The sequence below is a fragment of the Salvelinus fontinalis genome, chromosome 42 (genome assembly GCF_029448725.1).
Source record: "Salvelinus fontinalis isolate EN_2023a chromosome 42, ASM2944872v1, whole genome shotgun sequence".
Taxonomy (NCBI): Eukaryota; Metazoa; Chordata; class Actinopteri; order Salmoniformes; family Salmonidae; genus Salvelinus; species Salvelinus fontinalis.
In genome coordinates, this window is record NC_074706.1 from 15373019 (window position 1) to 15445107 (window position 72089).

The window sequence follows — 72089 nt, forward strand, 5'->3', positions numbered from 1 at the left end:
AACAAAATGTGGGAAAAGTGAAGGGGTCTGTATACTTTCCAAATGCACTGTAGGTTCAGGCATATGAAATTCACTCCTCTGAGTAAGGGTTGTACGTTCTCCCTCGGTGTGTGGCAGGGTCTCCCCCTTTTGGCCAGAATCCGCCATTCCAGTCTGAGCCAGGCTGATGTCACAATCTGTAGAGTACACTTGTGATTTCTTCCCAGAAGAGATTCACAGCAGGGTTGGGCTCAATTCAGCATGCTCTTGAATACAGGGTGGGAGTCATGTTTTGGCTGTTAAGGTTAAATGTACTAAAATGGGAATACAATAGAAGTTTCAACTTCCAAATGCAAATTAATCACTTAAAAATCATACAATGTGATTTTTCTGGATTTTTGTTTTAGATTCCGTCTCTCACAGTTGAAGTGTACCTATGATAAAAATTACAGACCTCTACATGCTTTGTAAGTAGGAAATCCTGCAAAATCGGCAGTGCATCAAATACTTGTTCTCCCCACTGTATATAACATCACTAAAATCTAAAACCGACTGTAATGTACATCGTACCAGCTCCTTCCTGGCCTCAAAAGAAAAACAAGCCTTATGCCGGTAATAAAATCCTATTTTCAGCTTGAGCTTCCTTATCAAGTTCTCTACATGCACAGTGAAGCTCAGCTTATCATCAACCCACACACCCAAATATTTGTACACTATAACTTGCTCTATAGTATGTCCAGCCAATGTAGCAATGACATGATTTGTAACATGCCTGGCATTTGAAAATACCATGCATTTTGTTTTACCTGAATTTAGAATCAGCTTTAAATCATACAGATTCTGTTGTATGATGTTAAATGCTTTTTGGGCATTTTCAAAAGCTAAAGATAAACTACTACCACTTGAATAAAGAACACTATCATCTGTATAAAAATGAACATAAGCTGTTTCAATAAGATCCCCAATGTTGTTGATATACAAAATGAACAACAGTGGGCCCAAAATAGAACCTTGCGGAACACCTGAGCACACCTCTGTGGACTCAGGTAATTTATAAACCAATCTAGAGCATGACCAGTAATTCCACAACATTTTAACCTTAGCACTAACACAGCATGGTCCACGGTATCAAAAGCCTTCAACCTAAAACCTGATTGCATTCCATTTAAGATGTTGTTTTCTTGGAAGTAGACCTTTAGCTGCCTACTAACTAAGGACTCCAGTACCTTTGACAGTACAGACGATGTTGATATGGGTCGATAGTTGTCAAGCAGCGAAGGATCTCCACCTTTCAGGAGAGGCAGTACAAAAGCAGATTTCCATAACTTGGGGATTTCCTTAACATCAAGCGTGAGGTTAAACATACATGTTAAGGGGGAATAATGATGTCTGCGGCTAGGTGTAGGAGGCGGGGGTCTAGTTCATCAGGGCTAGGGGATTTTTCCCATCAATTTCTTTCAGGGCTTTACACACTTCTGAAACAGAGAAGGATAAAAAGGAGAACCTGGTGGAGGAGTGCGCAGGGGTTTCAGGTAAATTCATAGGGGGCTCAATTATACCTTTGACCTTTTCAAATAAACTGCCTGCATCTAAAAATAAATGCGTTTTCAAGGCTTTCAGAATGGAGGTTCTCTCAGTTACAATCTCTGTATCGACCAACAATTGTTTGGGAAGCTGTGTGTCTTTTTTGCACTCCAAACCCTTCACTACTGTCCAAAATTTGGATGGATTATTTAAATGTTGTGAAGTAGATTTCAGGTAGTGCCATGCATGTGTCACGACTTCCACGAAGGTGGCTCCTCTCCCTGTTCAGGCGGTGCTCGGCGGTCATCGTCGCCGGCCTACTAGCTGCCACCGATCCATTTTTCCTTTTCGTTTGTGTCTGCCTGTTTTGGTAACGCCTGTGTCCTATTAGTTCATTTCGGTGGGTTTATTAACCTCCGCTGCTTGCTAGTCTTTGTGCGGGATTATTTGCTGTGTTTGCTCTGTTAGGGGTGCGTGTTTGCGCCACAGGTCCCCCCCCCCCCCCTTACAGTCGTTGTACCGTTGGTATTGTATTAGGAGTAGAGGTTTCTCCTCGGTGTGTTTCGTGATTTTCCCTATGTGTGGCGACTTCGTTGGGGTGTGTATCCCCACCTGTTGTTGTGTTGGGACTTTATATTAAACGACTGTGCCACTGGGACTTCCTTGCTCTCCTGCTGCTGACTCCTGCACCTACCTCTTCTTAGGAGGCACTTAACAGCATGACCTTGTTTGCGCCCTTTTCAATGTGAACATGAGTCTAATCCTTGTAGGGTAGTTTTTAGCTCAAACCATTCAGACTAGACATACGATTTCATGAAAAGTATCTTGGCATCCTCTCATGTCTGGCAAACAATATGCGGCCATTCGCATATCTACCACATATGCGAATGGCCGACACAGGCGGATTGATTGGAATACGACACAGCCCATGCAAATAAACAGAAAGTCTCTAGTATAAACACAAGGGATCCTTTTCTCAATTGGATTTGCTCAACTCTTGCGTCCTCTCTCCGCAGTCCTCTATGGGCTTTTGAAAAAGGTCAAAAGTATTTAAGGAGAGGTGGCGAGGAGAGGGAAAATGGATGAAAATGCGTTTGTATGAAATGAGACTTCTTAAATCGAATTCGTTCTTAACTGACTTGACTAGTTAAATAAAAATAAATAAACGCACATACTGAAAGCTAATGTGTGTTTGATACAGGAATGTTACTCATTTCCTGTAACGAAACATTGGAATTTAACAAATGACAACATTGCGCAATCTGATTTTCTTGGGAAATTACATAACATTTGTATTTATTCCGGATCCCCTCTGTAGCGGCTTTCTTCCTGGGATGAAGGAGAGGACCAAAACGCAGCGCGGTGTGTTCAACATGTTTAATATAGTGTTCAACATGTTTAATAAAGAATAATAACGTGAACACTACAAGCTACAAAACAACAAATGTGAAAACCGAAAACAGTCCTATCTGGTGCAGAACACAAAGACAGAAAACAATCACCCACAAACCAACAGTGCAAACAGGCTACCTTAATATGGTTCCCAATCAGAGACAATGACAAAGACCTGCCTCTGATTGAGAACCATGTTAGGCCAAACAACAAACCCAACATAGAAACACAAAACATAGAATGCCCACCCAGCTCACGTCCTGACCAACTAAACACAGACTAAACAAAGGAAATAAGGTCAGGAACGTGACACCCATTGGCTATTCTTCCTGGGGTCCAATCACGATTACGCAATTACATACAAAATAAAACAGTACATAACTCAACCTATTATTATACTCTATCACAACATATCTATAATACAAAATCAAAAACACAGTAATATAACAATGGTAAGATGAACACACATAGGCTACACAGAATGATCAATGAGGCTCTCATGTTTTCCTACCAAATGTGATATAAACAATAAAAATAGCATCGCCATGGCATATTTCCCAAGTGTTTTAATTGTTACTCACAATAACGTTACAATAAATGGCACAATGGCACAGACATGTGTGATCACAGTCCAAAGCATAGAAAGGTTAGATAACATTTTGATTGCACATGATTTACGCTACACTTACACAATATACCCAATGTTTTTATACTGTAATATAAAAACATTCAACCACTAGATGGCGAGAAAGGATTGGAAGGAAAGGCCAACGTTTTCTCTAAACAATGCTTGAAAGTGTATAGGATTTTTAAACACAAATGAGTAAATCACTGTTACCAGTCATTATTGTTTATAAATGTACAGCTGCCTGGCATGCAAAGTGACATGACAAAAGGTCACACACACTTAAAGTCACTAAAATAGAGAATCCACCAAACAATTATAGTGATCCCTCCTATTTGACCCGAGAAGTAGGCTTACATTAAAACCACAATCTGAAGTTGTGTTTCTGGAGAAATGTTTCCCCTCTCAAACTCATAGGCAGCTTTGGCTTCAAGGAGTGACAGTTTACGCGGGTATTCTGAAGCAATACATACTTTGTTTACAAAGATTTAAACGACAACAAAAACATAAAGGGAGAATAGAGTAATCGTATTTTGGGTTGCGACAGGGTATGTAAAACATGTATATATTGCAAGCATGGGTATTGATGTATTAATGACTGTTAAACATCAGGAAGTATACACAATGTATGACTTTAAATGAAAGGTATGGGTAAGCCTTTGACTTAATGTATTGAAGCTCAGCACAACACGTTTATTTTTATCAGTTTGAATAAGTCATGGGGTTATTTTAAAACAGTGAAAAGTGAATTAGATCTTCATATTCAGTCTCAGCAACTACTCAGAAATTGAGTGGCATAAAAAGGAAGTGGCCTACAGTGCAACGACTCACTATGGTATCGACCAGATTTGATATTTCTGGGTCACAGTAATCTTTGCAGGCACAGATCCATACAAAAGTTGCACTAATGTAGGTGGATCACAAAATGCTCTGATAGAAGGATATAAAGTCAGAACATTTGCTGTCTCCGCCACTGTCTGTCGTCCAAAAAATATATACACGTCAAATAACACTATTTGACGTGTCAAATAAGCTTGTTGACCAATCGGGACCTGAATATGACTGCACGTCACCTAATAATTGAACGCGTTCATACATTTTTTACTTAGTTATTACACATTGATTACACTATCCCTCGTATTTAATATGTCACAACGATTAATCGATACGTATCGCTATGATGCTGGCAAAGTTGTCTCGCACACCTGCCCTTCCCCAAGCTCTGGACAATGCTGGTTGTAAAAAAGTTAGCTAGCTGATGGATTTGATGCAAACAATGTTCTTCCCCAAAAACACAGCAAAACGACAAGTTGTATTGGGTTAGGGTTAGATACCAAAGAAGTTGCGGTCGAACAAATAATGCCTTATTACCAACGCGGTATTGTAAACACATTGTTCGTGGCCAGTGTGTGCTTGTTTGCAGACTTTTTGTGAAGCTTTGACAATGCTACTGATAGTAGTGGTGGCGCTTGGCTTGCACGTTCAAATTCATCACACACAACATTCTATAATAGAATTGTGTTATTTGACGTGTCAAATTAAAAGCTTATTTGACGCGTCAAATAGTGTTACTTGACATGTATCTTTTTGATACGTAAAGATCCAAATGGCGTTCCATATTTCTCTACACTTAACCTTGTTCTGAACACTTCCAAAACAAAGACCATGTGGTTTGGTAAGAAGAATGCCCCTCTCCCCACAGGTGTGATTACTACCTCTGAGGGTTAAGAGCTTGAGGTAGTCTCCTCATACAAGTCCTTGGGAGTATGGCTAGACGGTATACTGTCCTTCTCTCAGCAGATATCAAAGCTGCAGGCTAAGGTTAAATTTAGACTTGGTTTCCTCTATCGTAATCGCTCCTCTTTCACCCCAGCTGCCAAACTAACCCTGATTAAGATTACCATCCTACCCATGCTAGATTACGGAGACGTAATTTATAGATCGGCAGGTAAGGGTGCTCTCGAGCGGCTTGATGTTCTTTACCATCGGCCATCAGATTTGCCACCAATGTTCCTTATAGGACACATCACTGCACTCTATACTCTTCTGTAAACTGGTCACATCTCTCTGTACACCCGTCGCAAGACGGGTGCTTATTTATAAAACACTCTTAGGCCTCACTTCCCCCCTATCTGAGATATCTACTGCAGCCCTCATTTTTTTTATTTTTTATTTTTATTTTATTTTACCGTTATTTTACCAGGTAAGTTGACTGAGAACACGTTCTCATTTGCAGCAACGACCTGGGGAATAGTTACAGGGGAGAGGAGGGGGATGAATGAGCCAATTGTAATCCTCCACATACCACCCGTTCTGCCAGTCACATTCTGTTAAATGTCCCCAAAGCACACACATCCCCATCACTTTTCAGTTCGCTACAGCTAGCAGTACAAACAATAATGTTTGTACCCTGTTTTGTGCTGCTACCATGTTGTGCTGCTGCCACGTTGTGTTGCTACCATGTTGTTGTCATGTGGTGTTGCTACTATGCTGTGTTGTCATGTGTTGCTGCCATGCTATGTTGTCGTCTTAGGTCTCTCTTGTCATGATGTGTGTTTTGTCCTATATATCTTTTTTTTATCCCTAAAGGTTATATAAAAAAAATGTAAAACACAGAGATAGGGATAACCAACAGATGGTCCATCATAATAAACAAAATGAGCTAATTAAGAGTTACAATTCAGCCCAGACCTACATCTTGTGAAAAACGCTAAGAAGAGGAAAATGTCACTGAAGATCAAACGGCAAATCAAGATCTATCCTCAGAAGTGTTTCAATACAACATACATGATGAAAGGAAAAAAAAAACATCTATGGACCTTTTTGTTTTTCTAAAGCAGCCTAACAGCCATTGCTTCTAAGGAGTAAGTGGCTTTATCTCAAACGCCTGCTCTTTTTATAATACGTACACAGCTGCTATCCTCTGGCAAGCTAAACCGTAACCAGCTATAAAACGATACAGTAGAGGGGCCTACATTTAAACAACAGAACAGTATGTACTGAAAATAAGCTTTGGCCCAGCAGTAGCATAGCAAACACACTAGGGAATTGGATTAAAAGACTGGTTCCATTTGTTTTAACCTGTAAATTGGGATTTGGAACAAAAGGCACTTGAAAAGAAGGAGTATACAGATCCTGCTACTAACTCAATGCATAGTTATTGAATTGGTCCATACCAGTGAATGTCATCAAGACCCCTGTTTGGCAGAAGGTCTTTGAGAATGACCTACAAAGAAAGCCTGAAATTATAACATTAGTGCAAAAGTTTCAGGGGAATTTTCTCCCATAACAACTGTGCCTCTAAAAGGTTTTCTGGGTGAATATTTTTTTTAACTTTCATTTTGTTTCAACATCCTCTTTAAGATATGCCGTCCTCTCCAGGATGTGAATTATCATGTTGGCATCTCAGCAACTTCCTTTGCTTCTTCATGCTGTGTCAACATCACCGCTGGCAGCCATGCGATGTGATTGGAGTGTATCATAAACTGATATCAATTTTGGTTTGTCTCTAAGTGAATCCAGTTCTGGTACACCTGTTCCCTCCTCCTAGGCAGGGAGTGGGAGGTAGGTAGGGGAGGGCGGGATGGAGAGGGACAGGGAAAGACAGGGAAAGGGAGTGGGAGGGAGGGAGGGAAGGACAGAGAGGGACAGGGCAGAGAAAGGGGAGATTAAAAGGGTAGGAAAGTAACAAACCAAAACAATGATCTTATGCTTTATTAGAAACAGGACATGCTCTCTTGTCTATCCTCTTTGTTCTGCAGTAGGTAACTCAACAGTCAACACAACACACCTAGGACCATTCCTAAAGCTAGTGGGAGGAACCACGTGGGCAAGCTATAAAAAGCCCACAGACTTTGCAAATACTGAGAAAGACTATGTGTATATCAAAGGCATTACTATATACCATTTGTTCTGTGTGGCTTCTCATTGTGGGCAAAACTGGTTGCAATGACATCAGGCTGCGTATCACACTCATGTGGTCTGTGACACTCAAGACCTCCTTAACCCACTGGCACAGAGCTAAAGCCTACAGCTGTCACCATGAGGGCTGCTGTCTTGTCTATCAGCCTGTAGCATTTTTACTAACCTGATTATCTGCTTGTTTTTTAGGAGTTATCGTTGTGTACATAATGTCAACTTGCACTTTTTGAGATGAATCTATGAAGAGAAATAAAGGAAAGTAAATATTGGCCTAAGGTGAGGTGTGACTAACTGACAGAGTCATACAGATGCTCACCGCCCAGGACAGGTTCTGTAAACACTCAGGACTCATTTGATACTATGGGTACCAGTCTCTGTGCGTGCAGTCTTTTTGGTGTCAGAAAAGCTAAGCTATTCAGGTAATCATTGTCAGAGAGAGAGTGTGTGTGTTTGTGTGTGCGTGCGCGCGCCTTCTGCTTTTTCAACATTTAGAGAAGTCTGGAATAGTGACACTGTCTGAACAAGCAGAGGAAGTGTGGAAGATGTGCCACTTTATTTGACCTGCATCCTGTTGTCAAGCAAACACTTCCTACCTTTTCCAAAACACTACCATTGATTATAAAAAAATTAAATAAAAAAATACATGGAAAAAGGATAAGCATGCTTTGACTTTGGGGGGTGACCTCACACCTCCAAAAGATAAATACATGCCTTTTGGTTGTCCATTTCTCCTCTTCTTTAGATAGATTGCAAGTCCAACCATCCCCAAGGCAACCGAAACGCAGATTACAGCAATAATAAGAATACCCCGACCCCTCTCACCACTGTCTGAAATAAATGACACAAGGAAATCATTTTTGTAAAATATGTTTTGAATGAGCTCAACTACACTTCACTTTCACTTGGTCATTTCTCTTTTCTGGATGGCTTTAATTCAAAATTGCTCTTACCTGCATCATTAGGATGACCATCTTTGCTGCAACATTTTGGGACAGGAACTGTCTCATTGCTGATAGGGTTAGTAGCCACACAGCTGTAGGTGGAGTTGTAGTTCTTTCCCTCTACCTCCAAACGGAGAGAGAGATCGGTGGTGAGATCAGGACTGCTGGTCTGGTTTAGTTTTTCCTCTCCTCTGTACGAGGTCAAGGTCACCTCTTTTCCGTTGTCCACAGAACACACCGCACGACAGGAGCTGCTGTCACACCATGTCACCTGAGGTTTGGAAACAACATCTGGAAGGAAAATTATGAATAAATTGGAATTGGAACCTATAATGTTTTTGTAATATACAACACACACACACACACACACACACACACACACACACACACACACACACACACACACACACACACACACACACACACACACACACACACACACACACACACACACACACACACACACACACACACACACACACACACACACACTTACTGTATACAGTGAGCTCAAATCTGTTTTTCCCCCCTCCATCTGTATCCTCCACAGTATAAACCCCAGCATCGTCTATCTTGAGGTCTGACAGAGTGAAGTATCTCGTAACACTGTTCAAGTAAATACGATTTTCAAATCTCTTCTCGAGGGTGATTTTGCCTTCTTTACCAGGGTACACATTTGCAATACTGCCAAGGTCTTCGTGAAGTAAATTGCCAGACTTGTTCACCCTCTCTGGAAAAGAGAGAGACTGCCCCACGACGCCTTTTACCCGCCGAGTCTCAGACTGGACTGTTGGTTGGGAAGCACAGAGTACTGTGGACAGAGAGAGACTCAATATCAACACAATAGCAGTATTCCAGGAGGTCTGTAAAACAGTCGCACACTAAATCTCAGAATACCTGGATAAGTGTTTAACATGTCAGTAACTGCATGCATGTGATATTGCGATCTGATGCCAGACTGCACTGAAGATGACACTGACATACAATCATTACTAAATCTTTTGCTGCAAGTCTGCAATGTAGTCATCACAGCCCTTCTTAGTTATTTACAGGCCTAATGTGATGGTTGGGGTCAGGACATAATTGTTAGGACTAGTATTTGAATATTCTGTCAGAAATTAAGTTCACATGGAAATGGATTCTCTGAGTGAGGGAAGTTCTTCCCCAATTGACTGTTGTTTTTTCTCCAAAATAAATGAAGGATATCACTGAAAAAGCACATGACTTTACAGAGATATTTCATTACCCCCCAACATAATTTCCCACGGCAGCCTCTTAAATAGCCTAGATTGTATTCTTTGAATTTCAAGGTCAGAGGAACATTGCAGCATGACAGGCTACCTCCTACAATAGTCCTCTATGTGTTGTTGAAACAAGGTTTTGTGTTGACAATACAGAAAAAGAGATGAGGGGCATGATGGTTGTCCTACTAGCAGTAGGGAAGAGGGAGCAATTCTGTACATATGGACACTGCAGAAACATTCTGATTATAAGCAGCTGTAAACTGTTGAAAAGTGTCTGCTAAATTACTCAAATATAATATCTTCTAAACAGAAGTTATGTATATCAATAATCAGAGGTGGGAAAAGTAGCCAATTGTCATACTTGAGTAAAAGCAAAGATACCTTAATTAAAAATGACTCAAGTAAAAGTGAAAGTCACCCAGTGAAATACTACTAGAGTAAAAGTCTAAAAGTACTTGGTTTTAAATCAACTTAAGTATAAAAAATACATGTAATTGCTAAAATATACTTAAGCGTCAAAAGTAAAAGTATAAATAATTTAAAACTAGATGGCACGGTTGTCTTGTTTTTTTCAAATTTACGGATAGCCAGGGGCACACTCCAACACTCACACATAATTTACAAACTAAGCATTTGTGTTTAGTGAGTCCGCCAGATCAGAGGCAGTAGGGATGACCAGGCATGTTCTCTTAATAAGTGTGTGAATTGGACAATTTCTGCTAAGTATTCAAAATGTAATGAGGACTTTTGGGTGTCAGGAAAAATGTATGGAGTAAAAAGTATTATTTTCTTTAGGAATGTAGTGGAATAAAAGTAAAAGTTGTCAAAAAGATAAATAGTAATGTAAAGTACAGCCCCCCCCCCCCCCAAAAAAAACCCTACTTAATTAACTCTTGTTTAGTCTTAACATTCCGTATACTCCCCTTGTCTTAAGGGTGAAAAATTATCCGCCTTCACTAAACCCCTAAAATAAAGCAGCTTAATTGAATTTTAAACCCCAAATCTATTTTGCATGAAGAAACAACCTGTCATTCATGACAAACTTTATGAATATCTGAGTTTTCCCTATTCACAATGTAGAAATACTCAATTTAATCAGTTGACACACTCGTTTTTATTACAACACACAACACATAGTTGTTTTCTTTACAAAAGTAGAGGTTTATTATTATTATTATTGCTAAAGGTACTGCATAGGTGTAACATAGATTTTAGCGAGAGATAGCACTTGTATAGCCTAAGATAGTAGCAGAAACATGCAGAAAGTAGTTTTGAAAGCATTTTATTGAAGGGAAACAATAACAATCTTGAACTTTTTTGGCAACACAGTGATATATTCTTACATACTGTACAATGAGGAATTCAACTACAAAATAGTAGTCTACTCCCATTTTTTCTAACCATTGCCCCCACCCACAAGGTGTATAAACAACAACAATAAAATAATACAAAACAAAAACTTGAACATAAATCAATCAATTCTAATTAGCACATGTAGGACAGTATGAAAGTGTGTGTGCATGGACTTTGCAGATGAATTTCTCACATGTGCAGCACATAGTATTTGTTTTACAGTCCTTTTTGGTGGGGGGGCAAATTGGCATCTCCTCGTCTTGCCTTCCCCAGCTTTAGCCTCAGGAGGATCAGGACAATATTCAGCCCCCTGAACAGCTTTCACAAGCGCTGCAAAGGCTGCTGTGTGGGGGAGGCGCTCCCTTCTTTGAATGTGTGGGGTTACAAGTGCCTTTCCCAACTGCTCCATGAACACCCTCCTCTTGTTCTGCTCATCACCTATCCAGGTAGGGTTGATCTTGTTCCATATCACGAAGGCATTGTATGAGGACACATCAATGATGTTATGGAAGAAGACCAGGGGCCAGCGGGCAGTCATCCTCCTGTTCAAATCATATTAATATGTGACCGTGTCTCTGCTTGTGAACACAGACTCCTTTCCTCAGTCTGTCACATCGTGTTTCCGGCCTTTTTCTGTCATGTTAGTGGTTTGACCACACTGAGAAGCAGCCCCGCACAGTCTTCCCTGCATACAGGAGTCCCGTCTCACATGCAGGCCTATGTGGTGAAATATGTTTGCACTGCAATTAATACTTTTCACTGCAGCGAACAGAATAGTGGTCAGTAACGCTAAAGGTCTACTCGTGACTCTCATTGTTTTCACACCCTCTAAGCAAAGTAACTATGCAAATCGGTGATGAGACGATGAACATTGTGGTAATAGCATCCCTAGTGCTGCATGTTCTTCAGCACAAGGGAGCTAGCCTCCAGCCTACACAATCTCCGGCCTTCTGCAGTTGGCAGCTGTAACAGTAAAACTGACAATAATTACAACAAAGCATTGGACAGAAGACTGAACAAATGACACAGTCCATTGCCGCCCTCCAAGAGGAGCTGTGTGGGGTAGAGGTGGCGCGGCAGCAGAGAGAGAGTGACATTGATGCCCTCCAAGAGGAGCTGTGCGTGGTAGAGGTGGCGCGGCAGCAGAGAGAGAGTGACATTGATGCCCTCCAAGAGGAGCTGTGCGTGGTAGAGGTGGCGCGGCAGCAGAGAGAGAGTGACAATGATGCCCTCCAAGAGGAGCTGTGCGTGGTAGAGGTGGCGCGGCAGCAGAGAGAGAGTGACAATGATGCCCTCCAAGAGGAGCTGTGCGTGGTAGAGGTGGCGCGGCAGCAGAGAGAGAGTGACAATGATGCCCTCCAAGAGGAGCTGTGTGTGGTAGAGGTGGCGCGGCAGCAGAGAGAGAGCGACAATGATGCCCTCCAAGAGGAGCTGTGCGTGGTAGAGGTGGCGCGGCAGCAGAGAGAGAGCGACATTGATGCCCTCCAAGAGGAGCTGTGCGTGGTAGAGGTGGCGCGGCAGCAGAGAGAGAGCGACATTGATGCCCTCCAAGAGGAGCTGTGTGTGGTAGAGGTGGCGCGGCAGCAGAGAGAGAGCGACATTGATGCCCTCCAAGAGGAGCTGTGTGTGGTAGAGGTGGCGCGGCAGCAGAGAGAGAGCGACATTGATGCCCTCCAAGAGGAGCTGTGTGTGGTAGAGGTGGCGCGGCAGCAGAGAGAGAGCGACATTGATGCCCTCCAAGAGGAGCTGTGTGGGGTAGAGGTGGCGCGGCAGCAGAGAGAGAGCGACATTGATGCCCTCCAAGAGGAGCTGTGTGTGGTAGAGGTGGCGCGGCAGCAGAGAGAGAGTGACATTGATGCCCTCCGTCAGCAGCGGATGACTACTCCACGAACAGAGCAGCCCATCAGCCAGGTAGAAGCCACGATACCCCTGAGCCCAGTGCAGCCTTTACCCCATCTGCCTCACAAGCCCCTCAGCCTCTTCGGGTCCACCTCGACCTGCCAACCTCTCAGTCTGCCACACCCTACCCTGCCTCACCAACCTCCCAGCAGTCTGACCATGTTCAGCCGAACACCTCCCGAGGACAGGATCCAATTCAACCCAGGATACCTCCCAAAACTCCAGTTCTGATGGACTCTGATAGGAAGTATCTGGAAGATAGGAGACTTAGCCATCTGGTATCTGGGGAACAATGCTGGTGTGCCACAACTGACAGTGCACTACAACTGCTCTATCAAGTCAAGCTGGAAAATCCTGACAACCTTGTCATACATACTGGGACAAATGACCTGCGCAAAAAAAGGTGAAAGAGTGGCTGAGGAAGTGAGAAAGGTGGCAGAGAAAGCACACACCTTGTTCCCAAGGAGAAACGTGATTATATCCACCCTTCTACCAAGGAAAGATCTTCCCTGGCACATTATCCAACATGTCTACCAATAAATCACCATGGAGCTGCTCCTCACTACCAAATGTCAGCATCTCTCACCACTGACATGTGAACCTCCCCGCATCTCCAAGGAGAGAGAGGAGGCCAATCTCATCTCAGCTGATCCAGACACAGACATCTCCAGCCCCTACCAAAACAAATTAAAAAAAATTGTCACATGCGCCAAATACAACAGGTGTAGACCTTAAAGTGAAATGCTTACTTACAAGCCCTTAATCAACAATGCAGTTTTAAGAAAAATAAATGTTCAGAAAGTATTTACTTGAATAAAAAACACGAGCTGGCGCACACCCAGAGAAAATTAATTGATGCTGAGGTGCTGACTAACGGCGAATAAACCATAAGCTATAAAAAATAAAGTAACAAAGTATTTACTAAAATAAACCGAATAAAAAAATAAAAAATAAAAATAGTAAATAATTAAAGAGCAACAATAAAATAACAGTAGCGAGGTTATAAACAGGGGGTACCAGTACAGAGTCAATGTGCGGGGCACAGGTTAGTCGAGGTAATATGTACATGTAAGTAGAGGTAAATTGACTATGCATAGATAATAAACAGAGAATAGCAGCAGTGTAAAAGAGGGGGTTGGGGGGGGGGGGAGGGGTTCAGGAGTCTTATGGCTTGGGGCTAGAAGAAGCCTTTTGGAACTAGACTTGGCCCTTCGGTACCGCTTGCTGTGCTGTAGCAGAGAGAACAGTCTATGACTAGGGTGGCTGAATGTTTAGCGCCTTCCTCTGACACTACCTGGTATAGAGGCCCTGGATGGAAGAAAGCTTGGCTCCAGTGATGTACTGGGCCATATGCACTACCCTCTGTAGTGTCTTGCGGTCGGAGACTGAGCATCTCAACCTGCTCCACTACAGCCCCGTCGATGAGAATGGGGGCATGCTTAGTCCTCCTTTTCCTGTAGTCCACAATCATCTCCTTTGTCTTGATCACATTGAGGGAGAGGTTGTTGTCCTGGCACCACACTGCCAGGTCTCTGACCTCCTCCCTATAGGCTGTCTCATCGTTGTCGGTGATCAGGACTACCACTGTTGTGTCATCGGCAAACTTAATGATGGTGTTGTGCTTGGCCATGCAGTCATGGGTAACAGGGAGTACTGGAGGGGACTGAGCATGCACCCATGAGGGGCCCCAGTGTGGCGGATGTGTTGTTACCTACCCTTACCACCTGGGGGAAGCCTGTCAGGAAGCCAAGGATCCAGTTGCAGAGGGAGGTGTTTGGTCCCAGGGTCCTTAGCTTAGTGATGAGCTTTGAGAGCACTATGGTGTTGAATGCAGTTTTCCTCACCTCTAGTTTTATATGAAGAAGTGTATTTCTGTTGTTGGGTTGTTTATTTGTTTTTGTCTTGCTTCAATACAAAATCTCACCAGATTGGGTCTGCTGGATGGCTGGAATTTCTCCCTAAGGATTTGACTTCATCTCCCTCACCCTGTATCTCTGCAGTGAGGTTGACAAGATGATAGGGGAGTATAAGCCAATTTGGAGGGGGATGGTTTCAACTGTGTGTTGCTATTCTCTTTGACATTTGTCTTAGACTTTTGTATGACCAATTTTGGTATTAGTAATAATTTGTCATACAGTGAATAATTTGTCATTTAGTGAATAGTTTGTCTGGATTTCCTGAATCAGAAATGCCCTAAACTAAACTGTTGTCCTGGTTTGTCCTCTGTCGAGGTGATTGCGAAGGTGACAACAGATGGTATCTAGATGCATGGAAGGGATCATTTGGCCGAGAACAGTATGAATCTCACCCCCTCTAACTGGCTGAAGCAATGGCGATAATGGAGTTCACCATGATCCTCACCACCTGAAACCTGAGTCCAAGCCAGCAACCTGCACACACCAGCCAGTTGAGGCTATCAACTGCCTTTTCTCTCAGGAGTGCGACATGAGTCCACGTGGAGTGAGCATGGAGAGAGATCCTGTCCAAACTTCTCTCATGCTTCTGGTGTACTGGTCGGAAAAATTGACATAATGGAGCGTAAAGGATGGTGGCGGCTCAGGTGAGAGATTCGTCTGCTGGGAAAATCGGATCATTCCCCAGATATTGAAATTGGGACATTATCAAGGGCCATCCACTTTGAACATATGTGCCATTGGGAAGACGAATTGTAAAGCTATCTGAAGAAGGAAATTAAGACACGCCAGAAGGATGAGTGGCGTGAAGGAGGGAGGTCGTAAACCGTGCCTGTAATTGATTTAGGTTTGTCAAATTGTTTATTTGGGATATCGGGTTGATTGTGGAGGTCTGCATACTGCAGATGTTATAGTAATTTTGACTAAGAATGCATTGAGATACCAGTCTGTCATTACCACAAATGGGGGCCGAAAGAAGTTAATGCTAGAAATATAAGATGAATACACTGTATGTCAACATAAATGTACATTCTGCAAGTGTCGGTGTGCTAAGTTGAGGGTCTTCGAGTGATTCTTCTAAATTTGGGTTGGATAATTCATTGATTGGGTTCTAATTATGATTTGGAAAGGCGCGAAGGAGTGACAGAGCGATGCCCTGAAATGAGAGGAGAGCCACTGGAATGTATCTGGGGCTAACCTTGCCCCAATCTCATTCTTATCAGCGTCGGTGTGAAACTGTTACAACCCCGTGTTCTCTCTTCCCTGTGAAAGTCAATAGGATTTCTAGGTGGGATGGAACATGCATTGTTTGCATTATACTAACACACAGGCCCACTGTCTTTCGTGAGGCCAGATAATACTTTACTCCCACCCATTTCAATGGCAGGAGGGATGACAGCCCCTCGGTGTATTAAAGGATAAGAGCTTTGAGTGAGAACTGAAGGTTGTTTTGTGTTGGACAAGTTTAGAATGCCTACAGGTTTGGTGTTTTTGACGAGTCTCAGGGACAGCCGCCGCAAGCCGCTTGTGGTAATAGCTATGTAAACAATGGTTAAGCATTGACAGATTTTAGTCACCTCTGAGTCTACAGATCCCTTAGAATGTAAAACCCAGTTGGGAGCTCCTGATCGATATGTGTACTTGGTGTATTGAGTTGGTTGGAACCTCTCCACCGCGCTGGTAATAAAGAATGATTCATTTAAGATTGACTTCAGGCGTCCCTGGTGGTAATTTCCACGACAATGTGATCATGTCACATAGTATGCATTAGAGATACGAAACAGCAAATGACTAATCCTCGTTTAATGAAGAAGATATATTTTTAAATGTTCTCTCCTCATGGGGTTTTTACATGACATGTTCTACTCTGATTTAGCCACTGTCTCCTGTAAAAATGTCTCCTCCATATGTTTTTCCTGGCAGATAAACACGCTCAATCAGATGAAAAATCAGGCCTGGTCCAAAGCAAGCAAACTGGCACTGGAGCGGACTGGAAATTTTCTAGACCATTGAGAAACATATCTACTATATCGATTAAGAAAGCTAAATCAAGCTACTTTTTAAGCTCTCTCTCTGACTCGGCTGGTGATCCTCCAAAATCTTGGAAAACAGTAAATGCACTAAAGCGTACAAATTCCTCTTCTTCTCTGTCTAAGCAAATTCTGTCTGACTCTGGCATCCTAACTGAGAAGGGGATAAGGGATGCTTTTAATCGTCATTTTATCTAGGCAGGCTTTTTATTTGAGAGAAACTGTGGTTTAATTAACCCTGGTAAGTCAATGAACTGCTTTTCCCTTTGCCAGCCTCTAGCGGACTCGATGATTAACACGTCATCTTCTCGTGAATCTTTGTTTTCATATCAGCAAATGTACTATCTGTGATGTGCTAGATGCCTTGCTTAAGATGTAAAAATGTCCACTGGGACTGATATGTTTGATCTATTTTTGCTCCACGTCTCTGCCCCCTGATTGCTGAATAAGTAACCCATATTTTTAACCGGATGATTATATCTGGTACTATCCCCACGGTTTGGAAGGCGGCCCATGTACTCCCCCTTCACAAAAGACATAAATAATTAAATCGGCCTACTACTAATCTTTCTTGCCTCGCTAAAATATTAGAATCCTTGATTAAGGTCTTTCTTATCCTTGAAATGTATTCTAAATGCACATCAGTCGGGTTTTAGACCAGGTCAAAGCACCATCTCTGCTGCATCCCTAGTCATAAACGATGTGGTTAATTGTGTGGATAATAGGCAACATCTTCATTGACCTGTCAAAGGCTTTTGATACTGTTGATTACTCACTACTAATTCAAAGGCTGTCCTCAAGTGGCCTAGGCTGCATGTAACTGTTTTAAAAATGACTTAACAGATAACTCAACGTGTATCTACAAATGGTGTTAAATCAGGTTTCCTGGATATTACGAAAGGTGTCCTGCAGGGGTCGATTTTGGGTCCTGTACTTTTTGTTGTTTACATTAACAAAATCGCCTTGTCTGTAAAATAAATGTACCTGCACTCGTATGCTGATGATACTGTTGTGGATGTTGTTGCCCCCACGGTTGACCAGGCTCTATCTGAACTACAGTCTGCCTTCATTGTATTACAGAAAAACGTTATTGACCTGAAATTAGTATTGAATGCAGGTAAAACTAAGTACAGTGCCTTCGGAAAGTATTCAGACCCCGTGACTATTTCCACATTTTGTTGTGTTACAGCCGTATTCTAAAATGGATTAAATAAAACTATTTCCGAAGCAATCTACACACAATACCACATAATGACAAAGTGGAAACAGGTTTGTGGTCATTTTTGCACATTTATTAAAAGTAAAAAACAGAAATACCTTATCTACATAAGTATTCAGACCCTATGCTATGAAACTCAAAATTGAGCTCAGGTCCATCCTGTTTCCTTTGATCATCCTTGAAATGTTTCTACAACTATATTGGAGTCCACCTGTGGTAAATTCAGTTGATTGGACATGATTTGGAAAGGCACACACCTGACAATATAAGGTCCACAGTTGATAGTGCATGTCAGAGCAATAATCAAACCATGAGGTTGAAGGAATTGTCCGTAGAGCTCAGAGACAGGATTGTGTCGAGGCACAGGTCCGGGGAAGGGTACCAAAACTTTTTTGCAGAATTGAAGGTCCCCAAGAACACAGTGGCCTCCATCATTCTTAAACGGAAGAAGTGTGGAAGCACCAAGACTCTTCCTAGAGCTGGCTGCCTGGCCAAACTGAGCAATCGAGGGAGAAGGGCCTCAGCTAGGTGACCAAGAACCCGATGGTTACTCTGAGAGAGCTCTAGAGTTCATCTGTGGAGATGGGAGAACTTTCCAAAAGAACAGCCATCTCTGCAGCACACCACCAATTAGGCCTTTATGGTAGAGTGGCCAGACAGAAGCCACTCCTCAGTAAATGGTACATGACAGCCCGCTTGGAGTTTGCCAAAAGGCACCTAAAGACTCCCAGACCATAAGAAACAAGATTCTCTGGTCTGATGAAACCATGATTGAACTATTTTGTCTGAATGCCAAGCGTCACATCGGGAGACAACCTGGCACCATCCCTACGGTGAAGCATGGTGGTGGCAGTATCATTCTGTGGGGATGTTTTTCAGCGGCAGGGACTGGGAGACTAGTCAGGATCGAGGGAAATATGAACGGAGCAAAGTACAGAGAGATCCTTCATGAAAACCTGCTCCAGAGGGCTCAGGACCTCAGACTGGGGTGAAAGTTCACCTTCCAACAGGACAACGACTGTAAGTACACAGCAAAGACAAAGCAGGAGTGGCTTCGGGACAAGTCTATGAATGTCCTTGAGTGGCCCAGCCAGAGCCCAGACTTGAACCCGATCGAACATCTCTGGAGAGACCTAAAAATAGCTGTGCAGGAGTGCTCCCCATCCAACCTGACAGAGCTTGAGAGGATCTACAGAGAAGAGAGGAAGAAACTCCCCAAACACAGGTGAAATCACATTTCAGGAGAAGACCCAGATGCAGACAGTGTCAAAGTAACAAAAGTTAAGTACTAGAACAGGGTGCAGGCAAAATGACACGTCAAGGGTCTTTTAAAAAGCTTATTGATGATTTCGTTAAGAAGCCGAGAATAAAAAAGTGTTCTTCCATATAAATAGGTCCTGCCTCTCAACAAATAGGAGAAAGCAGAGGATTCAGCCGACGTTCCTATCGGTCCTAGACTATGGCGACATCATCTATTTCAACGCAGCTGCTTCTTCATTAAAGTCGTTAAACGCAGTTCATCATAGCGCACTGCGCTTTATTACAGGCAACAATTTTAGCAGTTAACACTGCATTCCTTGCCAGAAAGTTGGTTGGCCCTCTGATATCACGTAGCTTGACACATTGCTATGTTTTTCATTTATTAACTTTTAGAAAAAGTCCCACGGTACCTAACATCATTACTAAACTTTAGACATACGAGTTACCGCACCCGGTCTCAGGGATGGCTAACTCTGAAAATTCCTTTGGTCTCTAATGCGTTAGCTAAAACAGCTTTTAGCTTTGTTGCACCTTATTTGTGGAACAATCTTCAAAATGTTCTGAAAAGTCATGTTTAGGTGCCTCTGGGCCAATTCAGAATGCTGATTCAGGACCTTTTTACTGATGAATGTCTTTGTTTTTTGTTTTTATGACCATGTTTTTCTTTCTTTCTTTCTTTCTGCTTGTATTTAGTATTTTTCTTTTGCTGTGTGTATTTTCTGTAATTTATGTAATGCAGGGCTCATCTGTAAAAGAGAGAGAATTACTTTCCCATTGTTCCTCAAATGTTTTATTTTACCTTTAATTAACTAGGCAAGTCAGTTAAGAACAAATTCTTATTTTTAATGAACTGCCTGTTCAGGGGCAGAACAACAGATTTGTACCTTGTTAGTTTGGGGATTTGAACTTGCAACCTTGCGGTTGCTGGTCCGCCGCTCTAACCACTAGGCTACCCTGCCGCCCCAGTGTATGCAGTGTATGATAAACTATTTTCTAGCTCTGTTTCTCTCATTTTATCAAATGAAAAAAAAAATGTTTTTTTTTTTGCTACATATGACCGAATCAAGGTCCTATGTAGGACCGAATCAAGGTCCTATGTAGGACCGAATCAAGGTCCTATGTAGGACCGAATCAAGGTCCTATGTAGGACCGAATCAAGGTCCTATGTAGGACCGAATCAAGGTCCTATGTAGGACCGAATCAAGGTCCTATGTAGGACCGAATCAAGGTCCAATGTAGGACCGAATCAAGGTCCAATGTAGGACCGAGTAAAGGTCCAATGTAGGACCGAGTAAAGGTCCAATGTAGGACCGAGTAAAGGTCCAATGTAGGACCGAGTAAAGGTCCTATGTAGGACCGAATCAAGGCCTATAGGCCAACGGACGAGACAATAAGACATAATAACAGAATACACTCAACCACACCTTTTGTTTCATCACAAAACCGGAGAGCAATATCTGTCTGGTGAAGTCCACAAAACATATTGCATGTAACAGTTCATGACCTACAGCAAGGTCAAGCAAGTTAGTATTTCCCACATTTTCGGGCTACTAAACAACTATTGATTTAGAACTACAGAGAGTTACCACAAGTCACAGTCAACTTAGTGTATGTAAACTTCTGACTCACTGGAATTGTGATACAGTGAGTTATAAGTGAAATAATCTGTCAGTTAACAATTGTTTGAAAAACTTGTGTCATGCACAAATGTCTGAACTGACTTGCCAAAACTATAGTTTGTTATCAAGACATTTGTGGAGAGGTTGAAAAATGAGTTTTAATGACTCCAACCTAAGTGTATGTAAACTTCAGACTTCAACTGTATGCTTCGTCTAATACAGTGAAAACTAAAAGATAGAAAACAACGATTTAGTCCAATCAACGTAAGCTAAATATGATGTGGCTGTCCATGTTACTGATTTCTGTGTGTGTGTGTGTGCGTGCTTGCATGCAAGTTGAAAAAACATGTTGACGCACCTTACTTGTAGAGAAGCGCCAATGCCGCCATTCTCCATTTTGTAAACGGTCTATAACTCTGTCATACAGTAGGCTAGACGCTTTGAGTTTTTGTTGTTCTAGGCTACCTGGCTAAAACGCTTGCTGGTTAATCTATCTTCCCTTCATTGGAAACGATGCACCAGGCCAGCTAATTGACGTTAGCCTATAGTAGGTCTATAGGCCTACTACATCTAGATAGCTACATGTTGAACTTCCATCCTCTCAGGCAAGGAGCACAACGTATGAATTTATGGTTGCATCAGAATTACCGTTATAATCATTGGCCAGTACTGAGAATTAAGTGAAACAACAGGTCCTAATCCCTATGTCACGATCGTTATAATGAGTGGACCAAGATGCAGCGTGGTATGTTTCCATCCTCTTTATTTGGAAGAGAAACTCAAAGGAAAAAAAAAAAACGCTCAAATGTAGTGCTCGCAGGCAACTATACCTAGACAAGATCCCACAAAGCACAATGGGGAAATGGCTGCCTAAATATGATCCCCAATCAGAGACAACGATAAACAGCTGCCTCTGATTGGGAACCATACCAGGCCAACATAGATAATCACCTAGATAACCCACCCTAGTCACTGTCACGCCCTAACCAACACAGAGAATAAACAGCTCTCTATGGTCAGGGCGTGACACCCTATCTACATCCATGGCTAATTTTGGAAAGGGATGATTTTAGCTAGCTAGCCACCGGAGGACAAAGACATAACGAGATGCAACAACTGAAGTTGTCTCTCAATGACGTTTGGCACTGAGACGAAGGACAGGCCTATATTATTTTGTTTCTTTTATGCTTGGTTATTCATTTGAGGAAGCTTGTCTTCCCTTTGCATCCATGAATACATACCCTTGCATATTCTACAACATTAATTGGTAGCTGATTAGTATGCTGTTGCATCAAACATTTATTTTACAATCTGCAATGAATTAATATTCAACTTTTGTCACGACTTCTGCCGAAGTCGTTGCCTCTCCTTGTCCGGGCGGTGTTCGGCGGTCGACTTCACCGGTCTTCTAGCCATCATCGATCCATTTTTCATTTTCCATTGGTTTTGTCTTGTCTTCCCACACACCTGTTGTCAATCCCATTTATTACCTGTTGTGTATTTAACCCTCTGTTTCCCTTCATGTGTTTGTCAGAGATTGTTCGTTGTCAAGTGTTGTGCTGTTTGTGTATAGGTGTGCGATGGGTCTTCGTACCCAGATTTTGTATGATATTTTTCCGTGAGTGTTATGGAGCTAATTACTGGGACTTTTATTAAAGTACTCCATGCTACACTCTATTTTGACTCTCCTGCGCCTGACTTCCTCTGCCACTTATACACGCCGCTGTGACAGAATCTCTGACCAATATATATGAAGTCAGCAGGAGAGGACACGACGGCCATGGAGGTGGAAAAGCGCGTTATGGAACAAGCTAAGGAGATTGACTGTTTGAGCGCCATCATGGATCGTATTGTCCAGAATATGGATCGCTTGGAGAGACAGGGAGTTTCTCCAGCGCCTCCACTGCCACAACTGGGATTTACCGTTAACGCGTTTTCCCCACCTGAACGTAATAAAATCCGTTTACCCCTACCCACGGGTTACAACGGAGATACTGCTGGCTGCCAGGGTTTCCTCCTTAAACTGAACTTATATCTGGCCACGGTCTCCCCAGTACCATCCGACCGGGAGAAGAGTTCCGCCCTCGTCTCATGCCTCACCGGGAGAGCCCGGGAGTGGGCCAGCGCTGTGTGTAGAGAGGAGAATGCGGCGTTGGACCATTTTGAGGAGTTCACCCGTTATTTCAGGAGAGTATTCGACCATCCTCCCGAAGGAAAAACGGCGGGTGAGCTTCTCTATCATCTGAGGCAGGGGACGAGGAGTGCCCAGGAGTTTGCTTTGGAGTTTAGGACCTTGGCTGCCGGCGCTGGATGGAGCGACAGGGCCCTGATCGACCATTACCATTGTAGCCTACGTGAGGACGTCCGTCGGGAGCTGGCCTGTAGAGACACCACCCTTAACTTCGACCAGCTGGTGGACATGTCCATCAGGCTGGACAACATACTGGCTACTCGTGGACGTCTAGATCGGGGTCTGGTTGTTCCATCCTCCCGCACCCTCTCTCCCGAACCAATGGAATTGGGAGGGACGGTGCGTCGGGAGACCGGAGGGGGTACCCGCTCGAGCACCATCTATGATCGCAGAGATCACACTGCTGATCGGTGTCGGGTTGGTTCCTCTGGGAATAGAGAAGGCAGGCAGGGCACTCTGGCATCACCCCAGGTGAGTAGGCACCATACTCATCCAGAGCCCTCTGTTGCACTTATGTTTGTCTCTGTCACCTTTCCGGATTTTTCCCTTCATTCCCAGTATAAGGCGCTAGTAGATTCAGGCGCGGCTGGGAATTTCATTAATAAAAATTTTGCTCATAGTTTAGGGATTCCTGTTGTTTCTGTTGATATGCCTTTCCCTATTCATGCTTTAGATAGTCGACCAATAGGGTCAGGGTTTATCAGGGAGGTCACCGCACCTTTGTCTATGATAACGCAGGGAGGTCACAAGGAAAAGATTAGTCTTTTTCTTATTGATTCCCCTGCGTATTCTGTGGTGTTAGGCCTACCCTGGTTAACTACTCATAATCCCACTGTTTCTTGGCCACAGAGGGCTCTCACGGGGTGGTCGCGAGAGTGCTCAGGTAGGTGTGTAGGGGTTTCCGTTGGTGCTACTACGGTGGAAAGTCCAGACCAGGTTTCCACCGTGCGCATTCCCCCAGAATATGCCGATTTGGCACTCGCCTTCTGTAAAAAGAAGGCGACTCAATTACCACCCCATCGACAGGGGGATTGTGCGATAGATCTCCTGGTAGACGCTGCATATCCCAGGAGTCATGTGTATCCTCTGTCGCAAGCGGAGACAGTGGCTATGAATAATTATATCTCTGAATCCCTGCGTCAGGGGTTCATTCAGCCATCCATTTCACCCGCCTCTTCGAGTTTCTTTTTTGTGAAGAAGAAGGATGGCGGTTTACGCCCGTGCATTGATTATCGAGACCTTAATAAAATCACGGTAAAATATAGTTACCCGCTACCTTTGATTAATACAGTAATGGAGTCAATGCGCGGGGCCCGCTTCTTCACAAAATTGGATCTCAGGAGTGCGTACAATCTGGTGCGTATTAGGAAGGGTGATGAGTGGAAGACGGCATTTAGCACCACCTCAGGTCATTATGAGTACCTGGTCATGCCATATGGGTTGATGAATGCTCCATCAGTCTTCCAATCGTTTGTAGATGAGATCTTCAGGGACCTGAATGGGCAGGGTGTAGTGGTGTATATCGATGATATTTTGATATACTCTGCTACACGCGCTGAGCATGTGTCCTTGGTGCGCAGGGTGCTTGGTCGCCTGTTGGAGCATGATTTATATGTCAAGGCTGAGAAATGCTTGTTCTTCCAACAATCCATCTCCTTCCTAGGGCATCAGATTTCCACTTCAGGAGTGGAAATGGAGAGCGACCGCATTACAGCCGTGCGTAATTGGCCGACTCCAACCACGGTAAAGGAGGTGCAGCGTTTTTTAGGGTTTGCCAATTACTACCGGAGATTTATCCGGGGTTTTGGTCAGGTTGCAGCTCCCATTACCTCACTGCTAAAGGGGGGAGCGGTGCGCTTGCAGTGGTCGGTCGAGGCGAATAGGGCTTTTGGTAAACTGAAGGCTCTGTTTACCTCGGCGCCTGTGTTGGCTCATCCGGATCCCTCTTTGCCATTCATAGTAGAGGTGGACGCATCCGAAGCTGGGATAGGAGCAGTGCTCTCTCAGCGTTCGGGTGTGCCACCGAAGCTTCGCCCCTGTGCTTTTTTCTCGAAGAAGCTCAGCCCGGCGGAGCGTAACTATGATGTGGGGGACCGAGAGCTGTTAGCTGTCGTAAAAGCCTTGAAGGTGTGGAGGCATTGGCTTGAGGGGGCTAATCACCCTTTTCTCATCTGGACTGATCACCGCAATCTGGAGTACATCCGGCAGGCGAAGAGACTAAATCCTCGCCAGGCAAGGTGGGCCATGTTTTTCACTCGTTTTGTGTTTACGCTTACTTACAGACCAGGCTCCCAGAACGTCAAGGCAGACGCATTGTCTCGGCTGTATGACACAGAGGAGCGACCCATGGATCCCACTCCCATACTCCCAGAGTCGTGTTTGGTGGCGCCAGTAGTGTGGGAGCTGGACGCGGACATTGAGCGGGCGTCACGTGCAGAGCCCTCTCCTCCTGAGTGTCCAGCTGGTCGTCTGTACGTTCCGTCTGCTGTCCGTGACCGATTGATCTATTGGGCTCACACATCACCCTCCTCTGGTCATCCTGGGATAGGTCGGACGATGCGCTGTCTTGATGGGAGGTACTGGTGGCCCACTTTAGCTAAGGACGTGAGGATTTATGTTTCCTCCTGTTCGGTGTGCGCCCAGTGCAAGGCTCCTAGACACCTGCCTAGAGGTAAGCTTTTACCTTTACCCGTTCCTCAACGGCCGTGGTCGCACCTGTCAGTGGATTTTGTGACTGATCTTCCACCTTCACAGGGTTACACCACGATCCTGGTCGTTGTGGATCGGTTCTCTAAGTCCTGTCGTCTTATCCCTTTGCCCGGTCTCCCTACGGCCTTACAAACTGCGGAGGCTCTGTTTACACATGTTTTCCGGCATTATGGGGTGCCTGAGGATATAGTGTCTGATCGGGGTTCCCAGTTCACGTCAAGGGTCTGGAAGGCGTTCATGGAACGTCTGGGGATCTCGGTTAGTCTTACCTCAGGTTTTCACCCCGAGAGTAATGGGCAGGTGGAGAGAGTTAACCAGGATGTGGGCAGGTTTCTGCGGTCCTATTGCCAGGACCGGCCAGGGGAGTGGGCGAAGTTCGTGCCCTGGGCAGAGATAGCCCAGAACTCGCTACGTCACTCCTCCACTAACCTCACCCCTTTTCAATGTGTATTAGGTTATCAGCCGGTTCTGGCTCCTTGGCATCAGAGTCAGACCGAAGCTCCTGCGGTGGACAATTGGTTTCGGCACGCTGAGGAAACTTGGGAGGCAGCCCACGTCCACCTTCAGCGTGCCATAAGGCGCCAGAAAATTGGCGCAGACCGTCGCCGCAGTGAGGCCCCGGTGTTCGTACCAGGGGACAGGGTCTGGCTCTCGACCCGAAACCTGCCCCTCCGCCTGCTCTGCCGGAAGCTGTGTCCGCGGTTTGTGGGGCCGTTTAAAGTCCTGAGGAGAGTGAACGAGGTATGTTATAGATTACAACTGCCCATTAATTACCGTATTAACCCCTCGTTCCATGTGTCTCTCCTCAGGCCGGTGGTGGCTGGCCCGCTCCAGGAGGCTGAAGTGCGTGAAGTTCCTCCGCCTCCTCTAGACATCGAGGGGGTCCCGGCGTACGCTATTCGATCCATTTTGGATTCGAGACGTCGGGCGAGGGGCCTTCAGTACCTCGTGGACTGGGAGGGGTACGGGCCGGAGGAGAGATGCTGGGTTCCGGTGGAGGACGTTTTAGATCCTTCCATGTTAAAAGAATTCCACCGCCTCCATCCGGATCGCCCTGCACCTCGCCCTCCGGGTCGTCCCCGAGGCCGGTGTCGACGCACTGCTGGAGCCGCGCGTCAGGGGGGGGGTACTGTCACGACTTCTGCCGAAGTCGTTGCCTCTCCTTGTCCGGGCGGTGTTCGGCGGTCGACTTCACCGGTCTTCTAGCCATCATCGATCCATTTTTCATTTTCCATTGGTTTTGTCTTGTCTTCCCACACACCTGTTGTCAATCCCATTTATTACCTGTTGTGTATTTAACCCTCTGTTTCCCTTCATGTGTTTGTCAGAGATTGTTCGTTGTCAAGTGTTGTGCTGTTTGTGTATAGGTGTGCGATGGGTCTTCGTACCCAGATTTTGTATGATATTTTTCCGTGAGTGTTATGGAGCTAATTACTGGGACTTTTATTAAAGTACTCCATGCTACACTCTATTTTGACTCTCCTGCGCCTGACTTCCTCTGCCACTTATACACGCCGCTGTGACAACTTTAAATAGGCTATTGTACAAGTAGGCCCCTAATTACACTATGTATACAAAAGTATGTGAGCACCCCTTCGATTTAGCTATTTCAGCCACACCAGTTGCTGACAGGTGTATAAAATCGAGCACACGGCCATACAATCTCCATAGACAAACATTTGCAGTAAAATTGCCTAACTGAAGAGCTCAGTGACATTCAACGTGTAACGGGCATAGGGTGCCACCTTTCCAACAAGTCAGATCGCCAAATGTCTGCCCTGCTAGAGCTGCCCCGGGTCAACTGTAAGTGCTGTTATTGTGAAGTGGAAACGTCTAGGAGCAACAAAGGCTCAGCCGCGAAGTGGTAGGCCACACAAGCTCACAGAACGGGACTGCCTAGTGCTAAAGCGCGTAGTGTCTAAAAATCGTCTGTCCTCAGCTGCAACACTCTCTACCGAGTTCCAAACTGCCTCTGGAAGCAACTTCAGCACAAGAACTGTTTGTTGGGAGGTTCATGAAATGGGTTTCCATGGCTGAGCACCCGCACACAAGCCTAAATTCACCATGCGCAATGCCAAGCGTCGGCTGGAGTGGTGTAAAGCTCGCCTCCATTGGACTCTGGAGCAGTGGAAACGCATTCTCTGGAGTGATGAATCACGCTTCACCATCTGGCAGTCCGACAGACAAATCTGGGTTTGACGGATGCCAGGAGAACGCTACCTGCTCGAATGCGTAGTGCCAACTGTAACATTTGGTGGAGGAAGAATAATGGTCTGGCGCTGTTTTTCATGGTTCTTAGTTTCAGAGAAGGGAAATCTTAAACTACAGCATACAATGAAATTCTAGACAATTCTGTACTTCCAACTTTGTGGCAACTGTTTGGGGAAGGCCCTTTCCTGTTTTATCATGACAATGCCCCCCCGTGTACAAAGTGAGGTCCATACAGAAATTATTTGTCAAGATCGTGTGGAAGAACTTGCCTGCACAGAGCCCTGATCTCAACACCACCGAACACCTTTGGGATGAATTGGAACGCCAACTGCAATCCAGGCCTAATCGCCCAATATCAGTGCCCGACCTCACTAACGCTCTTGTGACTGAATGGAAATAAGTCCCCGCAGAAATGTTCCAACATCTAGTGGGAAGCCTTCCCAGAAGAGTGGAGGCTGTTATAGCGGCAAAGGGGGGACCAACTCCATATTAATGCACATGATTTTGGAATGAAATGTTCGACAAGCACGTGTCCACATACTTATGGCCATGTAGTGTAGCTCTTATTGCTCTTGAATGTCTTCATTCTCTACACAAAAATCACAGCTTTTTTTGTCCCACGCTATGAAATTCATCTTGAGGCATAGTAGCATAACCAGTGACCAGACCATTACCTTTTTATTAACAAAGTACATTGCCTGTTCCAACGACCTGCCTCTCGCTCTTCAATCCGTCTACGTGAAAGATAGCCACTACCCACGTAATCACAGGAAACCACCAACATTTCCTGTTTAGAGAAGAACAATCTAATGTACCATTCGAAGGTAGCTTAAATACCACTGAGTTTGAATGTTCATTTGACCTGATGACTTTTAGCATGTTGATATCCATGACAGGATTTCTTCATTTTGGGGATGAAGCCATGTCCATTGCCCTTCAGTGATTCAACATGGTCGAGGGAATTCCCAAGTCCCAACACCACAAAGGTGCGTGTTTTATTATCACATCCACAGTCATTAGGCACTGTGAGTCAACACAGTGAGCCTGTGAGCTCTGTCAGTTGGAAAAAATGCAAATAGTAATGAAAATTAGTCTCAATCAGTCTCGGTCTCAATCTTAGATATTATTAAAGGTTGTCAGCCTGTCGTTTCCAAAAGATCATTAATCTCTCATATAAATTAGCCTATGCATCAAAGTATTGGCATACTCTGTAGTTGGTGTTTAGATTGCAAACTTTTATAGCCTCCACCTCTTTCTTCCCATGAACGAGCTCTGTTAAACAACCTACTCTCTGTCGTTATCTATCCCTTACTGTAAATATTTATCAAACGCTCGGACAGGATACAGGAGGATATGTCTCTAGAGAGAGAGGAATGTTATTTTGAGTCTTAGCGACAGGCGACACACTGTTTTAAATGTGGCACTGTTTAAAGGATTTAGCCTTTACACATTTGACCATATTTAATAAGGGGGTTGGGAATGCAATTTGGGGGAATTCACATTTGGTCTGCGCTCCCATGCACTACAGCTGCTAGACTAGCCTACGGCTGCTAGCCTAGTTACTAATTAAAACATTGAACATTTAAAACAAATACAGTTTAGGCTACTTATCTATAATCTCCCACATACACAGCAGATCAGTACCAAAAGAAACATACCATCAATGTCGAAATATAGCAGCATGAACGTCAGGCTGGCAAGCCTTCTCCATCCAAACAAATGGTTCATTGTTCTAAAGCTTGAGCTGTTCAGAAGACAAAATAAACTCAACCAGACCCTCTGGGGTGTATTCAGTTGTAAAACCGTTTCTTGAACAGAAGCAAACAAAACAGGGAGGGACCTCCCTGCACTTGTCCAATAGAACCTGTTGTTTCACTTGCACTAATCGTAACTAGAAGCACAAGCATTTCGCTACACTCGCATTAACATGTGCTAACCATGTGTATGTGACAAATAAAATTGGATTTGATTTGATTTGATTTGGACTAATGATTACACCCCAATCTCATCACCAGACTGTTTCTCCCTCCGGGACTAGAGAGAGAAGATTGGTTGCCAACCCTGTCAGCAGTAATCACAACATCAACATCACAACACCCTGTGGAGATGGAGGCCTTGGAGAAGACGAATGTGTGAGAAATCATATCAACCATTATTGCCATCAGCTCATTAGAATATAATACCCATCGCTCTTGAGACGGGGAGCGGTTAGGAGATTTGTTGTGTAGTGATGAACCAGAGTACTGTACTGTAGGTTGTTAAAGACCACCTTCTAGTGGAGTAAATGTAGAATTTCATTGTCGACTGTTTATAGTTTGCATCATCTTGTACGGTAGCCTTCTATGTTCTATTATGGTATACACGCGTACAAAACATTAGGAAAACCTGCTCTTTCCGTGACATAGACTGACCAGGTGAATCAAGGGGAAAGCTATAATCCCTTATTGATGTCATGGTCACCTGTTAAATCCACTTCAATCAGTGTAGATGAAGTGGAGGAGACAGGTTAAAGAAGGATTTTTAAGCTTTGAGACAATTGAGACATGGATTGTGTATGTGTGCCATTCAGAGGGTGAATGGGTAAGACAAAAGATGTAAAGTGCCTTTTAACTGGGTATGGTAGTAGGTGCCAGGCGCACCGGTTTGAGTGTGTCAAAAACTGCAATGCTGCTAGGTTTTTAACACTCACCAGTTTCCCAGTGTGTATCAAGAATGGTCCACCACCCAAAAGACATACAGCCAACTTGACGCAAGTGTGGGAAGCGTTAGAGTCGACATGGGCCAGCATCCCTGTGAAATGCTTCGACACCTTGTAGAGTCCGTGCCCTGGCAAATTTAATGCTGTTATGATGGCAGGTGCAACTCAATACTTCACAAAGAAGGCCATCTATTGGTAGATGGGTAAAAATATAAAAAAATATATATTTAATACCCTTTGAGCATGGTGATGTTATTCATTACAGTTTGGATGGTGTAGCAATACACCCAGTCACTACAACGATACAGACGTTCTTCCTGACTAAGTTGCCAGAGAGGAAGGAAACCACTCAGGGATTTCACCATGAGGCCAATGGTGACTATAAAACAGTTGCAGAGTTTAGTGGCTGTGATAGAAAATTGAGGATGGATCAACAATATTGTAGTTAATCCACAATACTAACCTAAATGACAGAGTGAAAAGAAGGAAGCCAGTACAGAATACAAATATTCCAAAACATGAATCTTGTTTGCAATAAGGCACTAAAGTAAAATTGCAAAAAATGTGGTTCAGAAATTAACTTCTTATGGCTGCAAGGGGCAGTATTGAGTAGCCAGTTAAATCGTGCCCATTTCAAACGGCCTCGGACTCAATTCTTGCTCGTACAATATGCATATTATTATTACTATTGGATAGAAAACACTCTCTAGTTTCTAAAACCGTTTGAATTATTTCTCTGAGTGAAACAGAACTCATTCTGCAGCACTTTTCCTGACCAGGAAGTGGAACGTATGAAATCGATGCTCTGTTCTTCTTCATGCCTATACATGGGCACAAGACCTATTAGTATACATACACGTCATACACCTTCCTCTAGTTGTCAAGAGGCTGTGAGAGAAGAAATGAGGTGATTATCTCGATCTGAGTTGGAACACATCATCTTGGAATCTCGTGTCCACCATTTTCGGTACTCTGAATAGCGCGAGCTGGACAGTGTGATTGCCTTTTGTTTAGCTTCTGTTATAGGCGACTACAATCTCCGGCTTTGATTTTATTTGATACATGTCACCATATCATCGTAAAGTATGTTTTTTCAATATGGTTTCATCAGATGATTGAAATTTTTTCGGGAGTTTTGCTGTGTTCTGTTCTCTTCCGTTTGTTGACATGGAGAGTGTCGTGGCACCCGGCTAGCGCACTTGCTAAATGAAGAGGGAAAGTGTCCGTTCTGAATCCAAACAACGACTGTTCTGGACAAAGGACACCTTGTCCAACATTCTGATGAAAGATCAGCAAAAGTAAGACCCATTTTATGATGTTATTTCATATATCTGCCGTAGTCGCCGGCGCCCAAGTGTTTCTGGCTATTGTGCTAAGCTAATATAACGCTACATTTTGTTTTCGCTGTAAAACACTTGATAAATCTGAAATATTGTTTGGAATCACAAGATGCCTGTCTTTCAATTGCTGTACACTATGTATTTTTCAGAAATGTTTTATGATGAGTATTTAGTTATTTGGCGTTGGTGTCTATAATTTTTCTGTCTGCTTTCGGTGCAATTTCTGACTGTAGCTGCAATGTAAACTATGATTTATACCTGAAATATGCACATTTTTCTAACAAAACATATGCTATACAATAAATATGTTATCAGACTGTCATCTGATGAATTTGTTTCTTGGTTAGTGGCTATTTATATCTTTATTTGGTCGAATTTGTGATAGCTACTGATGGAGTAAATAACTGGTGGAGTAATGAAAAATGGTGTCTTTTGCTAACGTGGTTAGCTAATAGATTTACATATTGTGTCTTCCCTGTAAAACATTTTAAAAATCGGACATGTTGGCAAAATATCTTTTGAATTTCGCGCCCTGCACTTTGAGCTGGCTGTTGTCATAAGTGTACCGACGTCGGGCTTGCACGCCAAACAGGTTAACTTTATATCCTGAATGCAAAGTGTTATGTTTGGGACAAATCCAACACAGTACATCACTTCATATTTTCAATTATGGTGGTGGCTACATCATGTTATGGGTATGCTTGTCATCGGCAAGATCTTGGGAGTTGTTTAGGATAAAAATAAACAGAATAGAGCTAAGCACAGGCAAAATCATAGAGGAAAACCTGGTTCAGTCTAATTTTAAACAGAATGGGAGACAAATTCACCTTTCAGCAGGACAATAACCTAAAACAAAAGGCCAAATATACACTGGAGTTGCTTACCAAGATGACAGTGAATATTCCATCAGTGGCCTAGCTACAGTTCTGACTTAAATCGGCTTGAAAAAAGGCTGTCTAGCAATGATCAACAACCAACTTGACAGAGCTTGAAGAATAAGAATAATGCGCAAATATTGTACAATCCAGGTCTGCAAAGCCCTTAGAGACTTACCCAGAAAGACACAGCTGTAATCGCTGCCAAAGATGTTTCTACAAAGTATTGACTCAGGGGTGTGAATATGTAATTCACTGCTCAACTGAGAGACCTTACAGATAATTGTAGGTACATAAATGAGGTAGTCATTCAAAAATCATGGTAACATGTGACTTGTTAGGCACATTATTTTGTCCTGAATTTATTTAGGCTTGCCATAACAAAGGGGTTGATTACATACAGTGCATTCGGAAAGTATTCACACCCTTTAACTTTTTTCGACATTTTGCTACGTTACAGCCTCATTTTAAAATGTATTAATAAATTGTTTTTTCCCCTCATCAATCTACACCCAATATCCCATTCTGACAAAGCGAAAACAGTTGTTTTTTTTCTCCATTGATCATCCTTGAGATGTTTCTGCAACTTGTTAGTAGTCCACCTGTTGTAAATTCAATTGATTCGACATGATTTGGAAAGGCACACACCGGTCTATGTAATGTCCCACACTGCATGTCAGAGAAAAAAACAAGCCATGAGGTTGAAATAATTATCTGAAGAGCTCCGAGGCAGGATTGTGTCTGCAGCATTGAATGTCCCCAAGAACATAGTGGCCTCTATCATTCTTAAATGGAAGACATTTTTTTTTATTAAAAAAATAAAATAAAATTATACCCCTTTTCTCCCCAATTTTCGTGGTATCCAATCGCTAGTAATTACTGTCTTGTCTCATCGCTACAACTCCCGTATGGGCTCGGGAGAGACGAAGGTCGAAAGCCACGCGTCCTCCGAAGCACAACCCAACCAAGCCGCACTGCTTCTTAACACAGCGCGCCTCCAACCCGGAAGCCAGCCGCACCAATGTGTCGGAGGAAACACCGTGCACCTGGCCCCCTTGGTTAGCGTGCACTGCGCCCGGCCCGCCACAGGAGTCGCTGGAGCGCGATGAGACAAGGATATCCCTACCGGCCAAACCCTCCCTAACCCGGACGACGCTAGCCCAATTGTGCGTTGCCCCACGGACCTCCCGGTCGCGGCCGGCTGCGACGGAGCCTGGGCGCGAACCCAGAGACTCTGGTGGCGCAGCTAGCACTGCGATGCAGTGCCCTAGACCACTGCGCCACCCGGGATAAATGGAAGACATTTGGAACCACCAAGACTCTTCCTAGAGCTGTCTGCCAGGCCAAACTGAACAATCGGGGGAGAAGGGCCTCGGTCAGGGAGGTGGGTGACCAAGAACCCGATGGTTACTCTGACAGAGCTCCAGAGTTCCTCTGTGGAGATGGGAGATCCTTCCAGAAGGACAATCATCTCCGCAGCACTCCACCAATCAGGCCTTTATGGTAGAGTGGCCAGACGGACGCCACTCCTCAGTAAAAGGCACATGACAGCCTGCTTCGATTTTGCCAAAGGGCACCTACAGGACTGTCAGACCATGAGAAACAAGATTGAACTCTTTGGCCTGAATGCCATGTGTCACGTCTGGAGGAAACCAGGCACCATTCATCACCTGGCCAATACAATCTCTACGGTGAAGCATAGTGGTGGCAGCATCATGCAGTGGGGATATATTTCAGCGGCAGGGACTGCGAGACTGGTCAGGATCGAGGGAAAGATGAACAGAGCAAAGTATAAAGAGATCCTTGATGAAAACGTACTCCAGAGCGCTATGGACCTCAGACTGGGGCAAAGGGTCAGCTTCCAACAGGACAATGACCCTAAGCACACAGCCAAGACAACGCAGGAGTTGCTTCGGGACAAGTCTCTGAATGTCCTTGAGTGGCCCAGCCAGAGGCCAGAATTGAACCTGATCGAACATCTTTGGAGAGACATGAAAATAGCTGTGCAACGACGCTCCCCATCAAACCTGACAGAGCTTGAGAGGATCTGCAGAGAAGAATGGGACAAACTCCCCAAATACAAGTGTGCCAAGCTTTTAGCATCATACTCAAAAAGACTCGAGGCTGTAATCCCTGCCAAAGGTGCTAAACCAAAGTACTGAGTAAAGGGTCTGACTGCTTATGTAAATGTAATTAAAAAAAATGTATACAACAAAAATGTATCAATATCTTATTTGCATATAACTGTACCGGTCTCGGATTCTCTCATTCCTTTCATAAGTTAACCCTGATGTGTTGCAATACATTAAAAGTAAACTCAGCAAAAAAAGAAACATCCTCACTGTCTACTGCGTATATTTTCAGCAAATTTAACATGTGTAAATATTTGTATGAACATAACAAGATTCAACAACTGAGACATAAACTGAACAAGTTCCACAGACATGTGACTGACAGAAATGGAATAATGTGTCCTTGAACAAAGGGGGGGTTCAAAATCAAAAGTAACAGTTAGTATTTGGTGTGGCCACCAGCTGCATGAAGTACTGCAGTGCATCTCCTCCTCATGGACTGCACCAGATTTGCCAGTTCTTGCTGTGAGATGTTACCCCACTCTTCCACCAAGGCACCTGCAAGTTCCTAGACATTTCTGGGGGGAATGTCCCCCCCCCCCCCCCTTACAAAAGGCCTACAAGCCCTCAGTCCAGCCTCTCTCAGCCTATTGCGGACAGTCTGAGCACTGATGGGGGGATTGTGCGTTCCTGGGGTAACTCGGGGAGTTGTTGTTGCCATCCTGTACCTGTCCCGCAGGTGTGATGTTCGGATGTCCCGATCCTGTGCCGGTGTTGTTACACGTGGTCTGCCGCTGTAAGGACGATCAGCTGTCCGTCCTGTCTCCGTGTAGCGCTGTCTCACAGTACGGACATTGCAATTTAGTGCCCTGGCCACATCTGCAGTCCTCATGCCTCCTTGCAGCATGCCTAAGGCACGTTCACGCAGATGAGCAGGGACCCTGGGGATCTTTCTTTTGGTGTTTTTCAGAGTCAGTAGAAAGGCCTCTTTAGTGTCTTAAGTTTTCATAATTGTGACCTTAATTGTCTACCATCTGTAAGCTGTTAGTGTCTTAAATCTTCTTATGGCTGCAATCCCGTTAACGGGATGATATGACAACAGCCAGTGAAAGGTCAGGGCGCCAAATTCAAACAACAGAAATCTCATAATTAAAATTCCTCAAACATACATGTATCTTATACCATTTTAAAGGTAATCTTGTTGTTAATCCCACCAAAGTGTCCGATTTCAAATAGGCTTTACAGCGAATGCACCGCAAACGATTATGTTAGGTCACCGCAAAATCACAGAAAAACAGTCATTTTTCCAGCCAAAGAAAAGTCACAAAAAGCAGGAATAGAGATAAAATTAATTACTAACCTTTGATGATCTTCATCAGATGACACTCATAGGACTTCATGTTACACAATACATATATGTTTTGTTCGATAAAGCTAATTTATATTCAAAAACCTCAGTTTACATTGGCGCCATGTTCAGAAATGCCTCCAAAATATCCGGAGAAATTGCAGAGCCACGTCAAATAACATAAATACTCATCATAAACTTTGATGAAAGATACATGTTTTACATAGAATTAAAGATACACTTGTTCTAAATGCAACCGCTGTGTCAGATTTCAAAAAGCTTTACGGCAAAAGCACAATATTCAATAATCTGAGAACAGCGTTCAGCCACAAATGAAAGCCATACAGTTACCCGCCAAATTGTGCAGTCAACAAAACTCATAAAAAGCATTATAAATCTTCACTTACCTTTGCGGATCTTCGTCAGAATGCACTCCCAGGACTCCCACTTCCACAAGAAATGTTAGTTTTGTTCGGTAATGTCCATCATTTATGTCCAAATAGCTATTTTTGTTAGCGTGCTTGGTAAACAAATCCAAAGTCAGGAAGCGCGTTCACTAAAAGCAGACAAAATGTCAAAAAGTTCCTTAACAGTCAGTAGAAACATGTCAAATGATGTATTGAATCAATCTTTAGAATGTTTTTAACATAAATCTTCAATAAAGTTCCAACCGGAGAATTACATTGACTTCAGATGTGCGATGGAACAGAGCTCCCTCTCATGTGAACGCGCATGGTCAGAGCATGGTCAGCTCATGGTAGACCTGTCTATTTCCCGTCTCCTTCGGCCCCACTTCACAGTAGAGGCATCAGACAAGGTTCTACAGACTGTTGACATCTAGTGGAAGCGCAAACTCATCTATATCCCACTGTGTGTTCAATAGGGGCTGTGTTGAAAATTTACCAACCTCAGAATTCCCACTTCCTGTTTGGATTTTTTTCTCAGGTTTTTGCCTGTCATATGAGTTCTGTTATACTCACAGACATCATTCAAACAGTTTTAGAAACTTCAGAGTGTTTTCTATCCAATACGAATAATAATATGCATATATTAGCAACTGGGACTGAGGAGCAGGCAGTTTACTCTGGGCACCTCTGTGCACCTTTCATCCAAGCTACTCAATATTGCCCCTGCAGCCATAAGAAGTGCATTAATTGTTTATGGTTCATTGAACAAGCATGGGAAACAGTGTTTAAACCCTTTACAATGAAGATCTGTGAAGTTATTTGGATTTTTGCAAATTATCTTTGAAAAACAGGTTCCTGAAAAAGGGACGTTTCTTTTTTTGCTGAGTTTAGCATTGTGTATTATTGTTTAGCTGTAATACGACTTGGCATACAGTAGAAGGAACTGTTGTAAAGGTAAATCCAGTTCAAAATAAAATATATTTTCAATACTGTGGGGGAGTAAATGGTACTGTATTTGAAAGTTATTACCCATGTTGCGTCTATCAGATCAGAGTGGCATGTCTCTTTCTATGAGCATGGTGTGGTCCTGATAGAAATGTGCTTTATAGAACGGCAATGATGGGGCGGCGAGTCGGAAGCAGGTGCAACGTTTTAATAAAACTAAACCAAGAACACGACACTAACATAAGGCAGTACGCCGAAACACAAGAACAATACCAACTGGTGCGTGAACATGGGAGAGTGACATATAGGGAAGGTAACGGAGTCCAGGTGTGAATCATAATGATTCACAGGTGCACGTAATGATTACGTGCCAAGTGTGCGTAATGATGAATCCCAGGAGCGGTGGTTAGTACTCTGGCGACGTCGTACGCCGGAGGGGAGGAGCAGGAGCAGGAGCAGACGGGACCAGAACATACTCAGAACACACCTCTTCTGTACATCACTCTGCAAGGTTCTTTGAATAAGGCCCTGTTGTTAGTCTCAAAACAACACCCACAAACAGAGAGAGAGAGTGGGAGCTTTGTGGTTGCTATATCTCAAGTAAAGCTACACACAAATACATGTATCAAAATGAACGAGTGTCAACATACATCGATTCCATCAACCCCCACAACACCCCCATATTGTCTGTGTGTTTGTTAGTGCGTGTGTGTGTGTTCATGTACATTTCTCTGTCAACGTGTGGTTATCGCTTATTTGTTCTCTCTGAGGTCAGTATTCTATCTCTGCACAGCGTCTCAAGCAAGAGAGCTGACGCCACAAACCATGCTCTCAGTCCCCCTGCTTCCACATTTAGCAGACACTCTTATCAAGAGTGACTAACAGTAAGTGCATTCAACTAAAGTAGGTAAGACAACCACAGTATCACAATCATTCCAAAACAATCTCTATCAGCTAATTCTGTGCGAGTCAGATCTGTGCTAGGAAACTAGTCAAATGAAGGACTCCTGTGCCTGACCTTTAACCTCAAATTTGTTTTTTTTTGTTAAAAAAAAAAAAATTTGTTTTACCCCCCTTTTCTCGTGGTATCCAATCGCTAGTAATTACTATCTTGTCTCATCGCTACAACTCCCGTACGGGCTCGGGAGAGACGAAGGTCGAAAGCCATGCGTCCTCCGAAGCACAAATCAAATCAAATCAAGTTTATTTTATATAGCCCTTCGTACATCAGCTAATATCTCGAAGTGCTGTACAGAAACCCAGCCTAAAACCCCAAACAGCAAGCAATGCAGGTGTAGAAGCACGGTGGCTAGGAAAAACTCCCTAGAAAGGCCAAAACCTAGGAAGAAACCTAGAGAGGAACCAGGCTATGAGGGGTGGCCAGTCCTCTTCTGGCTGTGCCAGGTGGAGATTATAACAGAACATGGCCAAGATGTTCAAAATGTTCATAAATGACAAGCATGGTCAAATAATAATCAGGAATAAATCTCAGTTGGCTTTTCATAGCCGATCATTAAGAGTTGAAAACAGCAGGTCTGGGACAGGTAGGGGTTCCATAACCGCAGGCAGAACAGTTGAAACTGGAACAGCAGCAAGGCCAGGTGGACTGGGGACAGCAAGGAGTCATCAAGCCCGGTAGTCCAGACGTATGGTCCTAGGGCTCAGGTCCTCCGAGAGAGAGAAAGAAAGAGAGAAGGAGAGAATTACCCACAATTACCCCACCCACTTTGCCAAAGCACAGCCCCCGCACCACTAGAGGGATATCTTCAACCACCAACTTACAATCCTGAGACAAGGCCGAGTATAGCCCACAAAGATCTCCACCACAGCACAAACCAAGGGGGGGGCGCCAACCCAGACAGGAAGATCACGTCATGGATCACGTCATGGTTGCTATATCTCAAGTAAAGCTACACACAAATACATGTATCAAAATGAACGAGTGTCAACATACATCGATTCCATCAACCCCCACAATCGATCTGTGATCGAAAAAGCCTTGGCCTCATGCATGTCAACATCAGAAGCCTCCTCCCTAAGTTTGCCTTACTCACCGCTTTAGCACACTCTGCCAACCCTGATGTCCTCGCCGTGTCCGAATCCTGGCTTAGGAAGGCCACCAAAAATTCTGAGATTTCCATACCCAACTATAACACTTTCCGTCAAGATAGAACTGCCAAAGGGGGAGGAGTTGCAATCTACTGCAGAGATAGCCTGCAAAGTTCTGTCATACTTTCCAGGTCTATGCCCAAACAGTTCGAACTTCTAATTAAAAAAATTAATCTCTCCAGAAATAAGTCTCTCACTGTTGCCGCCTGCTACCGACCCCCCTCAGCTCCCAGCTGTGCCCTGGACACCATCTGTGAATTGATCGCTCCCCATCTAGCTTCAGAGTTTGTTCTGTTAGGTGACCTAAACTGGGATATGCTTAAGACCCCGGCAGTCCTACAATCTAAGCTTGATGCCCTCAATCTCACACAAATCATCAAGGAACCCACCAGGTACAACCCTAAATCCGTAAACATGGGCACCCTAATAGACATTATCCTGACCAACTTGCCCTCCAAATATACCTCTGCTGTCTTCAATCAAGATCTCAGCGATCACTGCCTCATTGCCTGTATCCGCCACGGGTCCGCGGCCAAACGACCACCCCTCATCACTGTCAAACGCTCCCTAAAACACTTCTGCGAGCAGGCCTTTCTAATCGACCTGGCCCGGGTACCCTGGAAGGATATTGACCTCATCCCGTCAGTTGAGGATGCCTGGTCATTCTTTAAAAGTTACTTCCTCACCATATTAGACAAGCATGCTCCGTTCAAAAAATGCAGAACCAAGAACAGATATAGCCCTTGGTTCACTCCAGACCTGACTGCCCTCGACCAGCACAAAAACATCCTGTGGCGAACTGCAATAGCATCGAAGAGCCCCCGCGATATGCAACTGTTCAGGGAAGTCAGGAACCAATACACGCAGTCAGTCAGGAAAGCAAAGGCCAGCTTTTTCAAGCAGAAATTTGCATCCTGTAGCTCTAACTCCAAAAAGTTCTGGGATACTGTAAAGTCCATGGAAAACAAGAGCACCTCCTCCCAGCTGCCCACTTCACTGAGGCTAGGTAACACGGTCACCACTGATAAGTCCATGATAATCGAAAACTTCAACAAACATTTCTCAATGGCTGGCCATGCCTTCCTCCTGGCGACTCCAACCTTGGCCAACAGCCCCTACCCCCCCGCTGCTACTCGCCCAAGCCTCCCCAGCTTCTCCTTTACCCATATCCAGATAGCAGATGTTCTGAAAGAGCTGGAAAACCTGGACCCATACAAATCAGCTGGGCTTGACAATCTGGACCCCCTATTTCTGAAACTGTCCGCCGCCATTGTCGCACCCCCTATTACCAGCCTGTTCAACCTCTCCTTCGTATCATCTGAGATCCCCAAGGATTGGAAAGCTGCCGCGGTCATCCCCCTCTTCAAAGGGGGAGACACCCTGGACCCAAACTGTTACAGACCTATATCCATCCATCCCTGCCTATCTAAGGTCTTCGAAAGCCAAGTCAACAAACAGATCACTGACCATCTCGAATCCCACCGTACCTTCTCCGCTGTGCAATCCGGTTTCCGAGCCGGTCACGGGTGCACCTCAGCCACGCTCAAGGTACTAAACGATGTCATAACCGCCATCGATAAAAGGCATTACTGTGCAGCCGTCTTCATCGACCTGGCCAAGGCTTTCGACTCTGTCAATCACCATATTCTTATCGGCAGACTCAGTAGCCTCGGTTTTTCTAATGACTGCCTTGCCTGGTTCACCAACTACTTTGCAGACAGAGTTCAGTGTGTCAAATCGGAGGGCATGTTGTCCGGTCCTCTGGCAGTCTCTATGGGGGTACCACAGGGTTCAATTCTCGGGCCGACTCTTTTCTCTGTATACATCAATGATGTTGCTCTTGCTGCGGGCGATTCCCTGATCCACCTCTATGCAGACGACACCATTCTGTACACTTCCGGCCCTTCCTTGGACACTGTGCTATCTAACCTCCAAACGAGCTTCAATGCCATACAACACTCCTTCCGTGGCCTCCAACTGCTCTTAAACGCTAGTAAAACCAAATGCATGCTTTTCAACCGTTCGCTGCCTGCACCCGCACGCCCGACTAGCATTACCACCCTGGACGGTTCCGACCTAGAATATGTGGACATCTATAAGTACCTAGGTGTTTGGCTAGACTGCAAACTCTCCTTCCAGACTCATATCAAACATCTCCAATCCAAAATCAAATCTAGAGTCGGCTTTCTATTCCGCAACAAAGCCTCCTTCACTCACGCCGCCAAACTTACCCTAGTAAAACTGACTATCCTACCGATCCTCGACTTTGGCGATGTCATCTACAAAATAGCTTCCAATACTCTACTCAGCAAACTGGATGCAGTCTATCACAGTGCCATCCGTTTTGTTACTAAAACACCTTATACGACCCACCACTGCGACCTGTATGCCCTAGTCGGCTGGCCCTCGCTACATGTTCGTCGTCAGACCCACTGGCTCCAGGTCATCTACAAGGCTATGCTAGGTAAAGTGCCGCCTTATCTCAGTTCACTGGTCACGATGGCTACACCCACCCGTAGCACGCGCTCCAGCAGGTGTATCTCACTGATCATCCCTAAAGCCAAAACCTCATTTGGACGCCTTTCCTTCCAGTTCTCTGCTGCCTGCGACTGGAACGAATTGCAAAAATCTCTGAAGTTGGAGACTTTTATCTCCCTCAACAACTTTAAAAATCTGCTATCCGAGCAGCTAACCGATCGCTGCAGCTGTACATAGTCCATCTGTAAACTACCCACCCAATTTACCTACCTCACCCCCATACTGCTTTTATTTATTTACTTTTCTGCTCTTTTGCACACCAGTATCTCTTCTTGCACATGATCATCTGATGATTTATCACTCCAGTGTTAATCTGCTAAATTGTAATTTACTCGATTTATTGCCTACCTCATGCCTTTTGCACACATTGTATATAGATTCTCTTTTTTCTACCATGTTATTGACTTGTTTATTGTTTACTCCATGGGTAACTCTGTGTTGTTGTCTGTTCACACTGCTATGCTTTATCTTGGCCAGGTCGCAGTTGCAAATGAGAACTTGTTCTCAACTAGCCTACCTGGTTAAATAAAGGTGAAATAAAAAAATAATAAAAAAAAGAACACCCCCATAGGTTATATCCTTCCTGTTTGGCCCTGTCCGGGGGTTTCTTCGGATGGGGCCACAGTGTCTCCTGACCGCTCCTGTCTCAGCCTCCAGTATTTATGCTGCAGTAGTTTATGTGTCGGGGGGCTAGGGTCAGTTGGTTATACCTGGAATACTTCTCCTGTCTTATCCAGTGTCCTGTGTGAATTTAAGTATGCTCTCTCTAATTCTCTCGTTCTCTCTTTCTCTCTGAGAACCTGAGCCCTAGGACCATACGTCAGGACTACCGGGCATGCTGACACCTTGCTGTCCCCAGTCCCCCCGGCCTTGCTGCTATTCCAGTTTCAACTGTTTCTGCCTGCGGTTACGAAACCCCTACCTGTCCCAGACCTGCTGTTTTCAACTCTTAATGATCGGCTATGAAAAGCCAACTGAGATTTATTCCTGATTATTATTTGACCATGCTTGTCATTTATGAACATTTTGAAAATCTTGGCTCTCTAATTTTCTCCTTCTCTCTTTCTCTCGGAGGACCTGAGCCCTAGGACCATACGTCGGGACTACCGGCCGTGGTGACTCCTTGCTGCCCCCAGTCCGCCTGGCCTTGCTGCTATTCCAGTTTCAACTCTTCTGCCTGCGGTTATGGAACCCCTACCTGTCCCAGACCTGCTGTTTTCAACTCTTAATGATCGGCTATGAAAAGCCAACTGAGATCTATTCCTGATTATTATTTGACCATGCTTGTCATTTATGAACATTTTGAAAATCTTGGCTCTCTCTAATTTTCTCCTTCTCTCTTTCTTTCTCTCGGAGGACCTGGGCCCTAGGACCATGCGTCGGGACTGCCGCCCGTGGTGACTCCTCGCTGTCCCCAGTCCGCCTGGCCTTGCTGTTATTCCAGTTTCAGCTGTTCTGCCTGCGGTTATGGAACCGCCACCTGTCCCAGACCTGTTGTTTTTCAACTCTTAATGATCAGCTATGAAAAGCCAACTGAAAATTATTCATGATTATTATTTGACCATGCTTGTCACTTATGAACATTTTTGAACATCTTGGCATAGTTCTGTTATAATCTCCACCCGGCACAGCCAGAAGAGGACTGGCCACCCCTCATAGCCTGGTTCCTCTCTAGGTTTCTTCCTAGGTTTTGGCCTTTCTAGGGAGTTTTTCCTAGCCACCGTGCTTCTACACCTGCATTCTAGCTGTTTGGGGTTTTAGGCTGGGTTTCTGTACAGCACTTCGAGATATTATCTGATGTACGAAGGGCTATATAAAATAAAATTGATTGATTGATTGATATTGTCTGTGTGTTTGTTAGTGCGTGTGTGTGTGTGCATGTACATTCCTCTATATCAACGTGTGATTATCGCTTATTTGTTCTCTCTGAGGTCAGTATTCTATATGGGTCAGTCGCTGTCATTCTTCTTATATGGGAGATGTGGTACCTTCCTCTATCTCTGCACAGCGTCTCAAGCAAGAGAGCTGACGCCACAAACCATGCTCTCAATTCTGTGCAAGTCAGATCTGTGCTAGGAAACTAGTCAAATGAAGGACTCCTGTGCCTGACCTTTGACCTCAACTTAGTTTTACCTGAACAAAAAGGGAAAGGAGCAGAACGTATGACAGCTGTTGTTCTGTGGTCAGAGGCAATAGGACGGCTTCCCACTGTGACCTGTTATCAAAGTGTCCCTCTGTTAGTTCTCAGGGTAGCATAGTCTTCCATAGCTCATGGCCCTTGCAACCCCAGGATATTGGGTTTGATTCCCGAGACCACCCGTACGTAAAATGTATGCACATATGACTATAAGCAACTTTGGACAAAAGTGTCTGCTAAATTCCATGACGATTTTACAATATATAGACTTCCGAGCTGCATGATGACATTTTATCATGATATGGCTCCTCCTCTTACTTTCCGAGGCGAGACAGAGAAAGAGAGAGAGAGAGAGAGAGGAAAGAGAGACAGACATACAATGAGAGAGCGAGAGAGAGAGCCAGATAGAGTCAGATTAGCGAGCTCCGTCAGTAAGGCATTTCAGAGTGCAGTAGGAAACATTGCTATGTGGAGACACAATCATGGTCATAAGAAAATGCATTAAAACATTTTAAAGTTATTGAACCGTGTGGTAATAATGATTTGCCAGGCTTTGCCGGAAACTGGTAAGTGTGGTTGCCATGCAGACATGAGGGCAAGAGAGACATGGTCTTAGTGTTCGAGACGTGTTCAGGTTTTAAACCGTCTTCTTCTTGCTGTGAAATACAGAACCACAAGCTCACCAATAGCATCTTAATTGGATTAAATGCTGCATAAGATCAATTTAAGATACAAGGGGTATGATGAATGATGATTATTTGTCTTTATGGAGACGTGTAGTTAGGGACTCTGTCTCTAAACTTGACAGGATGTGGTAGGGCTGCAGATAAACAGAGATTATAGATAATGGGGGCAGGGAGAAATACACAATCTCTGACTAATAGCATTACCACACGGCCAAGGTGACAAGCACCAAATATCTGTTCAAACTAGATTAGTTGAAAGTATTCAAATGTGTGAATTCAGAGTAGGGTTAATGCCAAATAAAGTAGTGTTCATTGTATAGAATTTGACCTTATAAGGATATGGTAAATGGTTTATTTGTCTCTTCCCCATGGTGGAGTCTTAGCAAAGATTAGGGACAGCCGCTGTGCGAAACTACATTGTAAAAGTAGAAAGTCTCAAAACAGCATGGTTGTGTAATGAAACCATGGAAAGTAGTGTTCCTAATCAAAAATCAAATCAAATCAAATTCGATTGGTTGCATAAACATATTTTGCAGAAGTTTTCGCAGGTGCAGTGAAATGCTTATGTTTTCAGCTCCAAAAGAGCATAACTGTAGGTAACCTGGCGGTTTGGAGCGTTGGGCCAGTAACCGAAAGGTACAAATCTGTTGTTCTGCCCTTGAGCAAGGCAATTAACCCTAATTTCTCCAGGGTCACTGTCAATATTGTCTGATCCCTTGCCGTTGAACCCCACTCCTCTCTGAGTGGGAGTGGGAGTGGGACATGCAAAAAAAAATGTAATTTCCATTTCACACCTGTAGTGTAACATGAATGCTTAACTACCCACTAACTTTAAGAATACACACAAATCCGAAAAATACATATCAGAACGAGCAATGTCAGAGTATGGAATATATATATTTATGTAAATGACGGTGTGTTTAGACATTTAGTATATGCATAGAAAAGGTATGTACAGCATACATAATACAGTATATACATATGCAATGGGTTAAACAGTATGTAAACTTTAAAGGGATCAGTGTTCAAAGATACTGTACACAGGGCAGCAGTCTCTAAGGTGCAGGGTAGAGTAACGGGTGGTAACCGGCTAGTAACAGTGAATAAGTTCAGGGCTGAGGCCGACTAGTGGTGACTATTTAACAGTCTGATGCCCTGGAGATTGAAGCTGTTTCTCAATCTCTCGGTCGCAGCTTTGATGCACCTGTACTGTCTCCGCCTTCTAGATGGTAGCAAAGTGAACATGCCGTGGGTGGGGTGACTGAGGTCCTTGATGATATACTTGGCCTTCCTGTGATACCGGGTGCTGTAGATATCCTTGAGGGCAGGCAGAGATCTGGTGTTTAGAAGGTGTTTGTATCTAAACCCAATGTAAGTGATTTAATACACAGAAGTTCAGTGTTAAACCTAAATATTTGAATTTTTAAGAGAGTGTTGTGAAACACTTTTGGGGGGTTTCAGTGCATGTAAAAGGCAGCATCAAAACACAACAGCTATATTTCTCAAACAATCAATGGTTTAGAAACACAAGTGGTTTATAGATTAAATATCTATTGAGAATATTTTTGGTGGAATTCCACCTATATTTTTTCAATGCTTAGTTAAGACAGATTGGAAACAGAAGGGGCAGTAAGATATTACATTTCACTGGAATTTTACCCTCTCAACCACATAGTCACACTGTAAGAATTTATTTAGGGGGTGAATTAAATAATAAATTGACAAAAAAGTGCATTCAGAAACTATTCAGACCCATTCCCTTTTTCCACATTTTGTTACGTTCCAGTCTTATTCTAAAATTCATAAAATCATATTTTTTCCCTCATCAATCTACACACAATACCCCATAATGACAATGCGAAAACAGGTTTTTAGAATGGTTTTGCAAATGTATTACAAATAAAAAACTGAAATACCGTCTAAAGATAAGTATTCAGACCCTTTGCAATGAGACTCGAAATTGAGCTCAGCTGCATCCTGTTTCCCTTGAGATGTTTGTACAACTTGATTGGAGTTGTAGGAATTGTCCATGGAGCTCAGAGACAGGATTGTGTCGAGGCACAGATCTGGGGAAAGGTACCAAAACATTTATGCAGCATTGAAGGTTCCCAAGAACACAGTGGCCTCCATCATTCTTAAATAGAAGAAGCTTAGAACCACCAAGACTTCCTAGAGCTGGCCGCTCAGCCAAAATTGGGGGAGAAGGGCCGTGGTCAGTCTGACAGAGCTCCAAAATTCCTCTGTGGAGAAGGGATAACCTTCCAGAAGGACAACCATCTCTGCAGCACTCCACCAATCAGGCGTTTATGGTAGAGTGGCGAGACAGACGCCACTCCTCAGTAAAAGGTACATGACACCCTGCTTGGATTTTCCAAATGGCACCTAAAGGACTCTCAGACCATGAGAAACAAGATTCTCTGTTCTGATGAAACCGTCATGTCTGGAGAAAACCTGGCACCATCCCTACGGTGAAGCATGGTGGTGGCAGCATCATACTGTGGGGATGTTTTTCAGCGGCATGGACTGGGAGACTAGTCAGGATCGAGGGACAGATGAAAGGAGCAAAGTACAGAGAGATCTGCTGAAAACTTGCTCCAGAGCCCTCAGGACCTCAGACTGGGGTGAAGGTTTACCTTCCAACAGAACAGCGACCCTAAGCACACAGCCAAGACTGTGTGCAGGAGTGGCTTCGGGACAAGTCTCTGAATTTGTGGCCTGCTGGAGGTCATTTTGCAGGGCTCTGGCAGTGCACCTCCTTGCACTAAGGCGGAGGTACCGGTCCTGCTGCTGGGTTGTTGCCCTCCTACGGCCTCCTCCACGTCTCCTGATGTACTGGCCTGTCTCCTGGTAGCGCCTGCATGCTCTGGACACTACGCTGATAGACACAGCAAACCTTTTTGCCACAGTTCGCATTGATGTGCCATCCTGGATGAACTGCACTACCTGAGCCACTTGTGTGGGTTGTAGACTCCGTCTCATGCTACCACTAGAGTGAGAGCACCGCCAGCATTCAAAAGTGACCAAAACATCAGCCAGGAAGCATAGGAACTGAGAAGTGGTCTGTGGTCACCACCTGCAGAATCACTCCTGTTTTGGGGGGTGTCTTGCTAATTGCCTATAATTTCCACCTTTTGTCTATTCCATTTGCACAACAGCATGTGAAATTTATTGTCAATCAGTGTTGCTTCCTAAGTGGACAGTTTGATTTCACAGAAGTGTGATTGACTTGGAGTTACATTGTGTTGTTTAAGTGTTCCCTTTATTTTTTTGAGCAGTGTATATTCAATGTGCAAGACAAAATTGAGGCTGTGATTAAGATGTTGGAGCTCTTTTCTGTCTGCATTAACAAGGACAACACACAGGTCTTTCCATCATTGTATGAATTTTTTGTGTGCAAATGCAAGCTTATGGACAATGTCAAATGTGATATAGCGAAGCACCTGAGTGAGTTGGGTGCGCAATTACGCAGGTACTTTCCCAAAACGGACGACACAAACAACTGGATTCGTTATCCCTTTCATGCCCGGCCTCCAGTCCACCTACTGATATCTGAACAAGAGAGCCTCTTTTTGCAACAAGCGGTTCTGTGAAAATTGAATTTAATCAGAAGCCACTGCTAGATTTCTGGATAGGGAGCTCTCAGAGTTTCTTGCCTTGGCAAATTGCGCTGTTATTGCGTTGTTAAGACACTGATGCCCTTTGCAACCACGCACCTAAGTGAGAGTAGATTCTCGGCCCTCACTAGCATTAAAACTAAATACAGGCACAGACTGTGTGTGGAAAATGATTTAAGACAGACTCTCCAATACAACCCAACATTGCAGAGTTATGTGCATCCTTTCAAGCACACCCTTCTCATTCACCTGTGGTGAGTTATTTACAATTGTTGATGAACAAATAACAAAATTATTGATTATTATTCTATTATTATTTGTGCCCTGGTCCTATAAGAGCCCTTTGTCACTTCCCACTAGCCGGGTTGTGACAAAAACTCACACTCATTCTTATGTTTAATAAATGTATCATATAGTGTGTGTGTGGCAGGCTTACAATGATGGCAAAAAAACAACATTTGAGAGTGCACTGACTGAGGTGCTGAGGTTGAATGTTTGAAGGGGTACTGGACTACAAAAAGTTTGGGAACTCAGACAAATGGCGAGACATTCAGCTGGACAAATAGCTCACTGAAATGTTGTGTCTTCCCTTGCAATGCAAGGTGCCGTCCTGCACAGCAGGTCATCGAACTGGGTGTTATCGAGCCTGAAATAGCCCTGGAACATCGCATCGTCAAACCGCAGCTCCTGCACCAGATGGTGGTACTCTCCATACCGGCTGCAGGATGAGGTGAACCCACATGGAGCTCCGTCGCTACAGGTTCCAACGTTGATAGATCGCCGCAATAGCGAAGAGTTTCCTCAGTTTGCAGTTTCATGATGGAAATAGAAATATGAAGATGAAATCACTATTTATAGGCAAATTCTCTTAATTCTGTGTCAAGGTGTCAATGATGTTGTCTTTAAGAAAATGTGCCGATTATATGCAAATAAACAATTAAATACATTTTCTGATTTTAAACACTGTTTACCCGTGAATAAATTCATAAAATTGAGAACGGATTAAACTACTTAACCCATTTCACAACCAGACCTTCATACAAACTTGCTATGCTGAATTCTTGATGCACATTCAAACGCGCTGCTATATGCTGCCAGCACGCCCACAAGCGAGCCACTCTGGGCGGCCTAAGCGGCACACGGCAATTTAGCGCGTGCTAGTGAACACGAGCCATAACAGCCTTTGCTGCTAAGGAGAAGGTGTCTTTATCGCAAATGCCTGCTCTTTTATGTAAACATCTGCTATACACTGGCAAGCTAAACAATTACCAGCTATAAAAAGATACAGGGGAGGGACCTACAATTAAACAACAGAACAGTCAGTACTGAAAAGAAGCTTTGGCCCAGCAGTAGCATAGTAAACACCAGGGACGCAACTTCCGCTGGGGACGGGTGTCCCCCCCATTCTGAAATAGCATTTTTGTGCTTTAGGACCATACGGACACCTCCGAGCTGTTGGGTAGGCTGTTTGGAGTGTTAATCTGACTGGATTTGAAAAAAAAACATAAAATAAAATAAAAAGTCATCCCCCCCACTTCTAAAACCAAAGTTGCACCCTGAGCAAACACACTAGTGAATTGTATTAAAATATAGGTTCCATTTGTTTCAACATATAAATTGGGATTTGGTACAAAAGGCATTTATAAAAAGGATTATCCTGATCCTGCTACTAACTCAATGCATAGTTATTGAATTGGTGCGTATCAGTGGATGTCGTCGAGGCCTTTATTTGACAGGTCTGTGAGGATGACCTACAAAGAAAGCATGAAATTATAACATCAGCGCAACAGTTCCAGGGGAATGTTCTCCTATAACAAGTGTGCCTCTAAAATGTTTTCTGGGTGAATATTTTTTTTATTTAATTTTCTTTAAATGATACAGCTTCCTCTCCAGCCTCTCACTGACTTCCCATTTCGCTCCTTCATGCTGTGTCAACATGCCCGCTGGCAGCCATGCGATATAACTGGAGTTTATCATTAACTGATGTCAGTTCAGGGTTGCCTCTGCGTGACTCCAGTTCTGGTATACATCTTCGCTCCTCCTAGGCAGGGAGAGGGAGGAACGGAGATGGAGATGGAGAGGGAAGGAAGGAGAGGTACAGGGAAAAAGGGATAGTGTAACGCTGAGAGTCAGAAAGCAAGTTCAGGGAGTGTGTAACGGCTGTCTTTCGGTGAGTTAGTAGACCAAGGCGCAGCGGGTTGTGAATACATAATGACTTTAATGCAAGACGAAGAACAGACACGAAATACACTAGACTAATTTACAAAATAACAAAACGAACTAGACAGACCTAAACTACGAACTTACATGAAACGAAGAACACATGAACAGGAACGACCGAACGAACGAGACGAGACAAGACCGTGTGGTGCAATAAACACAGACACAGCGACAATCACCCACAAACAAACAGTGAGAACAACCTACCTTAATATGACTCTCAATTAGAGGAAAACGCAAAACACCTGCCTCTAATTAAGAGTCATACCAGGCAACCCAAAACCAACATAGAAACAGAAAACATAGACTGCCCACCCAAAACTCACGCCCTGACCATCACACACATACAAAACAACAGGTCAGGAACGTGACAGAACCCCCCCCTCAAGGTACGAACTCCGGGCGCACCCCTAAAACTCAAGGGGAGGGTCTGGGTGGGCATCTGTCCGCGGTGGCGGCTCCGGCGGTGGACGAGGACACCACTCCACCACTGTCTTTGTCCCCCTCCTTAGCGTCCTTTGAGTGGCGACCCTCGCCCCCAACCATGGTCCAGGAACCTTTACTAAGGCCCCTCCTACATAGAGGAGACAGCTCAGGACAGAGAGGTAGCTCCGGACAGAGGGACAGCTTAGGACAGAGGGACAACTCTGTACTAATGGCAGCTCCGGACTGAGTGGCAGCTCATGACTGTAGGGCAGCTCATGACTGTAGGGCAGCTCATGACTGTTGGGCAGCTCATGACTGTTGGGCAGCTCATAACTGTTGGGCAGCTCATAACTGTTGGGCAGCTCATGACTGTTGGGCAGCTCATGACTGGAGGGCAGCTCATGACTGGAGGGCAGCTCATGACTGTTAGGCAGCTCATGACTGTAGGGCAGCTCATGACTGTAGGGCAGCTCATGACTGTTGGGCAGCTCATAACTGTTGGGCAGCTCATAACTGTTGGGCAGCTCATAACTGTTGGGCAGCTCATGACTGTTGGGCAGCTCATGACTGTTGGGCAGCTCATGACTGTAGGGCAGCTCATGACTGTAGGGCAGCTCATGACTGTTGGGCAGCTCATAACTGTTGGGCAGCTCATAACTGTTGGGCAGCTCATGACTGTTGGGCAGCTCATGACTGTTGGGCAGCTCATGACTGTTGGGCAGCTCATGACTGTAGGGCAGCTCATGACTGTAGGGCAGCTCATGACTGTAGGGCAGCTCTAATGGCTCGGGACAGGCGGGCGGCTCTAATGGCTCGTGGCAGACGGATGGCTCAGACGGCGCTGGGCAGACGGATGGCTCAGACGGCGCTGGGCAGACGGATGGCTCAGACGGCGCTGGGCAGACGGATGGCTCAGACAGCGCTGGGCAGACGGATGGCTCAGACGGCGCTGGGCAGACAGATGGCTCAGACGGCGCTGGGCAGACAGATGGCTCAGACGGCGCTGGGCAGACAGATGGCTCAGACGGCGCTGGGCAGACAGATGGCTCAGACGGCGCTGGGCAGACAGATGGCTCAGACGGCGCTGGGCAGACAGATGGCTCAGACGGCGCTGGGCAGACAGATGGCTCAGACGGCGCTGGGCAGACAGATGGCTCAGACGGCGCTGGGCAGACAGATGGCTCAGACGGCGCTGGGCAGACAGATGGCTCAGACGGCGCTGGGCAGACAGAATGCTCAGACGGAGCTGGGCAGACAGGCAGTGCAGAAGGCGTTGGGCAGACGGCCGACTCTGCCCTGTTGAGGCGCACAGTATGCCTGGTGCGTGTTGCCGGAACTGGAGGTACCGGGATGACGGCACGCACTTCAAGGCTAGTGCGGGGAGCAGGGACAGGGCACACTGACCTCTCGAAGCGCACTATAGGCCTGGTGCGTGGTACCGGAACTGGAGGTACCGGGCTGAGGGCACGCACCTCAGGGCGAGTGCGGGGAGAAGGAACAGTGCGCACAGGGCTCTGGAGACGCACAGATGGCTTAGTGCATGGTGCCGGAACTGGAGGCACTGGGCTGGAGACACGCACCATAGGGAGAGTGCGTGGAGGAGGAACAGGGCTCTTAAAACGCACTGGAAGCCTGGTGCGTGGTGTAGGCACTGGTGGTACTGGGCTGGGGCGAGGAGGTAGCGCCGGAAATACCAGACCGTGTAGGCGTACTGGCTCCCTTGAGCACTGAGCCTGCCCAACCTTACCTGGTTGCATGCTCCCCGTAGCCCGTCCAGTGCGGGGAGGTGGAATAACCCGCACTGGGCTGTGTTGGCGAACCGGGGATACCATGCGTAAGGCTGGTGCCATGTAAGCCTGTAAGGCTTCATGACATTTGGCTCAATGCCCAATCTAGCCCTACCAGTGCGGGGAGGTGGAATAACCCGCACTGGGCTATGCACCCGTACAGGAGACACCGTGAGCTCTACTGTGTAACATGGTGTCTGCCCGTACTCCCGCTCTCCACGGTTAGCCTGGGAAGTGGGCGCAGGTCTCCTACCTGCCCTCGGCCCACTACCTCTTAGCCCCCCCCAAGAAATTTTTGGGTAGTACTTGCGGGCTTCCAGCCTTGCTTCCGTGCTGCCTCCTCATAACGTCGCCTCTCCGCTTTAGATGCCTCCAGCTCCGCCTTGGAACGGCGACACTCCTCTGGCTCTGCCCAGGGTCCTTTACCGTCCAGGATCTCTTCCCATGTCCAATCCTCCTTTTCCCACTGCTGCTGTCGTTGCTGTCCGTTAACCCGCTGCTTGATCTGGGTTTGGTGGGTGATTCTGTAACGGCTGTCTTTCGGTGAGTTAGTAGACCAAGGCGCAGCGGGTTGTGAATACATAATGACTTTATTGCAAGACGAAGAACAGACACGAAATTCACTAGACTAATTTACAAAATAACAAAACGAACTAGACAGACCTAAACTACGAACTTACATGAAACAAAGAACACATGAACAGGAACGACCGAACGAACGAGACAAGACGAGACGAGACAGGACCGTGTGGTGCAATAAACACAGACACAGTGACAATCACCCACAAACAAACAGTGAGAACAACCTACCTTAATATGACTCTCAATTAGAGGAAAACGCAAAACACCTGCCTCTAATTAAGAGCCATACCAGGCAACCCAAAACCAACATAGAAACAGAAAACATAGACTGCCCACCCAAAACTCACGCCCTGACCATCACACACATACAAAACAACAGGTCAGGAACGTGACAGAGTGTTTTAATAAATAAACTTAACATAATACCAAACATGAAACAACGCATAGCCATGACACTGGAACAGACACAATGACGCCTGGGGAAGGAACTAAAGGGAGTGACAGATATAGGGCAGGTAATCAAGGAAGTGATGAAGTCCAGGTGAGTCTGACGATGCGCAGGAGCGCGTAACGATGGTGACAGGTGTGCACCATAACAAGCAGCCTGGTGACCTAGAGGCCGGAGAGGGAACACATAGATAGGGGAAGAGGGGCAGAGAAAATGGGTAGGAAAGTACCAAAAAAAAGGATAATATAGGTAATAGTTTCATTATTAGATACTTTGTGCCAGAGGAAAGAACCAAGACACGTCTACTCCCATTGTTCTGCAGTAGGTAACTCAACAGTCAACACAACTCACCTAGGATCTTTCCTAAAACTAGTGGGAGGAAACACATTTCAAAGAAGTTCACAGCTCTAAAAGACAATGTGAAGATCAAAGGCATTACTATATACCATACTGTATGTGCTGTGTGTGGCTTCTCATTGTGCAACCCAACCATATCACATGGTTGCAATGGCATCAGGCCGGGTATCAAACTCGGGTGGTCTGTGCAACTCTTCACTTGGACAATGTGACAGGATTATTCAGTCTGTCAGACCTACAGATAGAAGATGTTTGCATAGCGCTAAAGCTTACAGTTGTAGCCATGAGGGCTGCCAAAACTGGTTTTATTGTCTATCAGCCCTGTTGCATTATTCCTAATCTGTTTGTTTTTGTAAGCAAGCGTTTGCATACTCAGTGTCAACTTGCACTCTTTCGGATGAATCTAAGAAGATAAATAAAGTTAAGTAAATATAAGGCGGGGGCGTGACTAACTGACAAATACATACAGATGCTCATCTCCCGGACGGGTTCTGTAAACACTCAGGACTACTGTTAAGACAGCTACCCGTCTCTCTGCGAACGGTCTTTTTTGGCACCATAGAAGCCAATCTATAAAGTAATGATTGTAGTGAGTGTGTTTGTGTGTGTGCCTTCTGCTTTTTAAACATTTAGAGAATTGTATCAAACCCGTCTGAGATGAAAAAAATACTGTAATTGATCAGGCTAGATCATAAAGGAACAATTGTCCAGACAGAGGATTGAGTTTACGAATTCCCGGGTTTATTAACCAAACTCAACACAGGCTACTGTTTGGCCGTAGCCCACGCCAAATAAATCAAGGATACCCGTATAAAACAACCGTGACCATCTCCTGTTAAGACCAAACGTAAGAGAGAGAACAATGGGAACAATTGATACTTTTACCTGTCTCCTTGGGATGACCATCTTTGCTGCAACATATTGGGACAGGAACTGTCTCATTGCTGATAGGGTTAGCAGCCACACAGCTGTAGGTGGAGTTGTAGTTCTTTCCCTCTACCTCCAAACGGAGAGAGAGATCGGTGGTGAGATCAGGACTGCTGGTCTGGTTTAGTTTTTCCTCTCCTCTGTACGAGGTCAAGGTCACCTCTTTTCCGTTGTCCACAGAACACACCGCACGACAGGAGCTGCTGTCACACCCTGTCACCTGAGGTTTGGAAACGTCACACGCACACGCGCACACACACACACACTTACAGTAAAGAGTGAGGTTAAATTGAGGTGCCCTCTTCTTTCCATCTTTATTCTCCACCGAATAAACCCCAGCATCTTCTATCTGTAGGTCTGACAGACTGAATAATCCTGTCTCATTGTCCCAGGGAAGGCGATTTTTAAATCTCTCTTCTGGATCTATTTGGCTTTGTCCATTGAGCACAAATGCATTGGTGTCTTCTCCATACCTTAAATAGCCAGTTTTAAACACTCTCTCTGGAAAAGATAACGACTCTCCCAAGATGCCATTCACCCGCTGAGTCTCAGACTTGACTGTTCGTTGGGAAGCACAGAGTACTGTGGACAGAGAGAGACTCAATATCAACACAATAGCAGTATTCCAGGAGGTCTGCAAAACACTAAAATCTCACAACACCTGGATAAGTGTTTAACACGTCAGTAACCACATCCACATGATATGGCAATCTGATGCCGGACTGCAAATAACAACGACATTCAATCATGAGTTGATTAGTGCAGCACTTCTACAATGTAGTCGCCTGGAACAACACTATTGACTTGAGTGCCCCAGTTCTTCTTAGGTACTAACAGGCCTGATGTGATGGTGAAAATCAGGAAACAAAGTTTTAGCACTGGTAGTTGAATATGCTGTCTGAAATTGAGTTCACATGGAATACATTCTCTGAGCAAGGGGAAAATCTTCCACCAAATGACTGTTTCATTTTCTTTACAAAAATAATAATACATCAAGGATCACTGAAAAGCACACGACAGAGGGATATTGAACATATTTCCATTAGCTAAATAGGTGTGGCTCAAAACTGTGCCCCACCTGTCCTGAATGACGGACAGGTGGGGAACATAAAGTTCATCATCACCGATTTGCATACTGATTTGCATAGGAAACGTGTTCTGTCTGTTCTTCAACAGAAGGAAGCCTCCAGCGTACATACTCCAGGCACTTATAATAAAGTATGCATGCGGTATAAACCTAATATCTTTCTGTGTTTATGTCTCACCCACACACCAAACACATTTTCATCTAAAATGGTTTAGGATCCTTTTCACTAGGATTTTCCACTAGCATTTTCCACTAGAATTCCACTACTTACTTAAAACTTAAATAGTTTCTACTCCATATGACTTGCATGAGAGAAAGCAACAATTTAACCAATTCTAAACATTTTATTTGAATATTCTTATTGTGTTTCATGTTTTTGATGCCCAAAGACTATCTTACATGGAAAACAAGATGACTTAACAGGACCTTTAAAGAATCCTGAAAGGGGCACTGGTCAACAAGGCCCCTAGCCCTGCCCCTAACCACCCTTTTGACCAATCAGATCTCCTCTGAAAAAGATATGATGTGAAAAGGTCTAATGTGATTGGTCAAAAGACCAATTTGTGGAAAAAATATCTGAATTGGGCTGCCAAACACACCGTATGAAGGGCAGAACCAGAGTCTAACACATTTTGTTTTTTTATAACAAGTAATTTCAAGTCCATGAACCAACAATAATTGGTTGTATTCATGCAAGTGATATGGGGTGGAAGTTACTGAAGTTTTAAAGTATTTCTTAATGTAGTCAATATATTTTTTTAAATAGACAAAGAAGAAATTTTCTGTGGATTGGAGGGAGGAGCCATGAAACAATGACAGTTGGTTGCATTCATGTAAGTCATATATTGTGGAAGCTATTGAAGTTTTAAATAAGTATTTTTGACAAAATTATTTAAAATTCATAGAAAATAGAGAAACAAAAACAAATACAAAAGTAAGGGCTGAGCGATCAGTGCTTTTTGAGGTCGGTTCGGTTTCAGTTCGATTAATAAAACATAATCATGATTTTCGAATTTGGTTTTGATAAATTTTAAAAAAACATTACAGTGCATTTGGAAAGTATTCAGACCCCTTGACCGCTTCCACATTTTGTTTACCTATTTAAAAAAAATCCCTCATCAATCTACACACAATACTCAATAACGACAAAGCGAAAACAGGTTTAGACATTTTTGCAAATGTATTAAAAATAAAAAACTGTGATACCTTATTTACATAAGTATTCAGACACTTTGCTATGAGACTCGAAATTGAGCTCAGGTGCATCCTGTTTCCATTGATCATCCTTGAGATGTTTCTACAACTTGATTGGAGTCCACCTGAGGTAAATTCTATTGATTGGACATGATTAGGAAAGGCACACACCTGTCTACATAAGGTCCCATAGTTGACAGTGCATGTCAGAGCAAAAACCAAGCCATGAGGTCGAAGGAATTGTACGTAGAGCTCAGAGACAGGATTGTGTTGAGGCACAGATCTGGGGAAGGGTACCAAAACATTTCTGCAGCATTGAAGGTCCCCAAGAACATAATTCTTAAATGGAAGAAGTGTGGAACCACCAAGACTCTTCCTAGAGCTGGCCGCTCGGCCAAACTGAGTAATCGGGGGAGAAGGGCCTTTGTCAGGGAGGTGACACTCTGAAAGAAGCCCAGAGTTTCTCTGTGGAGATGAGAGAACCTTCCAGAAGGACAACCATCTCTGCGGCAAGATTCTCTGATCTGATGAAACCAAGATTGAACTCTTTGGCCTGAATGCCAAGTGTCATGTTTGGAGGAAACCTGGCACCATCCCTACAATGAAGTATGGTGGAGGCAACATGAGGGTGTGGGGATGTTGTTCAGCGGCATGGACTGGGAGACTAGTCAGGATCGAGGAAAAGATGAATGGAGCAAACAGAGATCCTTGATTAAAACCTGGTCCGAAATGCTCAGGACTTCAGACTGGGGCAAAGGTTCACCTTCCAACAGGACAATGACCCTAAGCACACAGCCAAGACAATGCAGGAGTGGCTTCGGGACAAGTCTCTGAATTTCCTTGAGTGGCCTGGCCAGAGCCCGGACTTGAACCCGATCGAACATCTCTGAAGAGACCTGAAAATAGCTGTGCAGCAACTCTCCCCATCCAACCTGACAGGGCTTGAGAGGATCTGTGAGAAGAATGGGAGAAACTTCCAAAATACAGGTGTGCCAAGCTTGTAGTGTCCCACCCAAGAAGACTCGAGGCTGTAATCGCTGCCAAAGGTGCTTCAACAAAGTCCTGAGTAAAGGATCTGAATACTTATGTAAATGTGATTTTTCATTTTTAGTAAATGTGCAAAAATGATTAGAAACCTGTTTTTGCTTTGTCATTTGACTATTGTGTGTAGATTGATGAGGAATTTAAAAAAATACATTTTAGAATAAGGCTGTAACGTGACAAAATGTGGAAAAAGTCAAGGGGTCTGAATACTTTCCGAATACACTGTAAATGCACAATGCATTATGTGGGTTGAATGCTGTATCAACATAGAATAAAACAATTAACTGAAGTCCCATGACGGTAGTAAGCTATTTTATGTCCGTCTAACTGCCCAAGGATATTGATTTGGTTTTGAGTAATAGTTTGACACTCTTTTACTTTAAAGCAGTATCCAAATCAATCGGATGTAGTGATCACAATATAGTAGCCATATCCAGGAAAACCAAAGTTCCAAAGGTTGGGCCTAATATAGTGTATAAGAGGTCCTGCAAGATGTTTTGTAGTAAATATTTGTTGGTCTGTGGTGTGTAATGAGGAGCAACCAGATGCTGCACTTGACACATTTATGAAATGAACCAATTAAGAAAATGACTGTAAAAACTGTTAAATCCCAATGGATTGATGAGATGAGGCAAAAGGAATGGCAAATAAGAATGGCTGATTGGCAAGTTGAGAAATGTTGTGCAAAAAGGCAAACTCAGCTCCATAATTCATTGAATTCATTTCATTCATCACAAAACCCACTTATATTGCCAATTACTGAAATGATTTTTTCACTGACAAGATTAGCAAACTTAGCCATGGAATGCCAGCAACAAACCCTGACACTACACATCCAAGTATAGCTGATCAAATTATGAAAGACAAGCTTTGTAATTTTGAATTCCGTAAACTGAGTGTGGAAGAAGTGAAACAAATATTGTTATCTATCAACAATGACAAGCCACCGGGGTCTGACAACTTGGATGAAAAATGACTGAGAATAATAAGCGGACGATATTGCCACTCCCATTTGTCATTTCTTCAAATCTAAGCCTACTAGAAAGTGTATGGCCTCAGGCCTGGAGGGAAGCAAAAGTCTTTCCGCTACCTAAGAATAGTAAAGCCCCCTTTACTGGCTCAAATAACCAACCAATCAGCCTGTTACCAACCCTTAGTAAAACATTAGCAAAAATGGTGTTTGACCAGATACAATGCTATTTTACTGTAAATAAATTAACTACAGACTTTCAGCACGCTTATAGTGTGAATGACATTCAACAAGCACGGCACTCACACAAATGACTGATGACTGGCTGAGAGAAATTGTATTTGTCAAATGTACCGAATTCAACAGGTGTGGACCTTACAGTGAAATGCTAACTTACAAGCCCTTAACCAACAAGAGTTGGTTAAGAAAAGAGTTAAGAAAATATTTACAAAATAAACTAAAGTTTAAAAAAATTAAATAAAAGAGCAACAAAATAACAATAACGATGGTGCTGCTGTATAACTTTTTGTGGATCTAAGGACCCATGCCAAACCTTTTCAGTCTCCTGAGGGGGAATAGGTATTGTCGTGCCGTCTTCCTGTCTTCATGTGCTTCGACCATGATAGCTTTTTGGTGATGTGGACACCAAGGAAGTTGAACCTCTCAACCTGCTCTACTACAGCCCCATCGTTGAGAATGGGGACGTGCTCGGCACTCATTTTCCTGTAGTGCATGACCATTTCCTTTGTCTTGGTCACGTTGAGGGAGAGGTTGTTGTCCTGGCAACACACTGCTGATGCTGACGAACACGGCTGCCTTGACAACTGTAGAGCTTTCAAGTTTGAGAACTACTTGCAACAACTAAAGAAGATGGTCCGTTCAGGGATGAGGCGACTTCTTCAAATCTCTAAGAGTGCAAGAATGCACCGTTAGAGCTTCTCCTCGCCAACAGGTTATCAAAATGAGACGGCCAAACAATGCCTACATACTTAATGATAGGTGTGAGGTAGTGAGCCAAGAAGATGCCTCTGATACTTACCTCTGCAGGGTGTTTCAGCATCTGGAATCTTACACGCTGAGTCCTTGTGACTCCAGACTGTATTGGGCTTTCCGCACCACTACGAGGAGCGCATGAATGCGTCTCAGTGCAAAGAGCAGCCTTGTTAAGCGAGCTATTATACTTGGATCAGTCTAACACTTTGCACATACACTGCTGCCATCTAGTGGCCAACATCTAAATTGCACCTGGGCTGGCATAATACATTATGGCCTTTCTCTTGCATTTCAAAGATCCAAGTACAAAAAAAAAATACAAAAAACGGTTGTTTTTTTCTCAGTGCAAAGAGCAGTCTTGTTAAGCGAGCTATTATACTTGAGGACCATGGCACTGGTGTTGTGCTTACCAACTTGCACAGCCTGTAGCAAGCCCCATTTAGCTACAGCCACGTTTACAAGCTGTATTAGTTTTGCAAACTATCTTGGCTGGTAAATCAATAGACTGAACAGTGTGGAATTGGTGTTTTGTTTTTCTGCACAGGGCACACAGCCTTATAATGTTGTACATTTAGCAAAAGAGAACACTGTTGAAGTTGTACCAGAGCAGTGGGTGGAGAAGAGAGATGGGGTGAATTGATCAGTTAAATGGTTGACCCTTTTCAGCCAAAGAGATGGATAAATAGTTAACTGTAAACAGTGTCTCATATCTTGCCAGCGCAACAATGATTAAGAGAGGAGACAAAATAAACTCAGCAACAAAAAAAACGCTCCTTTTTCAGGACCCTGTCTTTCAAAGATAATTCGTAAAAATCCAAATAACTTCACAGATCTTCATTGTAAAGGGTGGGTCCCCTGCGGGACGGTTGAGCTAATGTAGGCTAATGCGATTAGTATGAGGGTGCAAGTAACAAGAATCTTCCCAGGACATGGACATATCTGATATTGGCAGAAAGCTTAAATTCCTGTTAATCTAACTGCACTGTCCAATTCACAGTAGCTATTACAGTGAAAGAATGACGTGCTATTGTTTGAAGAGAGTGCACAGTCTTGAACATGAAAAGTTATTAATAAACAAATTAGGCACATTTGGGCAGTCTTGATACAACATTTTGAACAGAAATGCAATGGATCCTTGGATCAGTCTAAAACTTTGTACATACACTGCTGCCATCTAGTGGCCAAAATCAAAATTAAACCTGGGCTGGAATAATACATTATGGCCTTTCTCTTGCATTTCAAAGATCCAAGTACAAAAAAAATACAAAAAAACGGTTGTTTTTTTCTTTGTATTATCTTTTACCAGATCTAGTGCTTTATATTATCCAACATTCCTTTAACATTTTCACAAACTTCAAAGTGTTTCCTTTCAAATGGTACCAAGAATATGCATATCCTTGCTTCAGGTCCTGAGCTACAGGCAGTTAGATTTGGGTATGTCATTTTAGGCTCAAATTGAAAAAAAAGGGGCCAATTCTTAAGAGGTCTGTTTCCCATGCTTGTTCAATGAACCATGAACAATTAATGAACATGCACCTGTGGAACGGTCGTTAAGACACTAACAGCTTACAGACGGTATGAAAACTTAGGACACTAAAGAGGCCTTTCTAATGATTCTGAAAACACCAAAAGAAAGATGCCCAGGTTCCCTGCTCATCTGCATGAATGTGCCTTAGGCATGCTGCAAGGAGGCATGAGGACTGCAGATGTGGCCAGGGCAATACATTGCAATGTCCGTACTGTGAGACGCCTAAGACAGCGCTACAGGAAGACAGGACGGATAGCTGATCGTCCTCCCAGTGGCAGACCACGTGTAACAACACCTGCACAGGATCGGCACATCCAAACATCACACCTGCGGGACAGGTACAGGATGGCAACAACAACTGCCCGAGTTACACCAGGAACGCACAATCCCTCCATCAGTGCTCAGATTGTCCGCAATAGGTACATAATGTATTAAATGTTTCAAGTCTGATAAACAAGCCTACTTTCTCAAAATTCTGTTCCCACCAACTGTATGGGATGGACAGGAAAATATGTTAAGCATGTACTGTAAATGTGGTAACGGTAATATCTGTGATATTCTCTGAAGTTGCAGATGCCGAGGACTTGAATGATGAGACAAATTGGAACAGAGGAGCTGTGGACAGGCTACTCCTTGAAGGGCAGGAAAGGGAAGAGGGGCCTGTAATGGGCTATCAATCTATGATGCTGTCACAAGTAAGCAAACGCACAAGTTTAGATCGTTATTTTGTATTATTTAGTAGATAGTATTATTGGTCAAGTGATGGTAAGTCAATTGTGTACTTATACAATTTTCAAATGAATTAAATCAGTAACAAGGCAGTTACAAACTAAATGTGAAATCCGACCACCTGTTAAGATCTGAGAGAGAGGACAAAGGAAAGGTGAGGGAGAGAGGTCTCATGGCCAAAACTGCCTAGGAGGGAAGAGAGGGACAATACCCAACTTCTGTCTCAGCCAGCATTGGTGGAAAAGTAGTGATATGACATGGGATATACAATTTCAATTTTTCTTTCACAACATAGGAGAGTCCCTGAAAGCACACGCCAAGGCCACCTACCAAAAGGTAGATGACAAAATAGCAGACGCTCTCAAACATGCACCAGCTCGGCTCAAGAGTAAGATTAATGATTAATTTTATGATTAAAAAGAACACTATTATTTTTTATATATTTTTTTACTTCACTTTAATCCAGTCGGTCAGTATAGCTAAATGATTGTACTTGTAAAAAAGGAATGTACAAGCACCAGCATTTTGATCATTTGTTTAGTGAAAATAATGACTCATTTGTGTTATTGTGACTTCAAGGAGCGGGTCGAGGAAGCGACAGTGGATGAGGATGGAGCAGCAGCACCTGAATAAACATAGCATAGTAATTAACTTTTAGCTTTAAGCAGTTTTACAGTTCTTGATTGGAGTGCAGTGTTCATGTTTTTACTGACTTCTTATTTTGTGAGCTAATTGCTGTGATTTTGATTCCGAATTTATTGTGATACAGTTTAAGTAAAAAAAAAAAGAAAAGATAAAAGAGAACTTCTTATTTTCTGGAATTTGACATATTTCGTCAGTGGACACCTACTGACAGGATACTGTGTATACGTTCAGGGTAGATTCAATGAAGTGTCTTATAATGTCATTAGATGTTCAGGGGCCCCCTCATTTCAACGTCCTGAAGTGACTTGGGACGAAACTTGTGTCATCTGACACCACAGGTACATCTAGGATACGTTATGTGAAAACATCTTTAGGTCAACCTCATAACGTTGCTAAATGTCAGAAAGTACATCGAGAGACCTACAAAATGCAGTTTCTGGTAACCACTGGGAACGTAACTTTCCTCAGTGGGTACCTACAGTACCAACAAGGCAAGTGCTTGTGCACGTTCAAGGAGGATTCAAGAATAACTCTTATAACGTTACTGAATAATGTTATTTAGCTGTTTAAAATCCCCCACATTTCTACATCCTGAAAAGACTTGGGATGTAAGTTTTGTCAGTGGACACCACAGCTACGTAGATGGCACGTTTCACAATAACTTTATCATGACTTATGTGGGGACTAAAATAACTTTGTGGTCATGTCCTGGAACATCATTTTGTTAGCTGGGTGGTTTTCCGATAGAACTTAGGCTTACAAATGTTTTAACATTGCATCTTTCCTACAATGTCCGAAGATGTAACATACGTTTCCCAAAACACCATGCAGAGAGAATATTCACTAAGTGCTTGGTTGAGGCATGTGTCGATACTGATAGGATTGAAAGAAAGGGAACGCTGCTCTCGGATCAGATTTCTCCATTCATAACTTACCTTAACATTTGAATTATTCCACAATACTGACGACTGATCAGCTCCTAGAAAAATATGATCACCTATACCTGCATTCATGGAGGTGGCTTATTCTAATGCTTACCTTACAATAATGCACTAAATCAAGATATGGCACATCATTGTGCACATGTTAGGCTAAACATCATGAAATATATTGATACAAATTACAGACAGTAGCCTACAAGTAGCAAAATGGATTGTTCAAACTAAATTGTTTGAACTTGAAATGTATTTCAGTATGATTGAAATAGGCCGACTGTGTTTATATTTTAATGCAATCATCTCAGTTAAGTTAAAGCATCTTTTTATATTTAGCTGGTTTGTGTTGTTGGGTTCTGATTTCTTGACTCATGAAATCATGAAATATACTCATTCCCTTCACTGAGGGCGAGAGGGTAATTTATAACGTTTACATTATGTCATGGTATGTCATTTTTAGCCATCAGGGATCCTTTGGGAGGAAAGAACCCGTCTGGTACGAGTCAACATGACAGCCGTGAGTTGGGGAGGAGTGAGCACTTTGGGGCAGAGGTCAGGTCAGATGAAGTGAGGAAGAACAGGTATCACTAAGGTTCTGTCTAGTAACAGAGATGTATTGGCTGTTCAGATGTGTAGGAGGAGACTCAGCGTAGGAGAAAGGGTTACATATCAGTGCTTGTGTGAATATGTCTTTTGTCGATTCAGCTGTTTGATCCTTTGGGAAGAATAAACTTGGTTTAAGTTTTCCTAGTGTCCGTAGAGTTCTTACTCGGATAATTAGAACCTAACAGTGCCAATTACAAAGACAACATGTGTTCAGTGGATAACTTTTGCCAAGTCGGTAACCGCCTTCCAAAGTGTGTTGTATTATGGCGATACATTTTGAGTTGCGCCTACATGTCGACCGGCATTAACTTTACAACAACCATGTGATCAAAGGTCATGAAGTTTTGACTGCAGTGGACTTACATTTTTTTCTGCAGTTGCTCCTCACCAGCTGCAACTTGCAGCCATCGCCGCCTGCATTGTGAGAGGCACTATTTGTCAACCAATCATTAGTGTTTTTGTTTGACCCACGCGAACGGGACCAAAGGCGTAACTAAACAGGAAGCAACTTTGCAGCGATTCATATGTATACCCTGGATTTGTACAAATTAATTTAATATTTGAGTCTCTCTCTCCGCATTTGACAGTATAATATATGTAACCCCTCGTATCTTTGCAGGTCTGATACGCACACACAGGACCATCAGGTTCAGGAGAGTTCCTCATTTATTGTCTGGCAATAAAGCACACAATGTAGTGTGCGTTAATCAGACTATTATGAATTTACATTCCTCCAGCTCAGTCTTCACCCTAATCATAACTGAGATGGGGCAAATAATGGCTATAATAACACAATGTGATCTTATAGTTTTACGTAGAATAGTTTCAGTACACACATCACCAGAATCCATTTTCAATTGGTTCAGTAAAGAGACAAAAGGCTCAAGATAGGAGTACAACAACCAGCTAAATTCGGAGCACAGGTTGTTGGTGGCATCTTATTTGGGGAAGACGGGCTCGAGGTAATGGCTGGAGCGGAGTTTGTGGAATGGTTCCCATGTGTTTGATCGATGTCATTCCATTGACTCCGTTCCATTCATTATGATCCGTACTCCACTGCTTCAGAGATAGCGTTATAAAAATCGTTTTTTAACACAGTAAATAAACTCAAACGTAGCAGGCAATAAAGCACACCGTGTAGGTGTTGAAGTTAGAATCTATTGTAAATGTACATTCCTCCAGCACCTGTACATGAAAATATAATAGTCACAACTTTGTTTTGACGGCTAATGGTAACGTTAGCCATTTCACGCCTCATTAGCTATCAAAGTAAACATTCAGAAAGTTTAGCTCCATGTAGGTAGCCAGCATTATGATACAAAATACGTTAAGATACAAAAATATTGGACTCTGATTTTCACACAGTTTGATCCATATGCATTTAGAAGGCACTTAATACAGTTAGACTTGTATGAGGAGTATGACGTTATATCACAAAAAGGAGCTGAGCTCAACTTTCTACATACCGTCTTCGCCATAGTCATAAATTAAAGGTAACTCAAATATGGCGGCAACGGTGCATAAAAGCCTTGAATAGAGACATCTTGGAACTTGCAAATCACTGTAGCCATTTTCTCCTGCATAAAATATGCACTGATACTCAAGGGATTGCCATTTCCCACAAAATCCCCACAGGACGGCGAAATATAAGCATTCAGAGCTTTGCTAGGCGTCAAATTTGAGTTTTTCCGAGAGCCGGTTTTAACACCCAGTACTGTAGTTACGGCTTTACCACAATTATTTATTTCTGGTACATTTACACATCAGTAGCGGACCAATAGTATTTATATTTCACTCAAACAACATGTTGTATTTGTAACACATTTAGGCACATATGTACCGCTTCGGTTGCACTGTCTTTGGCTTCACTGTCCTCTCCGTCTAACATTGACGTTACTCTGTTACCCGCAAACGGGGTTGTTGCTTCTTCCTCTTGTCGGTCTAGCACTTCTATGTTAGCGTCGGTGGTACTAGTGCTACCACTACCGAATAAGTCGGTTCGTTTTTTACATTTACTTGTATTTGAGTGAAGGCTTTTGACTCTTTTGTCTCAACTTTCCAGCCCCACCCTTACGTTTTTAACTCTGCTTTTTCATTTTCTATTGTAGCTAGTGTAACAGTATAACTTTACGTCGTCCCCTCGCCCAGACACGGGCGCGAACCAGGGACCTTCTGCACACATCAACAACGGTCACCCACGAGGCGACGTTACCCATCGCTCCACAAAAGCCGCGGCCCTTGCAGAGCAAGGGGCAACACTACTTGTAGGTTTCAGAGCAAGTGACGTAACTGATTGAAACGCTACTAGCGCGTACCTGCTAACTAGCTAGCCAATTCACATCCGTTACACTAGTTTTCGAGCTGTCAGTGTCAAAGTGCGTGTGGGCGGGGCTAAGGGTTGCATAGACCAACAGGAAAGTGGGGGTTGGCCCGTGTTCAGTGTCAAAGTGCGTGTGGGCGGGGCTAAGGGTTGCATAGACCAACAGGAAAGTGGGGGTTGGCCCGTGTTGCTCAACCTTCTGCCACCTTTTTTATTAGCAGTAAAAAAAGATATAAGGCCGCTATTGCTTTCAACCATCTAAAACAGTGGTGGGGGACGTCCGGCCTACGAGACGGTTTGATCAGGCCTCCGAGCCAATTCATAAATATAAAAAATATATATATATATATTTAAAAAACTCGACGTCGTTTTTCCTCAAAAATATATATTTTGAAATCAAGAAACAAGTAATTTTTCCAACAATTGTTTACAGACAGATTATTTCACTTATAATTCACTGTATCACAATTCCAGTGGGTCAGAAGTTTACAAGTTTACAACACTAAATTGACTGTGCCTGTAAACAGCTTGGAAAATTCCAGAAAATTATATCATGGCTTTAGAGGCTTCTGATAGGCTAATTGACATCATTTGAGTCAATAGGAGGTATACCTTTGGATGTATTTCAAGGCCTACCTTCAAACTCAGTGCCTCTTTGCTGGACATCATGGGAAAATCAAAAGAAATCAGCCAAGACCTCAGAAAAACAATGTAGACCTCCACGAGTCTGGTTCATCCTTGGGAGCAATTTCCAAACGCCTGAAGGTACCACGTTCATCTGTACAAACAATAGTATGCAAGTATAAACACCATGGGACCACGCAGCCGTCATACCGCTCAGGAAGGAGACGCGTTCTGTCTCCTAGAGAAGAACGTACTTTGGTGCGAAAAGTGCAAATCAATCCCAGAACAACAGCAAAGGACCTTGTGAAGATGCTGGAGGAAACATGTACTAAAGTATCTATATCCACAGTAAAACGAGTCCCATATCGACATAACCTGAAAGGCCACTCAGCAAGGAAGAAGCCACTGCTCCAAAACCGCAATAAAAAAGCCAGACTGTGGTTTGCAAATGCACATGGGGATAAAGATCATACTTTTTGGAGAAATGTTCTCTGGTCTGATGAAACAAAAATATAACTGTTTGGCCATAATGACCATCATTATGTTTGGCAGAAAAAGGGGGAGGCTTGCAAGCCGAAGAACACCATCCCAACCGTGAATCACAGGGGTGGCAGCACCATGTTTTGGGGGTGCTTTGATGGAGGAGGGACTGGTGCACTTCACAATATAGATGGCATCATGAGGAACGAGAATTATGGGGATATATTGAAGCAACATCTCAAGACATCAGTCAGAAATTGAATCTTGGTCGCAAATGGGTCTTCCAAATGGACATTGACCACAAACATACTTCCAAAGTTGTGGCAAAATGGCTTAAGGACAACAAAGTCAAGGTATTGGAGTGGCCATCACAAAGCCCTGACCTCAATCTTATAGAAAATTTGTGGGCAGAACTGAAAAAGCGTGTGCGAGCAAGGAGGCCTACAAACCTGACTCAGTTACACCAGCTCTGTCAGGAGGAATGGGCCAAAATTCACGCAACTTATTGTGGGAAGCTTGTGGAAGGCTACCCGACACGTTTGACCCAAGTTAAACAATTTAAAGGAAACTACTAAATACTAATTTAGTGTATGTAAACTTCTGACCCACTGGGAATGTGATGAAAGAAATAAAAGCTGAAATAAATCATTCTCTCTACTATTCTGACATTTCACATTCTTAAAATAAAGTGGTGATCCTAACTGAATTTTTACTAGGAATAAATGTCGGAAATTGTGAAAAACTGAGTTTAAATGTATTTGGCTGTGGTGTATGTAAACTTCCGACTTCAACTGTAGGTGTACCTTTTGTCCAGGTGTGAAGTGCAATAGAGATTGCATCATCTTTGGACTAGTAACCGAAAGGTTGCAAGTTCAAATCCCTGAGCTGACAAGGTACAAATCTGTCGTTCTGCCCCTGAACAGGCAGTTAACCCACTGTTTGAAACATGTTGGTATTACAGACTCAGACAGGGAGAGGTTGAAAATGTCAGTGAAGACACTTGCCTGTTGGTCAGCGTGTGCTTGGAGTGCACGTCCTTGTAATCTGTCTGGCCCAGCGGCCTTGTGAATGTTGACCTGTTTAAAGGTCTTACATCGTCCGGAACAGCTGATGCTCTCATGCATGTTTCAGTTTTATTTGCCTGGAAGCGAGCATAGAAGTTATTTAGCTCGTCTGGTAGACTCGTGCCACTGGGAAGCTCTCGGCTGTCCTTCTCTTTGTAGTCTGTAATAGTTTGGAAGCTCTGCCACATCCAACGAGCGTCGGAGCCGGTGTTGTATGATTCGATCTTAGTCCTGTATCACTTTTTTTTATTACTTATCTGAACCATCTCTCTCTCTCTGCAGTTTCACACTCACACTGTCTCATTGTGTCTTACCCCACCCATCCATCGCCCTTCCCTTCCCTCCCGTTCTGTTATTTTTTCTCCAACTGATTTCTGTACACATCTGCAAGAGCCCCCTCTTGCTCTTTCATTCTTTTTTTCCCCGTCTCATTCATTCAGTTTTATTTCCCCGTCAGATTCAGAATTGATCGATCACATTGATCAGGTGAATTGATAGCTTTGATTTTTATATCATTGTAATTCATGTTTGATGATTTCTGCTCACTCTGACCTCCTGTCTTTCTCTGTGCCTTTGTTGTTGATCCTTTCCCCCAATCTCTCCATCCTCTCGTTTTCTCTGCTGTCCATCTCTACATCTCCTCCCCATGTCCACACCTTTCGCCCCCTCCCCTCTCGGCCCGACCACTTCAAAACGTTATGTGACCACACTTGATTTCTTCTTTTCTCATTCTGCTTTCCACTTCCTCTTTAAGCGGAACTTGATATTTCCATTGATGATCTTGCTTCTTGTTTTTTCACTATTGAGACTTGACAAAGCAAACGGTTATCTTCATCATTTTAGTTTTGTTCAGAAGTTTTCAAGTGTTCAAGAGGATTCAGACTCCCGAGGATGGACATATCCATTCCAACTTTATTTGTTTTATCAGTTGGAACAATACACAGACACAATCAGTTGTCAGTTTTTAGAAATTAATGTTGGTTTCTAATAGTTCTCTGTGGGCTGGGCCTGGCGACCACACAACTCAGCCATTGAAGCACTACAGAGGTTATACTGAAAGAACAGATGGGGTTATATAGTCTGTAGTCCTGCTTTATTACTTGAATTGAGAAATAAAGTGAATTGGCCATACAGTGGTTATTGACCTCTTCTGTGTGAACTGTTGTTCAGGAATGTAGAGAACGTTGGAAAGCTTTGCAGTGGTCTAAATCTTTGGTTATTTAGTGTTTCTGCCTTCTTATAAGGGCAAATTCAGCCATTTTTGAATCTGTGATAGTAATGTGAATGCTTAGACTGGGTATTCTTTTTCCTCTCATGCCATTCTACTAGTGGCATGTGTTGTCAAATGGTGGTTCAGTTTGCAAAAAGAGGAAGGATGCACGACAGCTGGCTCTGCCACAAGTACTTTATTTCCTGTTAATACGGGTGAGTCACAGCAGCTTCTGAGGCACACCGCCATTACCTGTGTGTCGGTGCGCGCGTGCTAGAAGGTGTTTCCGATGCATGAAATAAAACGGAACATAATATTATTTTAACTATGTCTCTTTTATTGTACACTTACTCAAGTAGCAAATAAGTTCTAACCTATTTTAGTGTTCAGCTCCTTGTGCTTATTCTCCACCTCAATTTAGGCATGTGTTACATTTCTTCATATCACCCGCCATGTTAGGCTGACATCACCTAATCCGCCATTTCTCTTGGTCACAATGAAGGCCGATATCACCCTGGCTCTGAGCACACTCTGTCTGGCCGTCCTGATATTTGTCCATGAAGCCGTGCCTGCCTTCCTACAGTGTCACACAAACTGAAAAGACGAGCGTGAGAGATGGGCATTTGAATGAAACCAGGAACTCCACTGAACAATCCGCACGAGAAGCATGACAGAGGAATGCATGGTAATCATTCTGTCATGACAACAGACTCTCCGAATGGTACATCTGCAACATCAGGTAGCTAAATCCAGCAGACTGAAAAGACCACACCACTCCCACCCCCTACACAGACAATCACTATCTCTTCCTAAGACCCTCCCCACCACCTCGAACTTCTCCATCCCGTACTAAACCCCCATCTGTTCATTTAAATATGGGTTCCATCGTGGTAGTGGTCCTAGTCCTCATTATTCTTCTCCTACTGATTATTGTGCTGTCCTTCTACAAGTGGAACACTCGCCACTCAGGCCAGGACAGCTCCGGCTGTTATTGGGGTCAGAGAGTGCATGAGGGGCGGGGTTAGAAGCCTGGAGGAAGGGCTGGGGTTCCGCCTCTGGCCCGGGAAGAGAGTGGTGGTGGGGGATGAGGGGAAGAGTGGAGATGGAGAGGCTG

At 43.9% G+C, this 72089-nt stretch overlaps 2 protein-coding genes across 3 annotated transcripts; both read right to left on the reverse strand.

The window, feature by feature from the left end:
• Positions 1-2865: 2865 nt before the first annotated feature.
• On the reverse strand, positions 2866-29891 carry LOC129840920 (SLAM family member 5-like). Of its 2 annotated transcripts, XM_055908956.1 has the most exons (6): positions 29689-29891; positions 8879-9193; positions 8392-8673; positions 8153-8269; positions 7608-7678; positions 2866-7066 (listed from the first exon to the last, which is right to left on the reverse strand). In XM_055908956.1, exons 1-6 carry the CDS (start codon positions 29756-29758, stop codon positions 6947-6949), a joined length of 975 nt encoding a protein of 324 aa, XP_055764931.1. In that variant the 5' UTR covers positions 29759-29891; the 3' UTR covers positions 2866-6946. The 2 variants fall into 2 exon arrangements, with proteins under 2 accessions (XP_055764931.1, XP_055764932.1); XM_055908957.1 differs by lacking the exon at positions 7608-7678.
• Positions 29892-54599: 24708 nt separating this feature from the next.
• On the reverse strand, positions 54600-60901 carry LOC129841079 (SLAM family member 5-like). Its single transcript, XM_055909183.1, has 3 exons — positions 60881-60901; positions 55505-56180; positions 54600-54631 (listed from the first exon to the last, which is right to left on the reverse strand). Exons 1-3 carry the CDS (start codon positions 60899-60901, stop codon positions 54600-54602), a joined length of 729 nt encoding a protein of 242 aa, XP_055765158.1.
• Between the last annotated feature and the right edge of the window lie 11188 nt (positions 60902-72089).

What these genes read in the sequence shown, in the direction of transcription:
- LOC129840920 (XM_055908956.1), bottom strand. Translation starts at nt 29,758, where the DNA reads ATGAACCATTTGTTTGGATGGAGAAGGCTTGCCAGCCTGACGTTCATG. An exon ending in TGGTCATCCTAATGATGCAG is followed by an intron (nt 8,270 to 8,391) that starts GTAAGAGCAATT and finishes CATTTATTTCAG; the next exon opens with ACAGTGGTGAGAGGGGTCGG. An exon ending in GAGAAATGGACAACCAAAAG is followed by an intron (nt 7,679 to 8,152) that starts GCATGTATTTAT and finishes TTCTCTTCATAG; the next exon opens with ATTCATCTCAAAAAGTGCAA.
- LOC129841079 (XM_055909183.1), bottom strand. Translation starts at nt 60,901, where the DNA reads ATGCTGAAACACCCTGCAGAG. An exon ending in TGCTGAAACACCCTGCAGAG is followed by an intron (nt 56,181 to 60,880) that starts GTAAGTATCAGA and finishes AGTGTTTTGCAG; the next exon opens with ACCTCCTGGAATACTGCTAT. An exon ending in TGGTCATCCCAAGGAGACAG is followed by an intron (nt 54,632 to 55,504) that starts GTAAAAGTATCA and finishes TCCTCCCACTAG; the next exon opens with TTTTAGGAAAGATCCTAGGT.